General features: G+C 40.5%; 1 protein-coding gene across 4 annotated transcripts; it reads left to right on the top strand.

The window, feature by feature from the left end:
* The first annotated feature begins 8,093 nt into the window (after positions 1-8,093).
* dhrsx (dehydrogenase/reductase (SDR family) X-linked) lies at positions 8,094-38,157 on the top strand. 4 transcript variants are annotated; one of them, XM_056735516.1, is made up of 7 exons: positions 8,094-8,217; positions 9,000-9,107; positions 11,022-11,087; positions 24,607-24,708; positions 26,447-26,654; positions 29,934-30,141; positions 35,999-38,157. In XM_056735516.1, the coding sequence occupies exons 1-7, from the start codon at positions 8,115-8,117 to the stop codon at positions 36,179-36,181; spliced, it is 978 nt and encodes a 325-aa protein (XP_056591494.1). In that variant the 5' UTR covers positions 8,094-8,114; the 3' UTR covers positions 36,182-38,157. The 4 variants fall into 4 exon arrangements, with proteins under 4 accessions (XP_056591494.1, XP_056591485.1, XP_056591508.1 ...); XM_056735507.1 differs by having other exon boundaries at positions 11,019-11,087; XM_056735530.1 differs by lacking the exon at positions 24,607-24,708.
* Positions 38,158-58,980: the final 20,823 nt, after the last annotated feature.

Genomic DNA, 58,980 nt, shown 5'->3' with positions numbered 1-58,980 from the left:
ACGCCCTGCTGCCGACGCACCATAACCCCTGGTCTTCCATGACCTTCCTCCGAGCGGGGTTCCCCTCGGGCAGGTTACGAGGCACGTCATTGTGTAGACGGACGCCTCGCTGCAGGCGTGGGGCGCAGTGTGCAACGGGCACGCAGTGGCGGGGCCCTGGACGGGCTCCCATCTGCGCTGGCATATCAATTGCCTAGAGTTGTGGGCTGTGCTGCTTGCGCTGAGAAGGCTACGGCCTCTAGTGCAGGGCCAGCACGTGCTGGTCCGCCTGGACAGCATGACAGCCGTAGCATACATCAATCGCTAGGGTGGCGTACGCTTACGGCAGCTAACACGACTTGCCCGACGCCACCTCCTGTGGAGTTAGCAGGTGATCCGCTCCCTGCGGGTCACACACATCCCAGGCGAACTGAACCAGACAGCCGACGCGATCTCTCGTCAGTATACGCCGTGCGGAGAACACCCATGTCTGGTCTCTAGACGGGATGAGAAGATCCTGAGATGGCTACTCCCCCTCTACAGCAGAGACCATCACCCAGGCTAGGGCACCATCTACTAGGCGGTTACACGCCTCTAGACGGTGCCTCTTCTCATCCTTGGGAATCTCTTAGCGAGAAAGACCCACTGAGGTGCTCGATCAGGATTGTGTTGTCCTTCTTATGAGACTGGAGACTAACATCTCCCCTCCACACTGAAAGAGTATGTAGTCGCTATTGCCACTCATCACGACTCAATTGATGGAAAGTTTCTAGGGCAACACGACCTGATCACCAGGTTCCGAAGGAGCGCGAGAGGACGGAATCCGCCTCATCTCCGCTCCATACCCTCTTGGGACCCTAACATTCCGATCTCAGAATCTCCCATGCCCACTGAGGGCGTACTCCACAAGGGGTATAGATAGCCTCCTGGGCACTGGCCAGACGAGCCTCTCTAGCAGACATCTGTAGAGCTGCGGGTTGGGCTACGCCCAAACAGCTTCGCAAGGGTTAACAACCTTCTTGTAAACCCGGTGTCAGCCCACGTTCTGCATGGTGACATGTAGGACTGGCATCCGGGGGGGTGTATGCCTGCGAAAGCACCTTCCCACCCTCCAAGAGGTTGGGTCAGTGTGCTATCTACCTTTCTTCTTACCCAAACACATGGCTAAGAAACTGGTACCTCACCAACCTTCCTTCTTACCCAGACACTGGTTAAGAACAGGCATTCCATCCATCACTAAAGCAAGCACCCCCTGGGGGTTGGCTGGGCAGAGCCTTCCCCCTTGGGCCGGGCATATGACCTATCACAGATAGCTCTTACCAGACCTAGTGCTATCGGACGCAGTAACATCGGGGGCTGCTCCGTCTGATATATCCTCATGGCAACGGTTCCCACACATGGTAACCCATGAGCTTCCCCAGGTGGGCCTCCACCTCGCGGTTAACTACCAAGTCTGCACGTTCCATGCGTTCTCCTCCAAGGACGAGACCATACCTATATCCACCATTTTCCCCCCCCGCGGGAGGGAACGTCTTGGTTTCGTATGTAACCTCAGTTCCCTGATGGAGGGAACGAGACGTTGTGTCCTTTATGCCACAAACACGTATCGTATTCTGCTGCAGTCGTGAGGGGCCCTCAGGCTCTTCAGAACAAGAGGTAAATGAATGCTGAACGCCGGCTTCTGGGGGCGGAGACCGGCATGCAAATTTCATTCGCCAAATTTCATTGGCCTTTTCTATAGTAGTCAGAGTTGATTGGTTCTCAAGGGCGAACCCCATCTGTCGTTCTCGACACAACGTCGAGAGACCGACAGAAAGGGAACCAGGAGCTTATTCAAAACACTATATGAGCACCCCCTCAATTCAACTTATTGAAGAAACATCTATCATCAAGAAACAAGAAACATCTATCTTCACACTATTGTTGGGATTTATTTTATGAAACATTTAAGTTAAATTGGGGGGCACGGTGGCTTAGTGGTTATCACGTTCGCCTCACACCTCCAGGGTTGGGGGTTCGATTCCCGCTTCCGACTTGTGTGTGTGGAGTTTGCATGTTCTCCCCGTGCCTCTGGGGTTTCCTCCGGGTACTCTGGTTTCCTCCCCTGGTCCAAAGACATGCATGGTAGGTTGATTGGCATCTCTGGAAAAATTGTATGTAGGGTTTGAGTGCGTGAGTGAATGAGTGAGTGTGTGTGCCCTGAGATTGGTTGGTGTATCCTGCCTTGATGCCCGATGACTCCTGAGATAGGCACAGGTTCTCCGTGACCCGAGGTAGTTCGGATAAGTGGTAGAAAATGGAATGGAACGGAACAAGTTAAATTTACTCACCTTTATCATCTGAGTAGATGCTTTTCGGAAAATGGCCGCTAGCCTTGAAAGCCAGTCAAGTGCTGTGTCACGTGATCTAACCAAATCTTAAAATGTTAAGTCAAATTGACTAATAACCAGATTCATGCGACTTTACTAAAAATTACTTGCTGTGTTTACTCATTATTACTCATTATATTACAAACCGCAGTCTCGATAAATGTTGTAACATTTATAGCAAGAAATTAAGTAATGTTCAAAAAATTTTGAGGAAAATCTGCATATTTAATTGAGCCATAATTACCACGGCCATGGATCATTTTTTAAGGTGTAGATGATCAAGTTAGAAACTTGTTATAGTGTTAATTCTCTGTTAAATTGAGTAATAATAATTAATAAACCAATGTTTCATAAAAATAGATTAGTAATTATTACTGTTTTATATCAATGGTAGTATTACAGTCTTAATAAAGCGTTATATAGCACATGATATGTATGCAGAAAATGTCTGGTTTCTTCTGCCATCTAGTGTTACACTAAAGACACTGCAACAATAGGCGCACTCACAGCTGTACAATAGGAATTTAATTCCAAAGGAAAAAAGGCCTATTTCGTCCCACTGAGAATTCTTTAAGAATACTCTAATAGACTAATTCATATCGTCAGCGCAGCTGAGAGTGAGGTTGCAGTAAAACACAGGTCACATGTCTTTCTTTAACGGTTGAGGTGACAATAATTTTCAAGGACATCTAATTAGCAGGACAGAAAGTTCACAACCAAGATCATATGTATAACTTATTTCGAGTTGCAAAAAAAACACTATTCACAATACAATTGCACAAATTGTATATCAAAAGACTTTTAAGATTATTTAAATTATTTGACTATTTCATATTTGATCTTTCAGTTACACAATCTATGAGATGATAGTTTAAATATGCTTTAAGCGAGTGGTATTTGATGATGGGTAGCCTGAAGGGACCTCACAGAGTAACATGCCCTCTTGCGCAATCGGTGTGTGAGATCACCAATGAATTTAGCAGCGCTCCTTTTGCGTGTCATGCTTTTGAAGAGCCCACGCGTTTCACTCTAGGTTTCCCACTCGGCACGAAACAATGCAGATACGGACCAGATCGGATGCTGCTGGCGCCTGAACGTGTATCCATCTTCATTGCGCTCACGGTGTCTGCTTTCTCCAGCCAGCCGGTATCATGCAGTCTTTAATATCCCCAGTCACCAAAGCAATACTGGTTGCTCTGTTCATTTTTGCGATTCTGCTCATTCTTTACGTGATATTGTGGTATATTTGTCGAGATGTGGATTGTGATCACGGAATTTGATGGACATTATTGGATGCGTCTTTAAGGACATGCACCGGGTGTCCCAGCATTGGCACTGATCAAGGGGTGACTCTGGTAAGTACGCTGCCCTATGAATAACCTGTAGGCTTTTATCCCTATATAATCTGTAAGAATTCTCAATATATTTCATTGACTAATGTTATTTACTGATACTGCTTATAGTGTTTAGTTCTTTCCAACGTGTTGCGCTTCAACGATACTGAGCGTGTGCAAGAGCTGTCACTAACAAAGACCATGGCAAACAACAGCTTTCTCTCCATCTTTCATTGTGTGGCATACTGACTTAAATTATTGAATTTGAACAATATGCTTCTAAACCGATTTGCATCGAGAAGGTCAACTAAACCATAGCACATTTAACTGTAGCAGGTTGCTTCTTTAAATCCCGTTGTTATAAATTAAATTCAGTGTAGTTTTTATGTGCTCTTAGGATGAGGAACTGATAAAACACATGGTTTCTGGATATTCTGTAAACACCTTTATTAAACACACTTCTATCACTCCAAAATAGACAACGGAGAGCATCCCCTCCAAGCTTCTGCTGCGCTCTGAGCGCATTCCACTATGTTGAAAATGAAAGTGACATGAATCTGGAAATAAGTGTCCACATTTGCTTTTACGCATGCTTTTTGCTTCTTAGGTGAACAGATTATTCTCGTTTCTTCTTGCGGCTGTTTTAGTGTTCACATATAATGTGGGATATCGCCAGTACAACTGCAAGTTTATGGAGACCTGGATGCCTGTTGTGCGTCAAGATGAAAGCGTTTGATTTGATTTAGCCATTCAGTTTACAGTAACACTCGATGCTTTCTATAGTAGACGTACGTATATCTTTTTCACGATCATAATAAAATGACCAATTTATCCGATTGGTTGTGTATATGCTATAGCCTATAAAACAATACGGAATATGTTGCACTAATGTGTTGTCGTTTCCACTCTTAAGATTGTATAGATTTCTCTCTTTCTTCTGTAACAAAAATTTCACGCCACGAGCTTTGTGACTCACCGATTAAATACTCCTCTCTTGAACGTGAGAGGAATTTCAAGCACCAGCAAAGTCATCATAGCGCATCGGATGCGAGCGTCCAAACTGCCTAATTGCCCTCAAACCGGAGCTACTTTAGCGGGAGCTTGATAAAGAAACCTTGGATCAATATCAGTTGCATTATTACAAGCCATTATAAACGAAACGCAAAGATACCTTTGCATTTTTAAATGAAGGACGAATAGAGGACAGATTGGTGGTTAACCCAGATTTCGTTCTGCCTGTTGTAATGAAGCTTATAAACGCTATTATTCTACACAATATTCTACATTATTATTCTATAACACAGAACATAAAAGTATTGGACATAGGCTATAATTTGTGTGTGATGTTTTTGTGCAAGTAACAGAACAGAATGTGGATTGTTTAAATAAATTCAGGTTGCATACAAACATTATAAATGACCAGAGTCATATTAAGCCTATCACTAGATTGCCATCATATAGCCTATAACATGCAAATAATGAAATCTTTTTTTCATGAAGTATAGGAACATACTGTACAAGCTACATAGAGAGTGAGAGAGAATAAGAAGCAATACAGCGACAGAGGGGGAGGGTTTTTTACCTCCCAGGTTAAATGCTGTTGTTCTGAATACATTGTGACAAGGAGTTTGTGGTTACAAAAAACTTTAGGGGAAATACAACAGCTGTTGCAATCCTGCATCTTCAGGAAGTGAACGAGACAGATCAAGTTTATGCATGATTGAATGTTTGTCCGGAGGCTTAGTACTTTTGGAACGAAGGACTGTGAGTAGGGATTCAGGTCAGTGCTTATAGATGCTCATACAAGGCACCCTCCCTGCCACGGAAAAGATAAAACAACATGGCGAATGATAAGACAGACGGTACGGCAGAAGACCCTCAGGTCATGCTGACATGGTGCTGTCATATGACCTGCAGAGACAAATTTGTAGTGCTGGTGTAGAAAAGCCCATTTGACTTAAGGTGATCCCATTGATCCTGGATTCTCATAAAAAGTAAGTGACAGGTGATCAAAACTCTCAGCAAATGTCGTGTTTAGTTTCCACAATCCCCCACATTCCGCCTCTCCTTCTCAGACCAATTTTTTTAGAAGGCCTGGGAGCACTTTCAGTTGAAAATGTCTGTTTACACAATACTAGTCAAACATTAAGGAATCTCAGCATCCTGCTGTCATCACACCAAAGCTAAACCCGGGTTTGCGTTTTTGTCTCTTGAGGAGTTTTCAGTACAATATCTGTGTGTTCCTGTTAGAAAAAAACATGCATGTGTGAATACAGAAAAAACCATTAATCTGACATTCTGCATAAAATGATTTCTTGTGTAGCAACTGCTTTGTATTCAGTGTTTAACGTCTGCATGAACCAGAAGTAGCAAATGACTTATGTTTTCTATCGATTGGAATGTAGAAAAAGTGTGAATGTTGAAAAGTATGCGGTTCATTCAGGAAATGAAGCTCAGAGCATTCTGACAGTTGGTGGAGATGGGCTTAATGTCTTGTATTGTCTAAATCACGTAATTAAAGAATGATAGCCATCTACCTTTTCAGATTTTTTTGCATTGACCTGCACAGATAAACCATAAAATGTGCACTAACAAACTCAAATGTAACATGTTTGAAGCTAATTTATATGGTATTTAGTCATTCACTATTTTAAAATGGATATAGAAAAATCCTTGGGGAAAGCATTAACTGTGTATACACTAAGGTGATTATGATTAGTCATGGTTAAAATAATGAATGAAAGAAAAAATAAAATGAAACAATACATATGTAATAGTTGCATTAAAATAAAAAATAAAAAATGTAACCCAATTCCAAACAAAGTATTGCCATTTAGAGAAACACTTAATAAATGGTCAGTGGAGGGAATGGCTAATGATGAAAAAAGCAAACCACTTCATTTTGTACCTGTACAAAAAATCTTCTTTTCAACAACACTGAATATAGCAACACACACATTTTACTATTCAATGGCGAGCACCAAATTTGGTGCAGATATATACAGTTAAAACGATTTATGACAGAATTCCTTTACATAATCATTATCATACGATCCGGCATGACAGGAGGAATCTCCTCAGTCACAGATATCTCGATTTTCTGACAAACATTTCAAAAGTAAAGAGCAAAAATAGCGACCCATTGGTGGCGTTGTTCCCAAATTTGGCATGGATCCCCAGTCAGAGGTGTCAATGAAGCGTGCAAAGTTTTGTAATGATAGACTAAGAATGGCCAAGATACAGAATCAGATCCATTTTTGGTGGCCAGATTAATTTCAGAACATCATATCCTTTGTTTTGACCAGTAGGTCATACGATTCTGTTGTGTCATTTATGTGCAGCTCAGTCCAAAGATCATCTGAGCCAATTTTCATATCAATCAATCTCAATTTCTAGGACAACCAAAAATACCCAATACTGTACTTTTCAAGATGGCCTTTACTGTCTGAATGAATGTAACAAATGGAATGAGATGAGCGTGACGAGTGCTTGCATGTGCTGAGAATTTCTGTAGATCAATGGGTTCAAAAATCACAATCGTTTCAAAAGTTAATTTTTGAACTGCTTATGGCGCTATTGAGTGAGTACTAGAGACCCCATACTTGGTCACATGACTTTTCAGGACCACCACTACAAGTGTGCAACGTTTCATCATTTTCCTACATACGGTTCATAGGACAGCCTTAGACTCCCATTGGGGAAGAATATAACAATAATACAGAAACGGATAATAATAATACAGAAACGTTAGTGGGCATAGCCCCTACGGGGCTTGGCCGTAATAATTAAAATCATACAAGGATTTTAATTTTTTTATGGTAAAATAAAATATTTTATGGCAGTGATAGAGATTAAGAACAAATAACATCGGTAGATTTTTGGTGTTCTAGGTTTTTTAGTGTTGTTTTTTGTTTTTAAATTAGTATTCATGCTTTTTCGTGGTCTGGGACAGAAATATGGATCCATTTTTGTGTAATGGCCCTAGCAAAATTGATTTAGAGAATAATGGATAAAAATGAAAACATAACTGAATTGATTTATGGGAATAAAGGGGTTTGAGGCTAATGTGCTCAAGAGCTTTCTTTTAGAAGTTGCATTACAGCATGTAGAGAGTAATATTAATCAGCTTTAGTGTGACACCTTTTAATGCAAAATTTAATTGTGCAAACAGTGTGCTTTAAATTCTATTCATGTTTTTTTTATAAGGTGACTGGTCTGAAATATTAGAATTTATAGCACACTGAACAAACTGTTGGGCCCAAAGACAGTGTTTTACTTTCGTTCTTGTTTTTATCCCCGGCAGTTTCGCTCCGCTAAAGCAAATATTGACGCCTGCTGTAGAAAGCGGAACTTTACTTAGAACAGCGGAACTCTTCCTACTGTGCTTTAGCACGGAGCGTAAACACTGAGACACACGCTGTCATCTTCAGACATGTGGCGGTTTCTGCACATTATACTTGGCTTCATCAGACTCTACCTAGATGGCGTGAAAGTTCTCATATACCAGCTTTTCAACGAATCGTTCAGATTGCCAGGTTAGAGGATTTTATTTTTGAGTATGTGAGGTGTGTCTGTCGTCTTTTAACAGCTGTCAAACGTTGACCAGTTAGTTATCAGCTTGCAGGTGGAGTTTGGAAATGTTTAACTCAACGTTTGCTGTTGTGAAAAATGTGCACAGTCGTAACGTTACATTCTTTCTGCAACGTTAATATTCAGAAAGTTAAAAGAATTATGTCAAAGTAAGATAACTGACTAAGTTTAACGTGTCATTGTTTGTCCTACAAATTTTGTTTTTTCTCGATGTTGTTACAGTATGTGATGCTCTTTTACCATTCATTTTCTAGTCATGTTTTTACAGTTGCGTTTTTGTAAAGATAAGTTTAAAATTTTAAATCGTTGTCAATGGGCAATCTTGTTCCAGGGCAATGCGCCAGGATTAGACCTAAATCCATCCACACAATGAGTTTATCAGAAATATATAAAGCTTTTGAGGCCAGACGGGATTATTTAAAAGGATCATTAATGATGTTTTTAGAACAACACAATGCAGGCCATTGAGCGTTATTTACCCTTGAATTAACTTTCACCTTGAACATTGCTTAGAGCTTGTAAATTCCTCGCTTGAGTAATTGGCTTGGCTGTGAAACATCAGTGGATACATTGACTATATATTTTATTTTTTACTTTAGACCTCTACACATTCTAGATCACATTACAATGTGCCCTAAACATCTCTGGGTTAAACAAGATTTTTACCCCTATTATTGTTAGTTATATATATTATTTTCATAATTTTCTGGTTTCCTGTCTTGCTTAGATCTGCCCAAGCAGAATGGAAAGGTTGCCATAGTGACAGGAGGAGCCAGAGGAATGGGATATGAGATTTCAAGACATCTGGTCAGCCTGGGCATGCATGTGTTCATTGGTATAGTATCATCTCTACTGCTGATTTCAGATCAGTGAACCAACACCGCTCCACTTATGACTTAATAGTTCACCCAGATGAAACCAAATGAAACTTTTCATAGAAATGACTCACCCTCATCCTATCCAAGATTAAATTACTTTATTTAATTTGTGTTTAACACAAGAAAAAATGTTTTATTAAAGTGCCATCATGTTTTCTTCTTATTTGGGGTCAACATGGCAAGAAGCACATGCCTCGATCATTAAAGAAATTAAATAAGTTTTATCATGCCCATTATTTCTCATTTAGGGTAATATGTCTTATGTCCATATGTCCATATGTTGCAAGAGTTTTATTTTGAGTTTATGTATCAAATGATACATACAAATTGGTTTGATAAGTTCACAAATGGAAGCCTGTTGATAATGTTTAATTGTATTAGTTCTTGCATGTCTCTTGATTAATTGTTATATACATGCTTTGTTACGAGACCTTCATGAACCAGACTAATAGTAACTATACAGTTTATGCTCCAAGTGTACTACTGTTTTTTTATACTTATATTTTGTTGGGCCGCTGCAAAGACCTTTTGAGTTTCAGTGCAAGTAGCTTTTCTCAAAGGAAACAGTGAAATGCGTGTGAAGTATCAGAGCAGCTCGGAGATGATCATGTGTTTATGTCTTTAATAGACACAGACACTGACAACTCCATGTTATGAGGATCACGCATGTAGTTACACATCTGCTTTATTATGTTCTTACCCCCGGATAACCCTGTTTTACCCCTTTCACCTCGCTGGAATTATAGAGCTCTATTTTTAACAAACGTCTTATAGACTGGGAAACAGCAGTTCTCTGAGTTCCTTTCTCCTTTTTTTTTACATTTCAGATTTTTGGCTCAACATTTTCAGTCACTCATTCTCTTGTTCTATAACTTCATGAGCTGCCTGCTGCCTCCACTCTGATTGGTTTTGTTCACAAGCTTGGTGTCGGACCTTCAGACTAAAACATTAACCATTTTGTGGAGGGGGAATCACAATAGTTTAGATTTGTTTTCTGCCAGATTGCATGCTTTTGTGGATTTTCTTAAAATCTTATGTATACAATTCATGTATTTAAACTATTTACAAAACAGGTAACATTATAGTATAAGGGGATCTGTCCGCCGTGGCGCATTTATGCTGCTGAAAACTTGAGCATTTTTTAACTCTGGGTGCCCGGTCGAACGCCGGCGCTAATTATGGGAAAAGCGCATAGCACCAGCGCTGAGCGGAAAAAAAATGTCAAAGGATGGCTTTTTTAGAAAGTGTGGCGTTACCGTTGAACAATTGAATAAACACAGCAGGTGTAAACATCTCTGTGGACACAGCGCCTAACTGTTGGATTTTGTGAGGCCCCTGGGCAAGTGGGGGCCCCTAGAATTGTCACCACCTTTCACTCCACTAGCGACGGCCATGGTGTTATATGCATTGCCTGCTTATTTGTTTTGTAAAAATGTTCATGGTAAAAGTTTTGTGTAATGGCTGCTACTTCCGAACCCCATGCTACATGCTTTACATCTACAGAACATATTTTTTCCCTGCTGGCGTGATTGTTCCAGTGTTTAACATGCGCTAAATGTGCATAGCACTGGCCCTGCTTAAAAAAAAACGTATCTTTGTAAGCAACTGAAAACTAGCACCTTAAACAAATTGTTAGGTTTTTATTTTGCAACATTTGTTTGAAGATATAATAACTATAATATAACTCTGATTCATAACGCTATGCTTATCCTTGAAGGTATCATTTAAAAAAAAGTACTGTGTTTTCGTTGGTTCATTGATTTAAATCCTACAAATGCTGTCTCATCTCATTGATCGATGTGATAAGAATGTGTTAATTAGTATATTTAACACCCTGCTTTCCTGTTTTTTTTTCTTTCTTTCCTTAGCAGGGAATGAAGAGGAGGAGGGTCTGTCAGCAGTAAAGAAGATTCAAGAAGAGTTTAGTCAAGGCAAAGGTAAAAACCTTGCAAATTATATCATTCTGAAGGGCTTGTTAGTTTGGCTGGTCTGCTGTGTTGCTGAGCATGTAAACCGATTCCATTGCTGACCCTAAGCTTTACAGCCTCCTTGAGGTGATGATTTACTCAATTATGACCTGTTACCACTTGCAGCGGAACAGGCGCGTAATTCGTCTCCCCGTGCTCAAACCGATGTCATCTACTGGCACAGCCTATAAGAGCAGGCAGTTCAAAACCAGAGAGTTTTGATGATAATGTCTCCGTAGAACCATCACCTCATTGTAATGCAGATGTGATATTGGTAGCTGCAGTTTGGATGAAGACATGCTCTCTTCCCTGCGGTATCCACCCCTCCCCCGTCATATTTTCAACTGCCTCGCGAGAACAAGCCCATCATTTTTCACTCCTAGCTTTCATCATTGCCCTATTGAAGTTGAGAAATAATTCACTGAAGGGAGGCTGTCTTCTCTGTTCTGGGGTCAGTTATCTAAAGCCATAACCTTTAATAGCAGTTTTGAAATCGACGAATCGAGAATGGAAAAAACAATAATGTTGGACTTGGGCTGTGACGTTGACAGTTTTTACCACCTGGTGGTTATGGACGAATCAACAGTGGTTGATATTATTTTATATAATTCATATTTATATTATTATATTTGCGTGTAGCAACCACATGACAAGTGGATGAGAAATATGGACCTTATTTAAATACTTGAAATAGTTAAATACTTGAAATTGAAATATGATATCTTAAAAAGATGAGGATGTAACATCCGTCCATGTTTAATCTTCAAATCCATCAGTGAAACGGCACACTACAGCATATAAAAACATTTAAATAAACATCAGTAAATAATTAAAATTTAAATGATATAACAAAGTTAAATAATAAATAAAAAAGGTATTGACAATTTCAGTCAGTCGCGTATTAACCCTTACTGTCCTTAACAATTCCATTTGAAACAAACTGCTTAATCCCGATTGCTTTAAAAATAAAAAATCTGTGTTAATCTAAAATATTTTAAATGAAACCATCTGCAACTGAAAGGCTACAAATTGCAATCCTGATCATCATTTTTATTACACTTATATTTATCACAGTGACTTGCACTACCACCCCTGGCAGCTCACCACCGTCATGGCACTTTACCACTGCTGTGGTGCGGTTGTCACAGCCACTGTCACGGCCCTATGAGGGACTTGCTAACAAGAAATGAGTCTGCTGGCGTCGAGCACAAGCAAAGGCTGTCTTGTGTGTTTGTGTGAAGCTTTGCACACAGCGTGATCCATCACTGTACTTTTCTAAACCAGTGTAATAATGACACACGATCGCTTATTACTCGGCTAAAATCACCTAATGAGGGTTAGACATCACATCCACTTTAACAGAGGAGAAAAACTAGATAGACTAAGCCAACATAGATAAGACTTATTACATTATATACATTATCATTAAATCCTTGTAATTTACAGTGTGCAATGTTTAATGTTCCTGTGTATCGGACATTCTAAATGTGACTGGTTATTGCTAAAACGAGTAATATGTCTGAATGATGCTGTATTAAAAAGCCTTTTGTGTGGTGATAGCAGTCAAACTTAATGCTAGGCAGTTTAATTTAAGTAATCATGTCTTTGCTTTTTGAGTTACAAGTTGTTGACTAAAAGTTCTAGGAACATATTACGTCAACAGACGCTTCACTATGATACGTGCCGATGTTCATTAAGACAGTAGCTGACTTGAACTAAATTGGATTGAGATAATGACCCCATGAAATCAAAATGGAAGAAGCTTTAAGTGCATGTCTATGAGCTAAATTAGACTTTTATTTGCTTTTAGAACACGTTTAAAATTTCTTCAGTGATCTCATCTTGCACCACACAGATTTTCTCCAATCGCATGCAGTCTTGAAAAAAAATCCTCCTTGCCTAAAACCACCTGCAGCTGCCAAAAATCTAATAATAGGTTATGGCCCATTTTTTGTTACAATAGTAAATACACCTCAGAGGCTTTAAATGTTCTTGTTCCACATTACAGGAAATTGATTACATGATCACTGATGACAGTGAATAGTATTATAGAGTATTTTAGGAATTGAGTTTTGATGGCATGATTTGAATGTGCCCAAGCTCAATTGAACTGAGCCACCCAAAATGGCAGCGGCTGAGCTCATCAAGGGTCACGCTGACCCTTTACTCTTGAGAAGCTCCAGAGATTGTGTCCGTCTCAGATAGATAGTGCTGATTGACGGATTCAGGGCAGAGCTCTGCTGGCAGACACACTCGTCCCACACTGATCCCCTCTACTATATCGTGCCCTGACAGCACAAGGCAGACATGCAGAGCAGAGCCGTGGCAGGCAGCAATACACCCTGTCAATGCGTTATGGATTCAGTCACTCCAGATGGGCGGACAGCTATGTTCCCAAGGCTGTTTTCCACCCATACTCGGCCTGTCTCCTTCTCACCGCAGCTGCCGCGACTCCGGTCTGTGGCATGACGTGTGACTGATGGGGGGCCATTGTGGAATTTTCATAATGGTTTTGGTTTTCAGAAAGAGTCTGTGTCAGATGTTAGATGTGGTTATGGAGCCTGCCATAATTACATGGGTTCTTGGGATTTTCTGAAGTTGTTTGGCCGTGCAATGTGGGAATTGTGATATAGACTATGTGGCTACTGAATAGCTGTTTGCCTATTTCTTCCTTTGCCTTACACGGAGAAGCTGTATCCTAAATCACATAATGTCTGTCCTAAATAGTTTGAAGGATTAGGATTAGTGCATTCTTAATCGTGGTGCATTGAAATAGTATGTCAAAAGTGTCTGTACTGTATGTATACCATTTCCAGTGGATTTTGGAAGTGCTTGTTTTCTGGTTGAAAGCATCAAACTCAAAAGAATGTTAACTGTTCTGAATAAACAAAGTAAAAATAAAGTCGCCACAGCCTTTTTTAAATTCTGGGTTGTGGTCATTGCATGTACACAGTTTAAATACCTTTAACAAAATCTCTGATTATTTGTTGTTGTTGCTTCCTAAAAGATATTCAAATATTTATGTTTATTCAGTGAGAACTGAAATCAGACCCTTTTTAAAGGCTGACACTTTTGTAAGCTTCAAAATGTGAGTGTGCTTCAAAAGTGATATTTGGAAGATATTTGGAAGAATGTCAGTAACCAAACAGATGTCAACCCCCATTGACCTCCATAGTACTTATTTGCCCTACTTTGACAGTAAAAGGGGGATGGGATCTGTTTGGTTGCTGACATTCCTACAGGGTGAGTAAATGATGACAGAATTTACATTTTTGGGTGAACTATCCCTTTAAGCCTTTTTGCACCATCACAAAATGATCACCTATGAGCCGAACTTTATAAACCCAAATAATAAGTTGTCCATTAATGATTTCCGGTAATATATTCTGTCATTTCGAGATGGATGGTTTATGATGCCCAAAAATGGCATCTTATGTAAGCTGTTCGAAATTCTCTATAAACTCCGTATGAACACAGTGAGAGTTTATTGTCATAGTCTGGCACCTGTTGAAAGTCCAGCTGGCAGCTGATGTGAACAACAGACGTCAGCACAGTCAGAACCTACACAGAACCTTCTGTGTCCTCACCAGCGGAGTCACTGTTTGGTAAACTGATTGCTTAAGAGATCGTCTCAGGGGTGACAGCACCCCACCGTCTGATGTAATTAAGCAGACGCCCCGACATATGCATGAAAACACACATTGTGTGATGAAAGTTCACAACAGTTGTTTACAAGATGTGAAAATTTAAATTGCAGACATCCATGTGTATTGAGAACAGGGTGTTCGTACATCTGCTGTCAAATAAAGTGGTATCTACACACTTATGTATTGGCTTTAAATATTCTTGTCATCGTTGCACAGTCAGGTGTGGCATAAAGAGCATTTGATGCAGGATTTGCTGTATGCATTGATAGCATGTCCTGTCTGTATATGTTAAATCTTGTTTTGTGTTGTGTTGACAAGATATAATTGTTTATCTCTGTAAAAAAGATGCGGGTGTACATGCTAACAATAAAGCCGTCATCATTTTACAGCCTCATTCACTTTGCTGATGTCATATTCAATTATGGGATCACCAAAGAAAGGCAAGTCTGTTCTCCTCTTTATCTCTGTTCTGTATTGATCTATTCCCTCACATCCTGTCTCGATACAGAGAGATAAATCTTATCATCCTTCTAAGACTTACTGCCCGATTTGCATCCTCCGCCCACATTTCAGACCTGTTGGACACCGAACAAAGTGATAAACTCGGTGACCCAGCCAGACATGTAATAATAACAAATATGTAACACACAAATCATTTTCTCCCTCTCCTTCTCTATCAGTCGTCTCACAGAAGTGCGTGTCTGATTTACTGGCAGCTTTTTGATGATGGAGGAGGGGGAAATATCTTTGTTGGTACTTGAAGATGACGGTATGCCAATCACTGTGTCCTCCAGCTGGCATTTTACCACTGGTGTCAAAAGTATCTCATACAACATTCTTTTGCACATCCAAGCCAAACCTATATTTATAAGTGCAAATAAGGAACCAACCAGGCAGTACTCGCCTGTACAAGCAAACCTGTTGTTCCAGCAGCATCAAGAAGCAGCAGATAAGAGTTCTGCATGCTCTTCTGCTCATTACTGCCGCTTGGATTTTAAATCAGAACTGAACATCTGCAGCCCTCAATGTCCAGCAGAGCTCTGAGAGACATGCCAGCAATCAATCATGCCAGAACAGCCCACTGCCAGGACTATGAGAATGTCTGGAATGACAGACACACAGGATAAACTTACAGAACTTCAGGTGATAGTTTTTCTTGAGCTTCTGTGAAGTTGTGAGAACATCATAATAGTGTAGCTGTGCTCTGTCGAACCTAAAAGTCACTGATAGTTTTTAGCTCCCACTACCCAGACAATTGCTTCTGGAGTTTTTTAGGTTGTTGTATAATTAAGCAATTTAGTTAAGCACAACTCTCATGAGGTATGTGACTGGGGAGCCAGGTTTGAAGAGTTTAAAGGGCTAGTTCACCCAAATATTCTGTCATCGTTTACTCACCCTCAAGTTTTTTCAATCTGTATGAATGCATTTGTTCTTTTAAACACAAGATATTTATAGAACTACAAGGTTCTGATTTTGTTCCTACTAGATGGTTTCATCTTGACAATCAAACCAAACATAACTATGCACTTGCACTTTTGTGACCACAACTTAACTTAAGTTTGTCAAAGACGGCCACTCTGTAAGAACGAATTAAGGCAATGACGTGTTGCACAAGAGGTGATGCATAATCCCCCCAAATTGTGCTTTATTGGTGGGTGGCAAACATATTTACAGTGTAGGAGACAAAAAGAAATAAAAACTGAATAAAAGAATCAAAACAGCAGCAATGTGCTAATTCAGCTAACCATAGTGGCCAAGGCAAGTAATACAGCACTGAACAATTAAAAAACAGCCTGAGAACAATTAGTCTGGACGCTTAAATATATATTTATATATATATAGGCTTAAGCCTCATCTGCAGGGAATACCAACAGACAAATACTCATAAAAATTTGCCACAGATTAAACATTCAAAAACAACAAGAGTTAATGTTACAGTCAATGCAGCCATCTACCAGGACATTTTAAAGCACTTCATGCTTCCTTCTGCTGACAAGCTTTATGGAGATGATGATTTCATTTTCCAGCAGGACTTGGCACCTGCCCACACTGCCAAAGGTTCCAAAGCTGGTTCAATGACCGTTGTGGTACTGTGCTTGATTGGCCAGCAAACCCACCTGACCTGAACCCCGCAGAGAATCTATAGGGTTTGTCCAGAGGAAGATGAGAGACACCAGACCCAACAATGCAGATGACCTGATGGCCGGTATCAAAGCAACCTGGGCTTCCCTTACACCTGAGCAGTGCCACAGACAGATAGCCTCCATGCCACGCCACATTGATGCAGTAATTCATGCAAAAGGAGGCCCAACCAAATATTGAGTGCATAGAAATTAACATACTTTTCAGAAGCCTGACATTTCTGTTTAAAGTAAAAATCTGTATTGATATTATGTAATATTCAAATTTTCTAAGACACAGAATTTGGGGTTTTCATTATTTTTAAGCCATAATCATCAAAATTTCAAGAAATAAAGGCTTGAAATATTTCACTCTGTGTAATGAATCTATTTAATATATGGGTTTCACATTCTAAAATGAGTGACAAAAAATACTGACGGTTTTCACGATATTCAAATATTTTGATATGTACCTTTATTTAGTTTTTTAGTACTCAGCACTAATTTTAAATTATCAAGAGAAGTCTGAATTGAGTTAAAAGCATTCTGTAAGGAGTCCATAGCCACTTTTAAAGTTGAAGCCATAGTATATATAATAGTATCATCTACATAAAAGTGCACATTTTCTATTAGACACTAGCTTAAAAAACAAACCGGAAGTTAACTGGGGGTCCAGTGCGCGAGCGTCTGATGAAGCGGTTTATTTTACTCAATAGTTCCCCAGAACTGTTTGATTACGAACATTATTCCAAATATCTTTTTTTGTCTGTTCAACAGAATAACTGAATTTATACAGATATGAAACTTGAGGGTGAGTAAATGATGACAGAATTTCCATTTGTGGGTGAACTAGCCCTTTGAAATGTATTATACTGTTCAAAGCTTGCTATGTTCAGGGGCTTTTTTGGTGCAGACAGTCCATTTTGACTAGATTTTAATGGATCTGCAGTGAAGCAGCTGTTGCTAGGGAATGAGAGAAAATAATGTGTGGCAGTACATTATATAAACCATATGTAAACATCTAATTCAAACTTGTATTAAAAGACAATGGTTTTGTTTTTATTGAAACTTAAAGGAATAGTTTGCAGATATAATGAAAATTCTTCTTACTTACTCCCCCATACCATCCCAGATGCCAATATAACATGTGATTTACTTGTTTAGCTGAATCTACAAAAAGATTTTTATAACAAATATTCAAATAACTCAAATAAAGGTCCGTTTAATGCAAATAAATAATCTACATGTTAATGATTCTTAAAGCATAATGAAATATTGATCATAATGTGGATGAATAATGTTTTCTAAAGTGAACTAATAGGTTTCACAAAACAATTAACATTGTGGGTTGTCTTGCGTTAAATAGAGCTAAAGGGGATGGGGTATTTAAAAAATCTTTATTTTCTCGAAGAGGAATTCATTAACATTTGTGATGGCATGAAGATGAGTAAAGAATTTGATTATTTTCCTGTAAAGGTCCAATGTGTAATTTTTTGAAGGATCTAATGACAGAAATGCAATATACTGTAATACACATAACTATGTCTTCAGAAGTGTATAAAGACCTGAAGCATTATGTTTTTCTTACCTCAGAATGAACTTTTTCTATGTACATACCCAGCGCGTTCCTACAGTACCTGTAAACAGACAAACTGTTTATACAGAACGTGTTTCTTAAATGCGCTATCTCTTTCAGCAAAGAAGCGAAAATGTGGCGACATTTTAGTTCTGTCATCCACCGTAGTGCTTTGAAAGGGAGGGTAGGAGTGAGTCGCTAGTTGCAATTTCAAACCTCACCGCTAGATGCCGCTAAAGTTTATACACTGGACCTTTTACTTACACATTTCTTGGAAGGCTTTCTCGTTGTCATATGTTGCCATTATTACATCATTATTGCTTTGAGGATTTGCTCAGACAGAAGCACGAGAGGTGTTCGTCCTTTGACGGTCAAGCTCTTCCACACCAGACTCAATGAATATTTTTTATGGACCTTGCTTTGTGCCCAAGCATATTGGAACAGAAGAGGTCTCTCTCCAACTATCTCTGGTTCAGATCTAGGCTTTGTGCAGGCCAGCCGTGATCGCCCACGCCAGGTTCAGTAAATCATTTCATCATGGACCTTGCATTGCACACGGGGGCATTGTCAAAGCTGACCAGTAAAGGACCCTCCTAAGCTGTTGCTTTTCTAGAATGTGTGTGCAGTAGCATCAAAATGTGTATTTTGGCCGCACAGCGTATATTGCCAATGCAGAGATGAGTTCACTGTTATATCCCACATAGAAACGCACTGGCTAACACTCATGGTTAAGGTACCTCACAACTGTCGTATCTATTCTATGAGTCACGATACACAATGTCACCACAGAGGACAATAAACAAGAAGAGTAGTTCACTGTTTAATACTACTTGACCGCTGAGAGGAGCCAAGTATCATAAATTCAGGTCATTTAATGTGTGTGATTGATGAAACTGGGAGAGTCAATGATTTTTACAGCACTCTCATGAATCTAGGCAACGGTATGTAGTACAAATGGACATTTTATGACTTGGTAGGGCTATAGTTATTACCCAGTTTCACAAAGCCTGAGATTTTATATAAAGAACATTTTCCCCTGATAGTTTAATTAAGCTATGAAATAATCCATTCGTACTATCTGTTGCAATTAGAACCGCTGTGCTCTCTCTTGTTGTTCTCATTTAAGAAGCGTCACTGAAACTGTTGTAGTCCATCAACTGTGTCTTCAGTCCAAATTACTCGGCCCGCTGCAACTCATCCCAACAACAGTCAGCTCCCCATCAAATTCATCCAAACGCTACATTTTATCACTTCAGCATCCTAAAGTCAAAAGTGAAGCTTTGGTCTGGATTAGTTGTCTAAGAATGCTTTATTTTTTGGGGACGAATAAGAGGCTTCATAATGAAGGGTCGCCGGTCACAATGCCCGTGCACACTCCAACTGGGGGTAGCGTTGGACGATTAGTGTAATGTAGTGGGTAATTGCAGTAATTGTGTAACTATAATTAGTTTAATTATGCGGTTGAGTACTCAGCAGTAGAAAGGTTGATTTTGTGCCCAAAGAAACTGATACTCAGTTACACATTTTATTATTGGTATAAGACCTTCACTTCCGAGTAACCATTGAAGTAGTATGTAATTGTAATGAGAGGGCCAGACAGATAATATTTTTATATGTTGGTGTGATAATCACCTGCGGTGAGGTTCTATTATGTACCACATCCATGTGCCTCGACTGCCAACCAAATCTCTGCTCATTGCACCTGTTTTTCTCATCCACCCCCTCGTCTTTTCACTCACTCCTTCCCTTCATTATTTTATTCTCTGCTGATATCATGGATTGATAGCATTCAGGTCAAGAGCACTATAAGGGGAGTAGAGGCCATTCCATCCATACAACCAATTTCAATCAGCCAGGCTATAAACGTTATGGGAGTGGTGCATCTCAGAATGAGGACACCTTCAGGATCAGGGTGGCTTCATTAAGCGTTAAAGGTACAGTATGGGGTTTTGGTTTTCTAGAAATGATCAACATATCATTATTGACCTAGTGCATAAAAAAACATCTGTGTTCTACATGTTGTTTCCTTACTTTTGTACGACGGCAACCCTGCAAGATAATTTTTTTGTCAGAGTTGTTGGGTTCGAAACCATGGGTATGCAATAACATGATATTTATCTGTGTCAGAAGAGCGTGACTTAAAAAACAAGTGTTCCTCTGCAATGCACTTGACATTATATGTTTCTATGGTGTACAAATATAGAGGAAGTTAAATTAGTTCAATAGATTTTCATAGAGAGAGCATATCAAGCTACCTCATGGCATAGTTCACCCAAAATTGAAAATTCTGTCATAATTTACTTCTTTCTGCAAAACACAAAGGAATATATTTGGAAGAACGCTAGTAACCTAGCAGAGTTACTGCCATAGTAAGGAAAATAAATACTATGGAAGTCAATGGGGGATGAGATCTGCTCGGTTACTGACATTCTTCAAAATATTTTCCTTTGTGTTTAGTAATCTGAGGGTGAGTAAATGATGACAGAATTTTAATTTTAGGGTAAAGTATTGCTTTAAGCTAAATAAAAGTCGTAAAGATGGTTTTATCGGATACACACGCTGGCCCGAAGTTAAGTTCCAGCCTGTGCTTGGTTATGATATAACAATTCATTTTATAAATAATTTTTGTTAATATTCATCAGTCTTGCATTAATATTGTGCGAATAAGAGCAACATTAATCATAAGGCTATTTTTTCTGATGTTGTTTTTGCACACATGCCATTTTGTATGCTTAAATTATGACCCAAGGCCACATTTAAATCTAGGTGACTCTGTTTAGATAGGACGGTGAAGGTGACTGCTTTGTTATAGTTGACCTTGCTTCCTTTCATTATTGTGCAGGAAGAGGGAAAATGAACAAAATACCAGGATTTGCATAACATGAAGAAATAAGCTGATTGAAGCAATGATGTGCATATGACTGGAATATTTTAATGTAGTGTCTCATTTTGATAAGCTGAAAGCCCCATGGGCTCATGGAAGTAAACACATCAGAATTTTAATTCACATTATCAAACTGTGCTGGATTTTTAAGCGTGAGATTACGGGTTCAGAGTTAGGCTCCTGCTCAGACTCCGGCACTACAGTAATGCTGTTTGACAAGCTGTACATTTTATACTGTTTCTTGTCTTCTGTCATGGGCATGTACACTCAAGGCACATAAATGCAGACTGTGTGCATCAATGATATTTTTTTCCACCTCAACTGTGGTGATTTTTTTTCACTCTGTTTTCACAGTATTTCACTTTCTTGCAGCATTGGTTGATCATTGCTGCTCTCTTGTTGAAACAGTTGTCAATCCATTGAACAAAACAGTGAGTTTAAAGAATATTGTCTAATGGAAAAATCTGTAGTAGGCTATGAAGTTATTAGTCTTGCTTATGGCATAGTTGAATGTAAATCATTAAACTGTGCTCTGAATTCGGTTATAGTTTTTTTTAGCCTTCGAGTCGTCTGTCACCACATGTGTTATCCACGTTGTAAGATTTGAGTGACTCTCCCTTTACCGTGCAACATATATTTGCGCCACTTTGGCATTGCGATCGTTTCAATATACAAAATCTGGTCCGTTATCGAGCCAAAACCCCGTCACTCACAAGTCAACACATATCTCAATGATAGATTGATTGACAGGTCTCCCTACTCCAGACCCGGACCTGATTGGTTAAACCGAACCAATAAGGGCTGTGTTTAGGACTGCACTACACATTATTTTTTTTTATTTCATAAGCAACCCAAATTTTGTCCACCACCCCAAAGCATTTTTCTCCGGTCCAACCCGTTCAAACCTGCCCAATCTGGCAATACTGCTTACCTTCTCCCTTCATGTGTGAGCACAGTGTACATGCAAGCGCATTCTCGTATCATTCACTTAATTCCGCTGAAGGGATGAAGTGATGCAGCGCTCGCTCATAATACAGTAACGTGTTTGAAAGGATGTGGAAGAGCCACAGTAAAAGCGTGTGTAATCTAAAGTGAAGAGCAAAGACCTGCTTAAATCTTAAAGCACCTTTACATTTATAATATTATATCTAGATATCTGAAATCTAGAAATCCGTCATCTATTTCAATTCAACACGTTACTTGTTGAATTAAATCAATTTACTCTGACTGCACGTTTATGCATATATTCATATTTATTCATTATACACAGTCTATTTGAAAAACATATACATATGATGTAACCTAGAAACCCTGAAAACTGTATTAGAAAAAAGGGTCTCTGTATATGGACCTGATCTTCTGCAAGTTTATACTTATTCTCAAACTAACTTTTTGCATTGATTTGTCAGATTAAAGGTGCAGTTTGAAAGAAATTTGCAGTAAAATATCCAAAAACCACTAGGCTAGTGATACATATATTTTGTTCAGCTGACTACTTACAATATCTCAAATGTTTCCGCCTACTTGTAAATCGCTAGAAAATCGGCATTCTAAACAGTGGACCGGGGCCATGCAGCCGCCTGTCAATGGTGTCATATCCGCGTTACCCTTTGTTACCGCCTTTCATGACATAGAAACCGCATGACAACAGTGTCGTGGACAAATGAGGAGGTGGAGTCTAGTGTCTAGCAACCCACTAGCTTTTTTCGAACAGTCACTTATTTATGGACCACAGTTATACGCAACATTTATAAAACTTTATCTCATCCGCTAACATGATTTCTTGTTTCCGTCTGATTGATGGGCATCAGCGGTGGAGTTGAAGACAAAACATACCATCATTCCACGGTCCTTCACAGTGTTATCAAGCTACGAAATTGTTGTAGTTTTGATCATGCCTCCTCTAGCAGCGGTTTCTATAAACTGTACCTTTAACTGATTAGTAGTTATGAATGGCAATTTTCTGCAAGTATATTATGCTCTAAATCTGTCATATGAGAAATGTAATAAAGACCGGTATTGGGATATGCATCACATCTTGGCCTTGTATCGTGATGTGTATCGTAAAGTTGTTGGTGATACACAGCCCTTATGTGAACGCCCCTTTAGTCCTCAGGGTTGAGCCTAGATCTCCTTGTATACCTTAATTTTCTGTCAGGTTTGCGAAAGCCCATATTAATAAACAAACACGTCTTTCACTGTTAATAAGACTTTTTTAAATCTCATTACAATATTTATTTCTGAGATTTACCCTAAACACATACAGCAGTTGCTTTAGTTTATTGATTTTTTTAAGGCTTCTGTGTGGGTTTTCTGTTGTCCTCCCCAGCAGCGGTGTGATGGTCTAATTCTCACTTGGGAGCCATTATTAGCCAAAAGGTTAGTCAAGTCAGACTGAATGAATGATACAGCTAATTAAAGTTGATGGAGAACAAGAAGAGGAGGATGGGTGGGAAAAACCGCAGCTTCTGTTTCCACAAATGGGATGGTGACCCATTTTAACAGAGATATGAAGACCTATCAAAGCATTTAGATTAGTTGGACCATATGAGTCTGTTTTATCAAGATGGTGCAGATGTTTTTGAAGATTTTAAAAGAGTTTAAATGGCATTATATCAAACATGACAGGCGTAAGACAAATGAAAGTCACTTATTTCTGCTAACTGCAAAAAGCTATGACTTTATTGATTAAGTAACCAAATGGTCTGCAAATTCAATACATTTTTACTTCAGTTAATTTTAATTGTTATAACTTGGCCATTGCAGATAGTGATATAACCTGGTAGATGTTTTTTAAACCAATTGTTGAGAACATTGCTACGTTACAGCACTACGAATCTCAAGTTTTGAAATTATTGGTTGTTGCGTGTCTTGTGACTATGAGAACCAATGAGATTCAAAATATGAGATTTGTTGACCCTGCATTTGGCCATTTTGAGTGAAAACAGTCTTGGTTTTTGTTCACAAATATATTGTTTTGTGTCATGAGACATCTATTAACCCTGGACATGTAACCCTGTAGTTGTATGTTTTTTTATGATGGATATACAAATCTATTTGTTTTCTTAATGGGGCAATGATATTTTCCGCTGATCAGATGAAAATCTCAGACATCTTGTATTAATAGACGTTGGAAAGTAAATCCCATTCACATGTTTGTGCCATCCTTTAGGACTTCATGACATGTGCCTATGTTTCCTTTCAGCATTTGGTCTCAGGTTTCATTTTATGTATACTGATTCTGTAATCGTTTTGTTTTCAGTGGAGTTCATGTACCTTGATTTGGCCTCTTTGACGTCTGTGCGGAAGTTTGTCCAGAGATACAAAGCCAAAAGTTTGCCTCTGCATGTTGTTATCAATAATGGTATGTACATTTATGACTAATTTTAACTTGAATAGGCGACTGTTTTCAGTTGAAAAGAACCATACAGGGTGTTAAATTAAAGGGTGCATGTGGCAAAAAGGCTCCCAAAATTTAAATGAAAACGGAATATTGATCTAAATTTAATAATTAAATACGGTTCATAAGATTAAATATACAAACATTTGATTGGGTGTAGTACATTTACATTTAGTCATTTAGCAGATGCTTTTATCCAAAGCGACTTACAAGTGGGTTAGGTAATGGAAGCAATTGGGACAGCACAAGTACAACAAAAGCATAAGTGCAATCAAAAAGAACACTGATCTCATATAGCCTAACACAGTATACAGAATCATTTGTTCCTACCTTTTTTTTTTATGGGTAGAGAAGAAAACAGTAGAGAAGAAAATAGAGTCAGAACAGATCAGTAAGATGTTGGCGGAAGAGATGTGTTTTCAGGTGTTTCTTCAAGATGGCTAAAGAATCTGCAGATCTTGTAGCAGCAGGCAGATCATTCCACATAGGTGGAACAGATCCGGAGAAGGTGCGTGAGAGAGATTTTTTACCTTTATGGGATGGCACCACAAGACGCCGTTCGTTTGCAGAGCGTAGGGATCTGGCGGGTACATATGTCTGTATAGAGTGTATTGACAGAGAGGACACATAGCAAATATATATTACTCATATGGTTAGAAAAAAATCCCTCCAGGTAAACCAGTAATCCTAAAAATCACATCTAGGATACAGATGCAAATTGAAAGTTTTGGAGATTTATGAATAGGGCTGAAATTTTTGTCTCTCAACCTAAAAGTCTCCAGCCCCTCCTAATCTCACTCTGTTGGACATGTCTGGTCTATGTCCTGAGGGCCTTGGGGTTGTTTGTTTTAATCAAATGACTTTTATTTAGAAGTCTGCCCCAGGGAGCGTCTCAAAATGACAGGAACAGTCACACACTGTCCTCCCCCTAACAGGGAAAATTTAATAATTCACACTCCCTTTTTCTCATTTGTTCTCTGTGGCACACACCCTTTCCCTCTGATGGCAGCTGATAGACAAACGCATTTGTGCCACCCCACTGAGAGTCCGATGATGCAAAAAGGTCAAAGTTTGACCCTCTAGAGCTTATGCTGAACAGGACACAGTGTATGTCTGAAGGGACAGCAGACAGCAATGGGACATTAATTCTCTTGAGAGTTTGTAAAATCTATGATCATTGATCAATAAAATTTAGATGTATGTTTTAAGCATGAGCCCTTTTTCAGCAAGAGCCCTTGCTTTGTTTAATCAAAAAAGTATATTGTTAATGTGTATTACATTTGCTGTTAATGAAAACAGATTTATAATCCTCATTACTATTGTCTCCAGCGGACAGAGCTGTAATTCAGTTACTAGCACAATAATGGGAAAACATGATGTTTTTTCAGGCAAAAGCTTATTCCCACATGATTGCTGGCGCTCAGTCTTCCTCAGGATGTTAAACCAGATTACATCCATTTAATGTTGAGATCCACTGACTTTAATTATCATTTAGACGCAGCTTTAAGTCATTGAAATGCATTTCTGCGGAAGGATATTTAAGATTATTTGTGAATGTGAGGCATGATCTTGAAGATGATGTGGGCCAGTGTAATTTTTAAGGTGTGAATACTCTCTTTATTAAGCCTTGTATTGTACCCTGTGTCCTTCATATCCTTTCTGTTCATAATAGCATAGTCTTGCTGTTCCTTTATGTCTGCAGCTGGCATTATGCTGGTTTCTGAGAGGAGAACAGAGGATGGATTCGAGCTGCACTTTGGGCTTAACTACCTGGGCCATTTCCTGTTGACCAACCTGTTGTTAGATTTGCTGAAGAAGTCTGGCAAACCTGGGAAATGTTCACGAATAGTCATTATGTCATCATCTACTCACTATGGAGGAAGATTATCTCTGGAAGACTTGCAGGGAAGGTTAGAACATTCACACACACACATTTTTTATATCAGATTTTACTCCATTATTGGCAAAATAATTGACAATAGCGATGTAACCCCAATATAGTTTTAATAAATAAATAATGCTACCAGTCAAATTCATCCTACATTTTGTTTAGTTTTTTTTCTTCTTTTTTTTGGCCAATGAATCACTGTCAGCGGATTTAATGCAAAAGGAATGGTGAATTATTAACGCTATTATCATATGTGTTGTAATAACACAATATTGATTATCATACCTTTTAATGTCACATGTATTGTCAATTGCGTTCATCCCCTATACCACCCCTAAATAGCAGCATGACAAAACAAACCAAGAAGTGAGATCTATTAAAATATGTGTAAGTACGCTTTTAACATAGTAGTACTCTATTATCATACAATCCAAAGTGGGTTAAAAAACCCTACAATACACATATACGTTGCAAACGGAAGTATATATGTGTTAAACACGGATCTTCCTGTAGTTTGGACCTGTCCTTTGTGTTGCCATCTGCCTGCTCCTGAAAATATGCCTATTCTTCCAACCTATTTTTCCAGCCCTGCTGTTATTGCTTTACAGTCTTAAGTGTCTTCATCCGTTTCTGCAGTCGTGTACTGCAGAGACTTGCTACAGCTCAAGGACGTAGTTGCTATAAGATACAGCGTGATTCAGAGCACCGTGTGTGTATTGATTGACTGAATGCTGCAAAGCCTCCTGGGAGGCTAAACGGGCCGTTATAAGCGTTACAATAAATACCTACTAACAACAAATCCAATACAGCAAACAAGGTGCCCAACTGGTGAGGACTTGTCACACTGTATGTTCAACATGTATTGGGTGGGGGGGAAGGGTGTGGGCTGTTGCAGATTGTTAATAATTTTGCCCTTCAAGGTGAGAGAGAAAGACAGGTGGGGTGGGGACATCTGCTGTTATAAATATTGAATAAATGAGTCAGCTGAAAGATAAGACTTGGATTCTTTTTTCTAGGACATTTCAATCTGTTTTTGCATAATTTTAGCAGTTTGATGGTCAGAGTCTCCTCTATATGCCCATCAATTTAGATGGCCAAGACTTAAAGAGCCGCTAATCCAGGTGTTTTCTGCAATGATAAAATATTCAGTGGTATCCCCAGAATGTCTTTGTAAAGTTTCAGCTCAAAATACACCACATATCTTTCAATACAATATGTTGAGCAATGGAAACGCACCGTTTTTGTGTGTGTCTCTTTAAAAGCAAATGAGCTTCTGCTCCCCTCCCCATATGCAAAATAGGATGTAGAGATCGCTTACACATATGCTTTGGATAACATCAAGACAAGCAATATGGCGGAAAGCGCAATAACGTCTGTAATGCCCTGTCCGACCAAAACCATACACTAAATGCAATAAAAATCACCTTAATGTCTTTTTCATAAATATGAATTAAATGGAAAAGACAAAAACATAGATAGAACAACATATGCTGACCATTTGCTGTATGAAATGTTGGCCATTGAGGATTAATCATGTGGATGCATATTACTAACAGAAATAAACATATATAAGCATATATAGGCATAAACATGCATTCAGAGTACTCGTATATGACGGACAGGTATGTAAAGATCAGCAACCAGGTGCCATTGCCTTGTGAGTAGCAATTTCTGAGTAACCTCATTGTCTTACATATGAGCACTCTGTTTCTATTTGCTCTAAGTATTGTTGCACTTAGGACATACAGTATGAGAAAACACTTAACTCACCGAGAAAGACACTGCTACTTTACTGACCTGCGTTGCCTCGCTGCAACCCAGGGAGCCGGAGATACATTCGGCGTAAGGTGACCAACCAGATCCTGGTCTTCCAGGCGTTCCTGACCAAGAATCCGGGGTCGCAGCGCCTCGAGCCGCCGGTTCCCGAAGCTTCGATTTTTCAACCTTTTTGGATACTGGGAGCTCTAACTTCCAACCTAGGGGACGCATCGACTCGAAGTCAGCGTTGTTCAAATGCCCCCGCAGATACCTTTCCAACAAGACCTAGATCATTTCTGTATGTCTTTCCGGACCGGAAATACGGACCAGTGAATGTAGGTTTGTCGATCCGAAAAAAGTGCTTCCTCCCTGAACGCAGATTTCTCGGGATCCCACCCGGGACGTTCGATCATTAATAATTCCGGCCACCGAGTCGCCGCGGGACGAACCTGAACTCGTCGGAAAGGTCTCCTTTGGGCCTCCATTTATGTTCCGTTTTACATCAACAAAAGCACACATTTTTGTTTCTCAGACATTTTTGTCGCTGGCTAGATGCTTCATCTGCTCTTGCCTTAATTGGCTGACAGCACCTCTCTGGCAGAAGGTGCACTCATAAGGCAGAGTCTCTGAGCGGTCATGGGCAGGCGTAAACAATGTGACATCAGATTGATAGGGGATCCTCAACAGCCTTATTTGTGTCACTGTTGTGGTTTAAAGGAGATTACAAAAAGAAGAATGGATGGATTTGTCTAATTACAGGGTGTTTTTCTTTATACACGCTGGCGACTCAATTTCTGGTGGATAACCATTCAAAAGTGCATTTTCTGGGTTAGTGGCCCATTAACACTCAGTTGGACCATGATATAGCAATACAGTGCCCTTCAAGGGGCAATCGTGGCCTAATGGTTATAAAGTTGGACTTGTGACCGGAAGGTTGCAGTTTCGATTCTAATGGCTGGCGGGTAACAACTGAGGTGCCCTTGAGAAAGGCACCTTACCCCTACTTGCTCCCCGGGCGCTCCAGTGATAGCTGCCCACTGTTTTTTTTTTACAGTCCCTCTGTAGTCGAGAATTTTATCACTTAATACAGTTTCGTGCTAATAATTTCTGCATGCCTTACAACAACTTGAATGTAACCAAACCGTGTTTTTGAGATTGTCTTTGGAAGACCACAGTTTTTGCCCCCGTGGGTGGTCTTTAAATTATGTTCTGACTCTTCTTAGTTTTGTAATGCCAGTGCTTACGTTTTTGAACCCTCAAAAAGCACATACATTCATCATGAAAATATCCATATGACTCTGTGCACAATGTTGCTTTGTGTCACCCGTCACTTGAAGTCGTTATAAGTGATTCCTAGATTTGGTGCTTTAGCAGCAGCTTATGCAGTAGCTCCGCAACTTTACTCCCATTGGTAGTCGCTCCTGAAATGTGCTCATCATTTGCATAAGGTTGAACAATTCTAAACTTTGTTGTGTTGATAGCTGCTCATTTCCTGTAACCAACGGTCACCTAAATGCTTTATTCTTCTTTCTCTCTCTTTCAGGAAGTGTTATAGTGCCCATGGTGCATATGCCCAAAGTAAACTGGCCCTGCTGCTGTTTTCCTACCACCTGCAGGACAAGTTGTGGTCCAAAGCGGATCCAGTAACGGTTAATACAGTGGACCCAGGCATGGTGGACACCGCCCTGTATGACAATCTGTGCGGCCCAGCTCAGCTGGCCAAGAGGCCATTTGCAAAACTGCTTTTCAGGGTAAGGCAAATCAGATTACCCTCTATAAAACCTCATTTATCAAGTTTACTGGAGTACAGTAATTGGATGGACATATTCAGAGCCTTATTTTATTTGATTACCCTGACAAACTTTGTGAAGTCAGCCAAACTAGGTCGGAATCATTGGAGGTTGTGAGGTTTATTCATCTATCTATGCTTGACAGGGAAATCTTAAAGTGTAGACCGACTTGGGCTTCAGTATTCTATGAGGTCATTGTTTTTATTGATTTGCTTTTGCTTTTTTTGCCCCTTTTTTGTTAAGACAGAAAGAGGGCAGGATAGCATCTTAAAAGTGCTTTTTAAAAACAGCATTTTCAAAATGCACAAAATATAGAAAGCACTATAAGCAGGGTCATTGCAATTTCACATAAGTATTAATTTATATCAAAACAGATTAACGATATGATTTTTTCCCATAAAACATTATGGGGTGGATTCCTCGGACAAGGGTTAGTTTGAGACAGGACTAGTCCTAAGATAAATAAGGATGTTTAAGTTGTTTTTAGAATCATATTTTTCAACATGTATTTGTGGATCTTGAGACAAAAATTCACACTGATACAGTATTTTTCAATATATGTCCGTGCAAGTTGTTTTTATCAAGACATTTCTAACATTTAAGTTAGGTTTGGACAAGGTTTATGCCCTGTCTGGGAAACCGTCCCTAAATGCTCCAAGAATTAGACATATTTTATCAGTTTAATATTTGTGCTTCAGATACCGTGTCTTTGTGTGTAACACGCTTCAGAGTGACTGACAGTGGCTGCTGTGAAAGGTGCAGTGGTGAATGACAACACTTTATGACAAATCCACCTCCTCCAATATGTTGCAGTAAGGCATTGTGACAGCACAGCATATCCCAGCAGACACTGTTCTCACTCTCTTTCTTTTCTCATCTCTTGGAATTCATCTTGAAAATCTACAGGTTTGGAGCCACCTTGTCAGGGTGAACAATAATTGGATTCATCTTGTCTTTCTCCTTCAAAGGGGTGTGTGTGTATTTTAATCAGATATTATTCTTTCGTCTGCTGAATTTTGTTTCAGTGGAGGTGAATGGAAAAGGGAAATAAATAACTGAATCTGAAATTGCACAAATATCAGTGTTTCTGCAGGCATTTTTATATCCCAGGGTTGATTTTAGATAAAGCTTTCAGGTTACATTCTGATTACATAGATAACATTCTCTATAGATAACTATCAATGTCTTACCATCACAGAATGCTGACAAGCACAGTGTGGTTAAAAATGTGGTGAAACTAAATCTTGATGACATTTTATATTTTAAGTATTAGCATTCTAATGATAATCAAATGCACATAGGCTTTTTTGCCGAAGCAGGTATGCCGCACTGCTGCTACTGGTGTTATTGCTGCTACTGGCATAAATGAAGGCAATTGCCCAATGACACAAACTGCTACAAGCAAAGTAAGTAGAACCGCTGTAGCAGATCAAGGCAGGTGGTGCTGGGGAAGGACTAGGAAAACATCCCATGGCGATCGGCACTAAATTGAGCCAGGCCCAGGACAGAACAGATTACATAACATGGAAATATCTATTGGTTTACCTGCTGGATTTTTCAGTACATCTGATGCACTTTGAGAGTTTCATGATTGAACTATGGATACAAATAAATGGGGGAGCTAAGGTTTTCGGAATAGAAAGCACAGTTACATTTACATTTCTCAGCTGACTTCATTTTTTGGTTACTAGAAGAATAGAGTGGACAGCATATGAAAATCCTGACAATGTTCAATGACCTTAGCCTCCTTCAAAGGTAATTATTTGCACAAACAATAAAATGTGTAATCTGTTGAATACAAATGTAATTTCCTTGAAAACTCGTAGTCTTGTGAATGTGGGATGTGTTGATATGTTGATTTATTGTGATAGTTATCAGCATGGTCATTTCCTTTGCAGTTGAATCCTGGGCCATATGCATACAGAATTGTATGCAGCATAGAGAATCTGTCAAAAAAACCCTGAAATGATGTGACTTAAAATGTATAAAAGAAAAGATAACAAATTATGAATGTCTTGAGGGACAATGTTATGACTAAAATATTCATCCACTAAAAAAAAATTAAATGCTTCAGAGGGTCACAAGACAATTGTAATAGTTAGTTTATCCAAGTGCTGAAAATAAACTTTGAAAGGCTTTTAAGGGATTGGCATTTTTCCATAATTTTATATTCAAATATTTGAGCTCATAAAACCAAATATTATCATTATTTATTTAAATTAGGTTAATAACGAATTCATTTGTTATGTTTTTATTTAGTCACATGTCAAGCTTTGTGTTTAATTATCATTTGTCATGACTCACGTAGGCGGAGACTCAAATGCAGGGAAAAAAGGGAACCGCAGGGAATAAATAGGGAACTTAAATTAAAGAGAGCGGCTACAGGTGCGAGGGTGATGAGAAACCGGTGAGAAAGAAAAGAATGAATGAGTGAACACAGGGGTCGGGCTGAGTGATGCAGACACCGAGCACATGGCGAGCTGTCAAAACAGAGCACCATGCACTCGACAGAACAACACACACCCACAAATTGACAACAAAGCCCCGAAGTGATCGTACTCGTAACAATCATTAAATATTCATATCGCACTAATATTATATCTTGTATATAGGTTTTTTAATGTTGAAAAGATTATCAACATTACATAGCAGTCATCTGAGGAAGATATTGATACACAAATTCATTATGAACTACTTGCTTATTAACATGCTTATTGGCCGTATAGTAGTATGTATAAAGCACATATTAATGCCATTTTCTGCAGTACCTTATTCTACATCCCATATTCCTACCCAATACCAACACCTAAAAACTACCTTATAGCTAGTAATTTGGAGTTTATTCTGGCAAAAGTCGGAGTTAACGGATAGGTAATATTGAGAATTGGTCCCTATTCTTCAAGTTTCAATTCAATTCAAGTTTATTTATATAGCGCTTTTCACAATGTGTATTGTTTCAAAGCAGCTTTACCAGGGCAAACAGGAAAAACAGAAAAGTTAAAACACAGCACAGTGCATGGTATTTATACAACGAGTAAATTCATTCTAATAAATAACATCTAATTTCTAAATAAATAAATGAATGAATGCAGTCTCCCGGTGAGCAGGCCAACACTGCCCTGCTGTGGCGAGGAACCCAAACTCCAATGATTGATTAATGGAGAAAAAACCTCGGGAGAAACCAGGCTCAACCGGGAGGGCCAGATCCCCTCTGACGTGTCATAGCTGCACTCAGACTGGTGACATGTGATTTTAGTTTAGCATTTAATACCAAATATTGTAACTTAAGCATTAATAAGACAAATAGTCCGTCTTTGCTCTTGGTTGGGGATGTAGTGGTCTGAGCTTGGATGGTCCGATGGTCATATTTCTCTTGGCAGCTGGTGGAATTGCCTTAGATGGAGCTGGGATGGTCAGTCAGTCTGCAGCTGTATCTGGTGTAATCTCAAATTATTCTGAAGTGTGACCGATGTTTACTCATCCTGCTGATCACCCCTGCATATAAATATTGTTTTCTTTGTCGTTTCATGGTTGGTGTCTGTTTTGTTTAGGTTTGCATTCCATTTGCATCAATAAAAAAAATCAACTAGTAACTTATGAATTGTAGTGCATTTTAACACAAACAACAAAAAACATCTGTGCGAAATAATTTCTTAGGAGGAAAATACTGGCTCTTAGGTATGTCAAAAGGTACCAGTCTTGTGCTGAGGCCAAATCCATTAACATTAGTTGCAGTGAAATGTACATTTTCATGTTTCAATTTGTCGAAATTAGCATTAGTTCAAATATTTTATTGAAAGAACATGAATTTACAAAAGAATAACAGCTCCGAACAAGATATTGTAATAAATAAATGAATGTGTTTACATTTTATTTTACAGTGCCCGTGTTACAGTGTAATTATACATTTAAGTACTGAGTAATAAAAATGAACTAGATGTACTTACTATAGTGTTGGTTTAGGGTTAGTTACATGTAGCTCCATAATTTATTGTAAATACTATAGTAAATAAATGTAATATGTGTAACAAGGGCACCATAACATAGTGTTACCATTAATGTTAATCATTTATTATTATGTTGGTATTTTTATACCAGTAATGTTATGGAATTCTGTGGCTCACCAGTTATTTTAATATGGTGATGTGAGCCGCGAAACTAGCTTGCGATCTGAGTAAACAAAGATTTAGGAACACATACAACTGATTTTTTTTATATATTTTTATATATAATATAAACTCATTACAGATGAAGTGAAGAAGCGTTAAATAAGACGATTCTAATAAGGTCTTCTGTAGCGGTAACTGAACCCTATGTTAAGTAACCACTACCGTTACCGTTGTAGTTTTTTTATTGTTATGAAAATAAAATATTATATTGGCATTTCACATTTTCGAATAATTAATGTGGATCAATTTTTCAAACATTAGTGCACAGCCCTAGTTTTCCTTTTTTCTGAAAATGGAATGCTTGCTGTGTGGAGACTAAACACAGAATATGAATTAAATTACTGAAGTTGATTTTTTGGAACTGTCTGTGTTCCACATAAAGAAAAACGGAGCTGTGACATTTTTTCTGTAAATCCAATGTACTCTGCTTTTGTGCATTCAATACATTTATGCTGCATTATAGGTTTTCACCGATTGTTTTCCACTTACAGTTTTCAGAGCTGACATCTTTTCTGGAAAGTGTAAATCTTTGGCTGTTAGTGGTTTAACCAAGCAAAAAAATCCTAGATATTAAAAAGTCTGAGCTTGTACCTCAGATTTTTCTGCATTTCAAGCACGTAGTCCCCTAAGGCCCCACACTTAACAGCTTTAAGAGAGAAGCTTTTCTCCCACTCACTGTTGTATTGATTAAGCTCAGTATAGAAAAACCTTTTGGCTCCTGTAGTTTCACCTAAATTCCCTCAAATGAGATCTGGAATAGAAAAAACAGTTCAACCCAATCGCCTGGCCACAAAGAGAGTCGTTTGAAGTGCAAAATCTGGCCGGCTGGTGAAAATTGGCCGTCCCGTGTAATTGATCCGTCTGGAGGTCATGTTCTAACTGACCATCTGAATATCAATCTCACCAACTGGGTGCAGCTCAACTTTTAGATGCAGTGATGCGGAAGTGAACCATAACCTCCGTAATTAGAATAATAATTGTAATAAATAACCATTGAAGTGTGTAATCATATTGGGTTACTGTTGCTCTATTAGTTGAGCATTTCTTTAGTAGCACAAAGGTTGTTGGTTTGACTCCTGGGAAATATGCATATTAATAAATATGTATAACTTCAATGCACCACTAGGTTAAAAGTCTCTGTATACATGCACTAGACAGAAGACTTTGTTGTTCTGTTTTGAGCCAAGCAAAAACCTCTCAGAGACATCTGCACTCTGTTTTCCTTCAGTTGACTTTTTGCCCCGCTATTGTTGAACAGATCTTGTGTGAATGCCTCTGTACTTATTCTATTTTGACTGTGGATTTCAAAAAATTTCAAGATTTTGTTCTATTAAAACAGCCCCGGTATGGATTCAATTGATTTGCTGCTGTCAACAACACGTATAAGTGGCAATTAAAGAACTTGCAGTTAAGGATACATGTCAAGCACTTGAGTTCGACTTCAAGTGCCGAATAGAACACAACTGCAAACATGTGAACGAAATGTTGCAATGCTCATCACGCGCAGGATCAAATACATTTGATTTGTCTGGCATATATGACAGATGCATTTTTAGTCCCAAATAGCAGTTTCACTCAATATGATCTTTCTTTGATATGAGTTGTGATTCAATCCATCATCTCTGATTAAAAACTCTGTCCATCCATAGACTCCAGCAGAAGGAGCATCCACGGCGATCTACGCTGCAGCTGCCTCCGAGCTGGAGGGGATTGGCAGACTGTATCTGTACAACGGTCGCAAGACGGAATCATCAGCCATCTCTTATGACGAACAGCTGCAGGCCAGGCTGTGGAAAGAGAGCTGTGCTTTAGTAGGCCTCCATAAGACCTGAGAGAACATCAAACTGGCACTGAGCTTTTGGTTCGAATATCTCGTATCCGGCAGTGCTGCTCAGTGAAACCTTGGCCTCATCCGGCAGTTCACATAGAGTCCACCTCAAGAACATTTTAACCTCATGCCTTAAGTTTTTAAGTTGGTGGCCCCAGTTGCCAAATTCTCTTTAAACTATCCCTTTGTCTGTAAATATTTTCGTTATCATCACAGTGTTCGTTTTTTGAGGTGCAAGTGTTGGCAGGTAGTCCCTTAAGCTCTCAAAAGCTCTTTAGAATCAAGAGTGACTTGACCTGGACCTCATCATATCAGTCACACATTCTAATAGGTTTTCCGTCCTGATCTGTTAACCTGTTCTTCTCTTAGTCTCAACTCCGAAACTCTAAAAAGTCATTTTTTTCCGAACTAAGCGGATGAAATTCATGATTTTGATTAATGAATAGCTTATGTATTTTGCTAAGCCTTTTTGGGTGCTTAATGAATCAGGACCATTGCAACGGGAGCCCAACTGATTTTTCCTTTGAATTTTATCAACACAGACTAAAGACAATCGGAGGATAAAAGGATTATATTTGAAATCTCAAGCTCTCCTAACTGAGCAAATGTAAGCCAGCCTCTGTTAATTCTCTCAGTTACCACCATGAGATGTTGCGCTCGTCTTTGTTAATATAGTTGTATATCTTATGCGGCTCCTAAATCGTGTTATTTTGGCCATCAGTCAGTGTCTTTCCTCCTTCTGCCTACCGCATCTAATGGTTTATATACAAATGGAAGCAGGGATAAGCGGGCCAGCATTTGTCTAGCTAAGCCGTTCATTTTTCATTTCTCTACTGTGCATTTTGAAACACTGTGTTTAAAATTTTTCACAAAAGAGATGAATTACCTTCGTGCCAGGTGCCTCAGTGTTGCCTCCCCCACCTTTTCTCTCCCCGGGGATATCTCATCCAACTGTTCTGTTTGTGACAAATTTGCGATTCCGATGTGTAATAATGTATTTGTGGTGGTTTTCGTTTTAATCTCGCTTCTGAACAGTCCTAGGTAAAATGAAACATTTCAAACAGGATTTGTTAATAAATGATGCAGACTTTTTTTAAATGTTGCAAGATGTTTAAACATTCTGATATATTCAATTTATTTCATTCCTATGCTGATGGTTTTTTGAATAGATCTGCGTGCCATAGATTACCACTGAATTCTTGAAAATGTCAAAGTTTACTAAGAAAGTTGCTGCCTAAATATTAATATCTAAAAGTACTGTGGAATGATTTCTAAGGTAACTTTCTATCCACCAGTGTTACACATATTGTCATGAGGTTGGTTGCTTTGCATAAAATGCTTCTTTTACCTGTTAAATTCCATTTAAATGTACTGGTGTTAAAATGTGATGTTATGTCTGTTTCGTTGCATCAATATTGCGCCCTAAGAGAGCTAAACATTTACATTGTATCTCCCAGGTAAATCTGTTCTTTTTCAGTTTTGTGAACTGAACAGGATATGCAGCTTTTGGCTGAGGATGACGTCTTATTCACCCATGTTTATTGGTTTTGATGTTTGCTTTCGTCGTCGTCTAGTTTTGCTCATGATACTGTAATTATGCACCAATCAGACGAAGTGCTGCTGTATTGTAATGTATTTAGCATTATTGGAAGTGTAATTTACTTCCATGCACAGATTATAATGATCCAATAGATAAATTATATGGTTGTGAGTGTGAGCAATAAATGAATAACAGTGTTTGGAGTCACCAAATGCTTGATGATAAATGAATCAAGAATAGGTCTAAGCACAAGATGTGTAAGAAGGATTGGGTGTATTTAGCTCCTCAGCCACATGCACTGTGAATGATTCCAGTGTTTCTGTCATTTGTATGAAATAGATGGTGAGAGAAGAGAGATTGCAGTGTTATTTTGCCAGCTCCTTGTGGAAAGAAAAATTATTTATCTTTCAAGGCACTAAATAAAATGCTGATGTCAGTGATGTTGTATCTGTTGTTCTTTGTTTTTGAAGTAAGTTTTATGAATGGGAAAGTGTAACTGCATTTGACTTTTATGTAAGATGGTTTCAGAAAGGTCATCGCTAATACATTCTTACATCTTTATGCATTGTGACATGAATTTAAATGTGATAATAATAATGTAATATGTCATAGGTGTATGTTTAGCTTTAAGCAAATGGTTAAATGTTTTCAGTGTGTGCGTATGTGCGCTGTGACCTGAAATCCACTACTTGAGTGGATGAGTCATTTAAGTTTTCTTCTGTCACTAAAGCCCTAGGCGGTGTGTGAGATATATCCAACTCAAGCACATCCAGCACCCACTCTTAAACATGCAAAGATGTCCAGGGCTTACAACACTCACGTATTTAAATAGTGACACATTTGATTGCTTTATAAGTGATACTCTCCCAAATGCAAGCTTTTGCTGTATTAATATGAGACTTTCGAATTTATCTACTGTTTGCCTTTGCAAGGTCCAAAATGAATTAGCAGCCACATTCACATTTGTTCAGAATATAATCTCAATCAGAACATGCTATACGTCCCTTGTCTCAGGCCTGGTACTAGCGTGGCTCGACTGGGGGCTGATCTAATGTTCTGGTTGGACAGATAATCATAGTTCAATCCATTAATACGTTTTTTAAAAATTCTGTGAATAAATTGACGGATGATTTATAATGAGAAAATACAAATAATAAGTATTAAATTTTTTTATTTAATTATTGTATTGTCCACTGAATTTTTGGGGAGCCCAAGAAAAATCTGTTCTCCCAGCCCCTGTATTGATAAGGGTTTGCAATGAAAGTGTACTACTCTGAATTTCACGTATTTTACAATGTTACAATCCATTTTCATCAAATCAGCACAGAAAATGTAAAACGTTTATACATGATATTAAAAAGCATAAAAATGATCCAATATTCATGTAAATATCCAGGGGATACATACTGTATATACACCTTGCTAAATGTAGAAAAACGTAATCTGACTGTTATATCCATAGCACTTTTAACCAAGTACTCGTATGTCATAAAATGTTAAATTTATGGTCTCTTAAACGGGCATATCCATATGCAAAGTGTCAAAACACTCAATCCAAAGTCCCTGCTGACTCAAGAATTTTCGAATGGAAAGATAAATGCATACATTTTTAACCATATGGAAAAGCTTGTTTATAGGCAGACCATGCATAAAGATCTAGCCTATGTATATGTGTAGTTGACATGTGCCATACATGTGTCCTATGGTTTGACTTCAAAATTTAGAAACCAAACAATAATATATTATACATATTTCTAATATAAAATAACATTACAAGAGAGATTAGTCTTCATTGTTGTTGTTATTTTCTATTTTTCTGCACTCTCAACATAGGACACATTTTATTTGTCAACTCCCCTTATATACTTAGTCCCCTTATATTTAGTCATTTAGCTTGATACATTCCAAAGACATTTCAGAACAAACAAGGGCTATTCCAACGCATATATCTTGAGTAAATGAAGCTAACTAATACATACTTACTTTGAGATATAATCAGTGTAATTGTAATGACCTTTATAGATCATGTGGTGGGTGGAGTCATTTCACAGTCTCACTTTAGAGGTGACAGACAGGCTCATCAGGATGCATTTACCCTTATCAGTAATCTTTCACATTTGTTCAAGATTAATCCTCTTGCCCTATTCCATTCTCAGTGGAGAGAGAAAGGTATTCACTGCCAGCTCCTTTCTTAACCACAGATCTCTGATTAGTGTCCACACGCCACATTAGTCTGTAAAGATGTTTACGTCTTGACTTGATCTATATCCCCCAGCAATCTGTTTACCTGAAAAGGCGGCTATCTCTAATTGATCAATGTCACAGGCTTTTTCACTCTTTGGCTTTTGGTCTCTCCATTTCTTCCATTTCCCACAACGTCTGAAATCCAGCTCTAGACGCACCAATCTGGTTCATATCTGAAGGGTGAAATTATTTAGTCAACTATTTTTATGGTCTATACGACTTGCAGAACCTGGATGGGTGTAACATACTTGGAACATGTGCAACTGGCCAATCAGAATCAAGTAACAAATTCCAGAGCGGTACGTAATAATGGGCATCGGTATTTATATATTAATTAATACACATTTACTCTCAATATGTAACGTCTTGGTTACGTATGTAACCTCAGTTCCCTGATGGAGGGAACGAGACGTTGTGTCGAGAACGACAGATGGGGTTCGCCCTTGAGAACCAATCAACTCTGACTACTATAGAAAAGGCCAATGAAATTTGGCGAATGCAATTTGCATGCCGGGCTCCGCCCCCGGAAATCCGGTATAAAAGGAGGCCGGCGTGCAGCATTCACTTACCTTTGTTCTGAAGAGCCTGAGACCTCTCAAACTGCAGCAGAATACGATACGTGTTCGTGGCATAAGGGACACAACGTCTCGTTCCCTCCATCAGGGAACTGAGGTTACATACGTAACCAAGACGTTCCCTTTCTGTCGGTCTCTCGACGTTGTGTCGAGAACGACAGATGGGGTTGCCTATGGAAAACGCCACAACGCTGTATCGCGTCACAATCTCTAGCGAAGCGACGGTAACAAGCCTGGGCGTGTCATCTCGAAGCTTTCGTGAGACTGTAACCTTCCAGTGTGGTGGTCGGGGGGTTCCAGAGCTTTCTTGGAGAAAGATGGGTACAGCCCTGACCGGTAACTTTCACGGACGGGGCCTTAGCTCTCTATAGGCGAGAGGCCGTCCAGATCAGTTTACACCGGGTAAGCGGGACTCTTAATCAGAGAAGCGCTACAGAGGCCACCTCCTACCCGTGGGGAGGAATATGGTGGATATAGGTATGGTCTCGTCCTTGGAGGAGAACGCATGGAACGTGCGGACTGAGTAGTTAACCGCGAGGTGGAGGCCCACCTGGGGAAGCTCATGGGTTACCAGGAGTGGGAACCATTCTCATGAGGATACATCAGACGGAACAGCCCACGGAGGGGGTGTTACAGACGTCCGGTAGCACTAGGTCCGGTTAGAGCTATCTGTGATAGCTCACATGGTATCCCGGCCTAAGGGGGAAGGCTGCTCTGCCCAGCCAGCCCCCAGGGGGTGCTTGTTTGGTGATGGATGGAATGCCTATTCTTAACCAGTGTCTGGGTAAGAAGGGAGGCTGATGAGGTACCAGTTTCTTAGCGATGTGTTCGGGTAAGAAGAAAAGGTAAATAGCACACTGACCCAACCTGTTAGAGGGTGGAAAGGTGCTTTCGCAGGCATACGCCCCCCCGGATGCCAGTCCTACATGTCGCCAAGCAGGACGTGGGCTGACACCGGGTTTACGCGAAGGTTGTTAACCCTTGCGAAGGTGTTTTGGGCATAGCCCAACCCGCAGCTCTACAGATGTCTGCTAGAGAGGCGCTTCTGCCAGTGTCCAGGAGGTGGCTAAACTCCGTGTGGAGTGAGCCCTCACCGCCAATGGGCATGGGAGATTCTGAGATCGGAATGCCGTCGTAACGGCGTCCACGACCCAGTGCGCCAGCCTCTGTTTGGAGACAGCCTTCCCCTTCTGCTGTCCTCCAACAGACACGGAGCTGGTCAGAGCTTCAGAGCTCTGCGTGCGGTCCAGTACATACTGGACACAACACTAATCGGGTTGGGTCTTCCTCCCCTATGGGGAGCGCCTGCAAGTTCACCACTTGGCCCCGGAGGGAGTAGTGGGAACTTCTTGGGCACGCATCCGGGCCTGGGTCTCAAGATAACGTGAGAGTTTCCAGGGCCGAGTTTAAGGCAATCCAGGGACACGGAGGATGCTCGGTGGTCCCCTACCCTCTTGAAGGAAGTGAGCGCCGTCAGGAGGGCCGTCTTACTCTATGAGGAAGATCGGAACCTCCGAGGGGCTCTTTGGGGGGCCCTGAGGCTCCCCAGGACCACTTAGGGTCCCAAGAGGGTATGGAGCGGAGATGAGGCGGATTCCGCCCTCTCGCTGCTTAGGAACCTGGTGACCAGGTCGTGTTGCCCTAGAAACTTTCCACCGACTGAGTCGTGATGAGTGGCAATAGCGACTACATACACTTTCAGTGTGGAAGGGAGATGTTAGTCTCCAGTCTCGTGAGGAGGGGAACACAATCCTGATCAAGCACCTCAGTGGGTCTTTCTCGTTGAGAAAGACACCAGGACGAGAAGAGGCACCGTCTAGAGGCGTGTAACCGCCTAGTAGATGGGGCCCTAGCCTGGGTGATGGTCTCAGCCGTATAGGGGGAGTAGCCATCTTAGGATCTTCTCGTCCCGTCTAGAGACCAGACATGGGTGTTCCAGAGGTCTGATCTGGGATGCCAGAACGTGTCCTTCCCCTGAGAGAGCAGGTCCTCTGTCAGGGGAATGGTTCAGGGGGAGTCGCTGTCCAGAGCATCGGCTCTGAGGCCAAGTGCGGTTAGACCGGTGTGGTGTAACCAATAACACTTGGTGCTCCTGCTCCCTGACCTTGCACAGAGTCTGTACAAGAAGGCTCCTGGGGGGGGAAGGTGTGCTTCCGCCCATCCCGCGGCCAGCTGTGCGCAAGGATATCCGTGCCGAGGGCAGGGACTATCAAGCGGGCAAATGGTGGTGTTACGGGAGGTGAACAGGTTTTACCTGGGCCTACCCGAACAGCCTCCAAATGAGCTGGACTGCACGGGGGTGGAGTCGCCACTCTCCACGAGGCATAAACTGGCGAGAAAGCACGTCGGCTGTCTAGTTCAGTTTGCCCGGGGTGTGTGGCCTGCAGGGAACGAGTCACCTGTTGACTCCACCGGAGGAGGCGTCGAGCAAGTTGTGTTTAGCTGCTGTGTGCGAACGCCACCCTGACGATCTGTATTCGCTACAGCTATAGTGCTGTCCTCGGAACAGCACGTGCATGTCTCGCACGAGAGGCCGTAGCCTGCTCAGTGCAAGTAGCATAGCCCACAACTCTTGGCAATTGATATGCCAGCGCAGGCGGGGGTTCGTCCAACACCCCACCTGCGTGCCCGTTGCACACTACACCGCACCCCTGCAGGGAGACTTCAGTCGTCACCACGACCTGCCTCATAACCTGCTCAGAGGGACCTGAGTCCGTCGAAAAAAGTCATAAAGACTAGGGGTTATGGTGCGTCGGCAGCAGGGCGGCATCACCATGCGCCTGCTGCCGGTGTGCCACGCTCTCCTCGGAACTCGACTCTGAAACCAGTGTTGGAGCGGTGTCATGTGCATCAACTCGAGGGGTATTAACCCGCGAGGACGCCATGTGTCCCAGGAGCCTCTGAATTGTTTCAGGGGGACCGCTGTCTGCCTAAAATGTTCATTTCAGACAGTTCAACACTGGTTGGGCACAACTGCGGACAGGTGTGCCGACATGGTGACAGAGCTGAGTTCCATACCGAGAAAGAGGATGCTCTGCACTGGGGAGAGCTTGCCCCTCTCTTGGTTGACCTGGAGTCCCAATCGACCTAGGTGCCGGAGCACCAGGTCCCTTTGTGTACATAACAGATCTCGCGAGTGTGCCAAGATAGGCCAGTCGCTGAGATAGTTTAGTACCCGCTCGCCTTCCTCCTCTCAGGGAGAAAGGGCGGTCAGGGACAGACCGAAAGGGAGGACTCTGTACTGATATGCCCGCCTCTCGCACGCGAACCGTGGGAACGGCCGGTGTCGAGGAGGATCGAGACATGAAAGTAAGCGTCCTTCAGGTCGATTGCCACGAACCAATCCTGACACCTCATAGATGTCAGGACGCGCCTCTGTGTGAGCACCCTGAATGGCAGCTTGTGAAGGTGCTCTGTTCAGGGTACGCAGCCTTTGGGGGCAACCCGCCGTCTTTCTTGGGAACGATGAAGTGCGGGTGGTGACCCACTGAACATCTTGGTTTTGAGGGACGAACTCGATGCCTGTTTTGCCAGAAGGGTGGTGACCTCTACCCGAAGTACGGAGGCGTCCCTGCCTCTGACAGAGGGAGAGATGATGCCCCGAAACTTGGGTGAGTCTCTGGCGAACTGGATCGAGTAACCAAGACGGACTGCCTTCATTAGCCAGCGAGACAGTGTGGGCAGCTCTCGAGCTCCCAGGGACTGTGACAGGGTGACCAAGGGGACGGTCTGCTTCATCATTCCCACGGGGGGTGGTTCGTCGGCTGGCGGAGCTAACCATGTCGCGGGGAGTCCCCGGAGGGAAGGTTTTTGCTCCGCCTGCTTACCTGCCTGGCGGGACAACGGCACGCACTGTCGGTTTGAGAGTGGTGACGGCTGTCGTATGTGTACGACCTCACGCCTCGCCAGGGTGTGAGGTCGGTTCGCCGAGCACAGTCCAGTGGAGTGTGCGATCGGCTGCAAGTAAACCCGGGGAGAACAGAAAACTCAGTGAGTAAGTGGGCGCCAAGCCCTAACAAGGGCCCGGCTTTGGTGACGAGGCAGGAGTCGTCCCGTACCGACCGATCAGAGCTGTGGCTGTGAAGGTTCGGGCCCGATGTTGTTCTCCCTGGGGTCTTCCCGTCAGTGTCCCTTCTCGCGAGGAGGTTGCTGACGGGGTGGAGGTTTCCCCCTCGACCTCTGCTTCCGGGGTGCCGCCTGTGGGGGCACAGGAACCGGAGCCGATGTCGAAAGGGTCCTGGGTTGCAGGGAAGCAGACGTCACGTGAGATCTCGGAGGCCTGTAGGCGGCCGAGTCGCGGCGTGAAAAAAATGTGGTTAATTGCCACTGTCTGCTTCGCCGTCAAAAAACTGCTGAGCGCAGTCCTCGACGGTGTTACCAACAACCCACCCTGCGAGATGAGTGCATCAAGAAAGCGGACTTCCTTGCTGTCACTCTTCTGCACAAGGTATAGCCGGGGGTGTCTCTCCTGGACCACTACCGTGGACATCGTCCGACCCAGGGCCCGTGCCGCCGCCTTAGTCGCCCGTAGAGCGCTGTCAGCGGTGGCACGGAGATCCTGCATTATACCCGGGTCGGCCTTACCCTCGTGGAGCCCTCTCAACGCCCTGGCCTGGCGGACCTGCAGGATGGCCAAGGCATAGAGAGAGGAGGCAGCCTGGCCCGCAACATCGCAAGCCTTCGACACCAGTGATGCCGAAGTCTTACGTGCTTTGGACGGTAGGAGTGGTCGATCCCCCCCCAGGTGGTAGCCGTCCGCGGCACAGGTGCACCGCAGGCGGACGTTCCACCCGGGGGATCTCGACGCAGTCCTTGGCTGCCTCACCATCGAGGGAAGTAAGGGAGCCGGAGCTGGTTTCACTGGAACGGTCCGTGAGTGGAGCGTTCCAAGTTTTACACAGCTCCTCATGCACCTCCGGGAAAAACATGGCATCCGGGGTGGGCGCGGTTTGCACCGCGCACCGACCTCGGGAACCACGTATCCCCGGGTTAGCACGGATGACATCACTTCTGCTTCCTCCTGAACTCGACCGCTGGGGGTGGAGTTTGGATTCGGCAGAGTCGGATGCCAGTCTCCCTCCGATGCTGCGAGCGACATCTCATCTACGTCACACATCGTTTCCGAGTGTGTGCGTGAGGATCCGGACGGTATGCCACCGCCGGTTGGGGAACGTTCAGAAGAGCGAATCGGGGTGCGATCGGCCCGTGAGCACTTGGCTGGCGGGTTTACGTTCGCAGAGTTCCCCGTATCACTAACGCTGCTAACGTGGGTGGTCATCGGGGCCGTAGCCACAGATGTCACAGCCCGGGTAGCAGACGAAATGGTGGCTGGTTCCCGTAGGAAGACAGCCACCCGTGACCGCAACTTCTGAATGACAATCTGCCCGCAGTGCAGGCAGATGTGTCAACGAACGCTGCTTCAGTGTGCTGGACGCCCAGACACCTAATGCAGTGATCGTGTCCATCCCCCTCCTCGATGAGGGTGCCGCACCCAAGAGAACAGCGGGACATGCCGCGCTGGAGAATGCTCAGTCAGTCCTGAAAAGGACTTTTAGAAAAAATCTCTAACACCTCCGGAACCGCCGAGACGCCCAGGGGAAGGTCGCTGCAGGAAGGGACGATCCGCTGTAACACGTCGTAGCACCAGCGTGTAGTTGTAGAGGATTGAATCCTGAGTTGTACTCATGAGCGATGGCTCTGAAGAACAAAAGGTAAGTGAATGCTGCACGCCGGCCTCCTTTTATACCGGATTTCCGGGGGCGGAGCCCGGCATGCAAATTGCATTCGCCAAATTTCATTGGCCTTTTCTATAGTAGTCAGAGTTGATTGGTTCTCAAGGGCGAACCCCATCTGTCGTTCTCGACACAACGTCGAGAGACCGACAGAAAGGGAACATTTATTTAGGCAAAAAAAAGAAATTTGACAGATTGGACTATAATGCTGCTTAAATAGCTTTTTGTAATTATGTGTCCTCCAGAAAGCTTCTCTCATACAAGCCACAGAATGTTATGTGGGTACTCATACATATCCTCTGTCTACTTATACTTTACAGCTGAGTGATTCAACGGCTGACACTGTTGCCAGAAATGGCCTTCCCCATCATCTAAGATCTGCCTTACCACATGTCTGGTTAGAATATAGGTAAGTGTGACTGTCCTTGCATCCATATAACAGAGAAATCCTATGAGCTCCTCTTTACTAATAGCTCCTGCGCGCGCTTAGTAGGCAGTGTGGAAAGTCCTTATCTCCAAAAAGCAGCAGGCCCGCTTAAACCTAAGTAATGCTGTCTGGGTAAGCCTTCATTCTGTTCCTCCTTTGCGTGCCTGTCCCAAAGTCAGCTATCATACTGTACATTTTAATAAGAGCCAAATTCTTTTTTCCTCCATCCAACGATTCACATCCTTACAATTCTCCTACTTCATATCACAAACAAACAATTCATTTACTGACCTTCTGACCGCTGTGATATTTTGAATTCAACAGGTGGCCAACCAAATGTATTTATTATTATGTATTTATTACAAATATTGAACAATCAGTTTATATTTTCATAAACCCCTGTGTATAGAGTCTAGACATTAGAATAATATCCGTCTATGCAAATGACATAAGTTGAAGGATTTATGTCCATTTAAATGCACAAACTAAAAGGAATAGGAAACAAACGGGAAAGAGATGTCTCTTTTTTGTGCCTATTTATAAAAAATATGGACTGCTATGGATGTGACAACTCTGAAAGAGACACTTACACGAATATGCAAAAGCATGGTTTACAAAAATGCTATAAAGAAGTTAAGACCTCACATGGGTATTTAAACTGCCTTAAAATTGACATCTAGGCTATCAGTATGGTGAAAACCTTTGGGAAACCTATTATTGTTCATTGCAAGGTTGACATTTGCATGGAATTGCCCTCAAATTACATTAAATACGTCTGGACTGCCCTGTGGACCACCCACCAACCCACACAACAGGGCAGACCCTACAAATAATAGTGACTTTAAATTTGACATGGATATAGTGCAACATATGGGATCTAATAATCAAGCTAATTATTAATCAACTAATTATGAAATTATCTAAATTAGAATATCTATATTAGTGAAAGCGGAGATGTTTACATATCTTCCGTTTTATTTCTTCAGGTTATTTTGTTTCACTATTGTTTTGGGATTTTGAAAATACTACAGCTAGAGTGTTCAGAACTGAAGCTTTATCATTCTTACCCATATCATAAAATAGCAAAACACAGCACAAACAATGCATTATAGACGATTTCACTAGACACATCCGTCTGGTCCAAAGTTAACTTCTGGTCTGCTCTTGTTGATTGGTCTGGCTAGTGGCTAATAATATAAATATTTATATTTTATTTTATTACTATTAAAGGCGCAATGAATTAAGACCTCAATTTTAAAAGAGAGAATCTTATTCACGAGAATATGGCCTTGTTACTGAAATTCAGCGAACGCCAGTTCCTGGAATGCACCTATCTATTACGACATTGATAGACTGAACACCGCCTCCACAAGAGAATATCAATGTTAATTTCGTTGACGAAATATAAGATGAAAAGTATTCATAAACGACATGTTTTCACTGACGAAAACGAGACGATAACTAAATAAAAATGAATGCATGATAACGAAAACTGTAATAAAAATATACTGACATTTTCGTCAACTAATAAAAACGAGACGAAAACATTCTTGTCCCACCTGGCGGACATCAGCTTGCTCGCATATGCTGCTTCTATCATATAAGTGGTAGAGAGAAGTCTCTGGGAGAAGGTTAAGCAAGCACAGACATATATCCACGCGGTTTATAAAGCGTATTATTTTCCTTCACTTGCAAACTTGAAGCGCGACTGCAGGTGAGACAACCCCGAAACACATTACAAAGGGAAGCTCAGAGATTTCATATGCCTGTTACCTTATCCGCTAACTTATCGCGCCGGTGCATAACGTGAAATCCAACAAAGTCAGCCAAAAGAAAACCCTTCGCTGTCCTCTACTCATTATAGAAGTGATGAAGTGAATTAAACTGTACATTCAAACCAAATATGTAAGATGTTTGCATGACTAAAGAAATGTAATACAATTTATATCTTTTTGAAAGTTATTCTCATTAACTACCGTCTAAAGCAAAGACAGTGTAGTCAGCGATTTTCTGCCATTAGCCAACAGCGTTTGAGTGTGAGAGCGTTCAAAGCATTTCATTGGTTGAATAAACTGAATTAATAGGCCCTACTTAACGAGTCATTTGAGTCAAAGGGGTTTGAATGAACTGGAACATGGCGTCTTGTATTGCCATCTCATAAGGGCAGTCAATCGCTTTCCCGCTCATTCTCATTCACAACTCCTTCCTGGGGGAACATTCTTCCTAACGTGGTCCGGTCCACCTCATCTCACAACATTCAAAAAAAGAATTTAAAACCCATCTCTTCTTTGAAATGGACAGAAAAATGGAAAAATAAATCTCTCTAACACTAACCCTCTCTCTTTCTCTCTACTGGTCTAGCTTTTGTTGAAACCAGTAACTTTGTATTGGCATCTATTGTATTATTGCTCCTGTAAAATCACAGGTTTATCTTATCCAGTGCGAATGCTCCACATGAAATACAGATTTGGGGAGGTAATTTATAAATCAGACGAAATCCCCAGACAATAATCATGGCCTAATGATTAGAGAGTCGGCCTCGTGACCAAAAGGTTGCCGATTCGATCCCCAAGGCGGGCGGGTAACGATTGAGGTGCCTTTGAGCAATCCACCTTACCCCTACTTGCTCCCCGGGCGCTGCAGTGATAGCTGCCCTCTGCTCCGGGTGTACGTGGGTTTACACTTGCTGTGCATGTGTTCACTACTCACTGGATGGGTTAAAAGCAGAGGTCACATTTCGGGTATGGGTCACCATACCTGACAAATAAGTCACTTTCACTTTCTTTTTTTTGGATAAACAATTTGTTGAAAGTGTCAGGTAACTTTGTCGTTTAGCCAAGTTTAGCCAAGGAACGCTTCTACTGGTAACCTAAATTAATACTGGCTAGACATACTTTTAACTTGTTAGCTAATGTTATTTACTTGTTATTTATTTTGCTTGAAGTGAAGGTAACCTACAGAGACTCTATTCTGTGCGTTAAGTGTCTGCATTTAGATTTAAATCCAGTGTTTACTGGTTTACCTGACATATGTTTTGTGACATCGCCACTTATTGCTTTTATGGAATAAATAATGAACATGTGGCGAACCACAAGTATTATGCATATCTTCGTCTCTTGTCTCCTCATTTATTGTCCTCCACAAACACAAGATACATTTTAAAGGAATGCATAGGCTTTAGAAAATTGAATACTTAATTTTTGATATTGTTTACCCGGTGTGGGAGTTTTTCAGATTAGCAATAGTGCCGTAATAAGCATTTAAAATGTAAATAGAAGACAAGGTTGTCTCTGTCGAACTGTATCTATCCCCACAGGGCTTTTTATTTCCAAGGAGAGGGAGAAGGGTGTGTGTGTGTGTGTAAGAGAGAGACAGATGTGCATTGATTATCTATCAGTAGACTTGCTTTCCCTCGAGATGTTTTAACCCAGGTCCGAGGTCAATTACATATTATGTCTTTTTCTCCAAACAAGAATATGTTGGCTTAAAAATTTAAATCCATTCTATTTGCTATCTAAAGAAAGGTTCACTTTGTTGTCCACAAGTTGTAAACAAAAATATTATGCATTGTAATATTTAAGTTTGTATAACAGAAGGTTTGATTTTGTGTTTATAGTTTTGAGAAACAGCTAAGCTTTAGGAAATAAGTCAAATATACAAAAGGTTTATGTTAGGTTAAAAATATATTCAACAAATTTTGTGTTTTAGCTGCAGTTTAGTTTATTTTTTTACAAAATTCTTGATCATTTAACAAAGTTCGGGAGGAGCATGTGCAGATAACTAACCCGGCTGGCTAGCTATGACCAATCTCACCATTCAGGTAATTAACCCACGTGGCTTTCCATGACCAATCTCACAATCAGATAACTAACCCAGCCGGCTTCCTATAACCAATCTCACCAATCATCTTTTAGCCTGGGAGAAACCCCTACAAATAGACAAGACAGCTTACCCTCCTTCTCTCTACATTATCGCAGCATCTCTCCTACACCCCAAATCCTCACAGCCTATTTTTGTGCAGCATAACAGGGGGGAACGACTTGAGTCCGGGCACACACCAGACCCGGGGCTCTCTCCCCGGAGAGTGGCAGGCTCTCCGAGTTCGGAGGAACTACCGAGCTCGGAGCCCTCTCCCCGAGCAGCAAGCCAAAAACGCAATAATGCCGTCCCCATCTGTAGTTATTATATGTGAGGCGAACTCATGAAAGGGCAGTAAATCTCCTTCCCGCTCATTCTCCTTTACAACTCCTTCCTGGTGGAACATTCTTCGTAACTCAGTCCGGTCAAAGACATCTCTCACAACATTAAAAAAACTACTTAAAACCCATCTCTTCTGTGATTACATGACAGACAAATGAGAAGAAAAAAACTCTCTCTTTCTCTCCACAGGCAGTGGTCTAGCTTTTGCTGAAATTAGTAACTTCGTACTAGCACCTATTGTATTATTGCTCTTGTATAACATATTGCTTATTTATCCCTGAACTCTCTGTAAGTCGCTTTGGATAAAAGCGTCTGCTAAATGTAAATGTAAACACTGAATTTTATTTGATTGTCAATGTTTTCTTCTTGTTGTTGTATGTGAAGCTTCATTTAAGGAGAGATGTAAATAGATTACCAATTCCATTGTTGAAACATCCGCCTTAAACCACAATTACCCTTTCCATCACTAGATCAATGGTGTCATGATGTATTACTTAGAACGTATTATGCAAATACACATCATTCAATTTTCTACATAAAAAACATCTAACTGCAAATTGTTGCAAATAGCCAATCGTGTAAGGCAAGCAATAGTTTAAGTTAAATTAAAGAATAAACCACACCACACTCGATATTTCTGTACGAAAATGTTCATTGTTCAAAGAAAATAATGTGGAGGAATGTTAGCAACTGACATTTCTGGGGCACCATTGACTACCATAGTAGGAAAAATAATTGTGTCATTTTTTTCTGTTTAACACAAAAGAAGATTTTAAAAAAAGAGGAATTTAGAAAAGCAAAAATTTCTGAAGCACCTTTGACTCCCATTTAATTTTTTCTTCTATTGTTCTCGATGTTCCAGAGCTGTCAGTTGCCAGCACTCTTGCAAATATCTTTCTTTGTCTTCAACAGAACAAAAAAAATGTACAGGTTTGGAACAACTTGAAGTGAGTAATGACAGAATTTTCATTTTTGGGGGAATTAACCATTTAAAATGTTCTCACAGCTTTAGATTTGAAAACAATTTTTCATACCAGGGGACGTATTTTTGAAGTACTATGACCTTCCCTCTTAGTGGTTAGCACGTTCGCCTCACACCTCCAGGGTTGGGGGTTCGATTCCCGCTTCCGACTTTGTGTGTGTGGAGTTTGCATGTTCTCCCCGTGCCTCGGGGGTTTCCTCCGGGTACTCCGGTTTCCTCCCCTGGTCCAAAGACATGCATGGTAGGTTGATTGGCATCTCTGGAAAAAATTGTCCGTAGGGTGTGAGTGCGTGAGTGAATGAGTGAGTGTGTGTGCCCTGCGATGTGTTGGCACTCCATCCAGGGTGTATCCTGCCTTGATGCCCGATGACTCCTGAGATAGGCGCAGGCTCCCCGTGACCCGAGGTAGTTCGGATAAGCGGTAGAAAATGTAATGTAATGTATGACCTTCCCTTTTGATTCTTTGTTAACACAACACCCACGTTCTACTTAAAAAAATGCTGTAAGGACCCTGCCTGAACTCATCAGGGACGTAACCAAAGGCATTACCACAAAAGGAGACAAATTGATTACATTTAGAGCTCCTTCTGCTACCTGTGATTCAAATACAAACATGTCTAAGCTGGTCATTTATATGGATTTGTTGATACTTTAAATGGCAAATTAAGTACATTTGGGTTTGTCAGAAGGGTGAATTGGCAAGTTTGTCATGCCACGTTCTGGTTTGTTAAATTTAAAGCTCATAAATTCCCAAACAAAAAGAGTTTATTGCATGTCTCAATGTTTTTATAATTTTTCACCTTTAATTAAACTTTGGAAATTGTTAATGTGTTATTTATCTTAGCAATATTTTGTAGCCCAATAGACCATCAGTGGAAGCACTTTTAATCTCTGAACACCCTGAGGCTACACTCTAAACTCAGAGGTTATTTGGGGTGGCTGAGGGGCTATAAAGCACCGTTTCTGGATAAAGACCCTGTTAAACCCCTGTATAGTTCTATATAGCACCTCAGTTATCCCAACGAACCGCTGAAGAACCACTGAAGCACCAAAAGATGATTCTATATAGCACTAAAAGTGGTTCCCCTATATTTATGAGCCAAGAACCACATTTAGTGCTATATAGCACTCTGTTTTTTAGTCCTGTTTTTTAGTCCAGTGAATGAAATCTAGCAGTATCCACGGGGTGAGGTTGCGAATTGCAACCAACGGCTAACTCCACTGCTCCCCACTCTTTTTCAAAGCACTACGGTGGGTGACACAAAACAAAGATGTCTCTTGTTTTTGCTTTTTGTTGAAGCAGCAGTGTTGGGTGTAACTAATTACTAAGTAATTAGTTACTGTATTTTAATTACTTTTCCCTTGAAGAAGTAATTTAATTAAAGTTACTTTTGATGTACTTAAACTAAATACTTTGTGAAATATATGCGTGTGCAATAGTGTAATTGACATCAAAATTCAAAGTCTTACTTTAAAATCTGTGCTCACATTTGTAATACTTTGGTCAGTTAATAATATTATTTATTTGAATGAATTCAATAAGCCGTTTCATGTCTATCCTTGAATCACTTAACTAATCAAGGTCGATGTAGGATATAGAAAGTAATTAGTAATGAGTTACTAAATACTTTTTGAACAGAGTAATTTAGACACAGTAATCTAATTATACTATTGAATATGTAATGAGTAACTAGTAATTAATTACTTTTTCAGAGTAACTTGCCCAACACTGTAAAGCAGTTTGTCCATTTAGAGCTACTGTAGAAACAACATGATGAATTCCATGCAAGTGGACCCGCTGTGTATGTAGATAGAAATATCTCATTCTAAGTTCATTAAAACATTCAAAGTTTATTGTGTAAGGTCTTTATACACCTCTAAAGACATAGTTTTGTATATTATTTAGCATTTCTGTCAATAGATCCTCCAAAACATGACACATTGGACCAATGGACAAACTATTTAGCATACAGCTTTTGATTTTAAAATGTATTAATACATGTAAATATGATTATATGCTTTAGAATTGTTGCTTCATGTTAACAAGTAAATAAATGGAACCTGTTAGGTAATGTACTTAATAAATGCAGATCCAGTGATAGTCCTGTAGTCAAGCATTGGTGACTTGAATCTGATACGGGCTTCAACCGGCAGCCAGTGGAGGAAGTTTAAAAGGGGTGTCACATGAGCCCCTTTGGGCTGTTGGAAGACGAGGCGTGCTGCTGTATTCTGAGCCAGCTGGAGTGGTTTGATTGCCTTTAGTAGTCCAACTTTGAGGTGATGCTCTTTCATCCAAGCAGAGATGTCTTCTCGGCATGCTATAATGCGAGCTGCTTCAGTGAAACGAGATGTAGATCTGGGTGTCGTCAGCATAAAAGTGATACGAGAAGCTGTGTGCCCGTATGATGGGTCCCAAGGATGTCGTGTAGATGATAAAAAGCAGCGGTCCAAGCACTGATCCCTGAGGGACCCCAGTGATCATGTGGTGAGCAGTGGACAGCGAACCCCTCCATGACACCCTGAAGGATCTGCCAGAGAGGTAGGATTTGAACCAGCGGTTCTCTCAAGACATTTGATTAAATTGCAGATAATCTAGCTCATTTGTTTTTCAAGGAGGCATAACATGATAGCACATTTCCTCTGGTGTAGGTGTAACTTTAAACCTTTAGAATATGTTTTAATCAACAAATGTGTCTCTGTGCCTCTGGGTCCGCACACCATGGCAGTGATAAATGCCCTTATTTAAAGAGGCTCTGTGGGTGAAGAATTTTCTGGATTGATGGATGACTGACACATTGGCGTTAATTTGGATGTGTTACGATCAATCCTGTTGAATAAATCCAGTACTGAGGAAACTGGAGAACAGTAGCCTATCGTAAGGGGAGTTATGTGTATGGGCGTGCATGTGTTTGTGCAGAGACAAAAGTAAGCATTCAGCAGGCAGAACAGAAGGAGGCTTGGTTATTCTCGATAATCACCAGGCTTTGATTTGCATTTCAAATGGAGTTTGCAGTGCGGGAGAAAGAAGTGGAATGCAGGGCATTCCAGTGAGTCTCTGTAAATAAATTTGAATAACAGAATCTGTGAGGCTGAATGTGTGGCTTTGTTGGGACTGTAAGTCATCTCAAGGTTAAACATATCTTTGGGGGTAGTGTGGGAGAAAATAAACCATAACGAAAACAATAATCTGAATTTAACACAAAACCAGCATTAATGATTTGACACAAAGACAACCTAAAAATGCATGTTAGACACAATACACCATACAGTCCAAAGAACATACTTAACCCATTCTGAAAAGATCAACTTCATTTTTGGTGTGTTAATTTTTTGCATTTATTATGTAAGTCACTTAATGTAAAGGCATCTGTCAAATAGATAAATAGTGGGTCCTAGTTAGTAATTCTGTCACTGGCTGTATGTTGCATTGGGGCTCTTAGATATTAATTGAATAGTTGTGTGGGTGCCATACATCTTTCACCCCAATACCTGGGGTAGCTCTGCCCGCTATTACCCCTCCCATAAATCAGTGTATTAAGCGTAACCGCCATAATCTGACCAAGAGCATAACTAATAGCACATTACAATGCCAAATTCTGTCCTAATATCTATCAGTGTCTAGCAAGTGCCCTCTGCATACTTTGATTTAGATGGGCGTATTGGCCCGTGTGACGTTCCCTGTTCATGGATATGCAGGGGTAATGTGTCCCATCTGTTCTCTCTCCAGCCCTGTAAACCACCACCTGTAATGACGGAGCTGTCAAGGTCAACAGCTCAGTACTGCAGCCATTAATCACAGGACACAGAGTAGGTACCACCTCTAAACACAAACACACACACAAATAGACTGAGAAATGAGTCTCAAAATAATCTGAAACACTGCTCTCTGACCTTTGTATCTCACTACACGGTAACATGTCAAATAAATGTGTTTAAATCCGTATAAGTGGGTGGACAGGATGCAAAGAGCTTGACAGGAGTTGGGGGGATTAGCCAAAGTCAGTGCAAAGAAGTCGTGCCACTCGATAGCCATGTTTGAAATGTCTCAAGGCAGTGATTTCAGTCATAACAAGATTACAATCCTATTTAGTAGAATTTGGGAAGACAGACATTTAAAAAATTCTGCGCAAAAATTACAATTAAATAGGATATTCCTGAACAACAATTAAACCTGACATCAACTGTACCATAACTTTGCGTAAAGTGGACAAAAAAAAATATTTTTTAGGTATTTTATTGTGTCTTTAAAACAGCGGTGACTACTAGAAGTGACTTCTTCCTGTAAGAAAGTTTGAAAAAGTTGTTGGAGGCTTGGTTGGAGTGACGTTAATATCGAGTGACTGTAGTGTAGTCTGTTTATAGAGTCATACTAGCATTTCGCTTCTGTCGATTGTATATAGGCTTCAAAAATAGTGTTAATTTTTAAAGATGATCTTGATACAAAAAATGTTTGAACATTTGTTTATCACAGATCGTATTTTTTGCGGTCGAGGAAACCAGCAATCAAAATATGTTATCTCTGAGGTACTTTTTTGAGCGTTGCATTCCCTCTTCATTCAGTGTAATGGCAGTGGTGCTTCTTGTTAATATACGAGATATTTGACATTAGCCAAATGTAAAGAAAAGTTCACACAAAAATAAAAATTCTGTGTTAATACAACTATAAAAGCATCACAAACATAGTCTGCAACACGTCTGTGCTATATTCCAAGTCTTCTGAAGTCATATATCTTTTGTGTACAGCAGACTAAGGGAAGTTATTTTGAGTATTAAAATTTTTCAAAGTTTTATTTGAGACAAGAGGGTGAGTAAATAACAGAAAATTTATTTGTGTGAACTTTAACCACCATATAAAAAATTATGATAATAACATAAATAAAAGTTGGTTTCAAATGACAAATGGTTTGGTTCAGTTCTCGCATATTTGGTCAGACTTGCTTTCACACACGAATCCAATTAGCATTGATGATGGAGCCATGACAACTGTAGATGCCTCATGTCCCATCTGAGCAGAAATGTCTCCTCTGTGGGTTTAGGAAAAGAGGCATCAATCAATCTGATGTTGCAAAAATTGCATTCTTGATGCTTTACATTTTCTGCTCTTTTAAGGTAAAACAAATAGAAAAGCAATAACGTTTGAGCAAAATAATCAGTGCTCGAGCTATTTTTTGTGTCTTCCATAGAATGAAATGAAAAGACAGCATCTGTGTTACTTCAGGAGAATGGGGAAGACCACTATTACCTTACCGAAATGCGAAATGCCAAAAATAGCACCACAGCGGTGGATTGAGCAAGTGAGCCTGACTTAAAAGTCAAAGGATTCTCAAACATTTGAACAGAAATGGAAATAGGCTGATGCTTTAACTCTAGCCATGTTGTGTGTAGCTACAGAGCTAAACTGTGATAAACATACTGTATGTAAATATGCACAAATAACTACATAATGCAGAATATATTGCCCTTTTCTCACATGGCTTACTACTATTCGACAGTGATATATCAGAACATGGGAGCTCTAAATTAGGTGTGCAATGAATAGCAATGGCCAAGACTCTGTTATCATGTGCTGCCGCTCGAAGATGATCCACAAAAAATCGTCCATTACAAAGGATATCTTATTGTGAGAAAATGGAATGTGCCTGGACACATATTTGAAAGCCAGACTCTGTACAGAGAAAATGGGATTTGTCAGTGTTGAGGGAATTGATATATTCATCATCACCCGCTGACTGTCACAGTTGTGTTGGGGTGTTGAAACATATATTAGGGTGTAAGCCGGCTTCATCCATGTGCGAGCTGTGGAGCGATTCGGAATTATCAGTATAATAAGGTCCTAGATCTCCCTGCTGCCTAAATGGTAATCCAGATTTTGGTGCATTTTTTTATTTTGTGCTCAAACAAGCTTTGCTGCTATTTTTGGATGTCTTGCTTCGCACTCTTTATGTGAGTGATTTTGTGTAGTAAAGGTTTGTGGTGGTGATAATGTCTAGAATAACCTTAATGGTGTTAACATTTTCACTTGTATCTCTACACTGTATTTTGTGACAAATCAGCTTCTGCATTTTTTCATCATTCCTAACCCGCAAAAACAGTCAAGCCTGGCAATAATAAACAAAAAGGTGATTTTCAGTGATTTATTTCAGGAGTGGATGTTGCATGTGTAATACCACAGCAGCGCACTGCTCTCTCTGCCCAGTCTCTGTGAAATTAAATTGTAATTGTACCACAGTGTGATGCCCAAAGGATCCAGTCATCAGACCAACTGTGTCATCCTCCTACTTAGCCATTGTCATTAGCTTTCTTTGAACGAATAATTAATACATTTTGAAAGCAACAATAGCCTCTGGGTAGACATATACCTGCTTGTTCTGCTCTTGTTGAGTGATGAATTGATTTTTATGAAGGGGTCAAAAAGAAACCATTGTGGAGGCCAATTCCTTTCAACATGGTATTCTTTACTCAATGTAAAAGCAGAGACATGATGATCAGTCAATTCTTGATTAGACCTGACGTATTGTTATATGGGTATATACAGGTCTTTAGGAGTAATGGATATAAGAAACTCACATAACAGAAGGGGGGACTGGGAGTCAGCTTATCAGCGTAATATGAAATCATTGTTGTATGTGATTGATAACAATATAAATGTGCAAGCTTTTTGGAAAGATTCTTTCTTTACCTCGGCTTAGGAAAACAGTGAATTTCCCAAAAGCATCCTCCTAGGGTGGTGTAAAAGCAGTGTTAAAAAGTAAATGTGTGGGTGTGATAAGGGGGTATATATAAGTAGTATTCTGCAACTATCAGGTTGCAAAATCATTCATCGGAGCATCAGTACACAGCTGTATGAGCCGAAAGCAATCATACTGTGCATAAAAAACTTAACAGTTCATCAGATCTGATTATGAAATGACCAGGTGGTGAAACAAATGAGGGGCAAGTTGTTCTTTTAGAGTGTTTATTGTATATATGCAAATATATTTCATGACTGCGAATTCTGTTTGCATAGTATACATGTGTGCTTTAGATCATGGAATTTTATGTTGATCCTGCACTAGGTTTTCTATTAGTCTGTATTTTGTTAAAATAGTTTTCTATGTAATTTT

This window comes from Triplophysa dalaica, chromosome 2, assembly GCF_015846415.1.
Source record: "Triplophysa dalaica isolate WHDGS20190420 chromosome 2, ASM1584641v1, whole genome shotgun sequence".
NCBI lineage: Eukaryota > Metazoa > Chordata > Actinopteri > Cypriniformes > Nemacheilidae > Triplophysa > Triplophysa dalaica.
The sequence above is the reverse complement of the archived record's forward strand: the minus strand, read 5'-3'. Positions and strand labels throughout refer to the sequence as shown.

Coding starts and splice junctions, on each gene's coding strand:
- dhrsx (XM_056735507.1), top strand. CDS start 8,115: ATGTGGCGGTTTCTGCACATTATACTTGGCTTCATCAGACTCTACCTA. Junction 24,709..26,446: donor GCATGTTGTTATCAATAATG/GTATGTACATTT, acceptor TTATGTCTGCAG/CTGGCATTATGCTGGTTTCT. Junction 26,655..29,933: donor CTGGAAGACTTGCAGGGAAG/GTTAGAACATTC, acceptor TCTCTCTTTCAG/GAAGTGTTATAGTGCCCATG.